This window comes from Macaca nemestrina, chromosome 9 (genome assembly GCF_043159975.1).
Source record: "Macaca nemestrina isolate mMacNem1 chromosome 9, mMacNem.hap1, whole genome shotgun sequence".
Classification (NCBI taxonomy): Eukaryota; Metazoa; Chordata; class Mammalia; order Primates; family Cercopithecidae; genus Macaca; species Macaca nemestrina.
The window spans coordinates 15,658,756-15,730,844 of NC_092133.1; the positions used below are offsets into that span (position 1 = coordinate 15,658,756).

The 72,089-nt window shown below is 37.1% G+C and overlaps 1 protein-coding gene across 5 annotated transcripts; it reads left to right on the top strand.

The window, feature by feature from the left end:
• The first annotated feature begins 6,474 nt into the window (after positions 1–6,474).
• LOC105467530 (RAB11 family interacting protein 2) lies at positions 6,475–48,446 on the top strand. 5 transcript variants are annotated; one of them, XM_011717200.3, is made up of 7 exons: positions 7,127–7,613; positions 12,902–13,344; positions 14,019–14,487; positions 19,684–19,743; positions 25,959–25,998; positions 38,247–38,292; positions 44,133–44,209. In XM_011717200.3, the coding sequence occupies exons 1-5, from the start codon at positions 7,261–7,263 to the stop codon at positions 25,993–25,995; spliced, it is 1,362 nt and encodes a 453-aa protein (XP_011715502.1). In that variant the 5' UTR covers positions 7,127–7,260; the 3' UTR covers positions 25,996–25,998; positions 38,247–38,292; positions 44,133–44,209. The 5 variants fall into 5 exon arrangements, with proteins under 5 accessions (XP_011715487.1, XP_011715496.1, XP_011715502.1 ...); XM_011717185.3 differs by lacking the exon at positions 25,959–25,998 and having other exon boundaries at positions 6,475–7,613; positions 44,133–48,446; XM_011717218.3 differs by lacking the exon at positions 19,684–19,743 and having other exon boundaries at positions 44,133–44,208.
• Positions 48,447–72,089: the final 23,643 nt, after the last annotated feature.

Below are 72,089 nucleotides of genomic sequence, written 5' to 3' on the forward strand. Positions count from 1 at the left end.
TGTTATACTTTTGTTTTTAAATTTATCATAATTCCCTCTGAAGTGAAAATCTAGAATATTAAAATACTACCTGGTATATGATCTACTACATATATTTCTAATTTTGCTACTTATAGGTATATAATGTAAGGAGTTATTTTTCTTCAACTCAAGGATCTGATTCATTTTTATAAAGTTGTTAAAAGGATACCTAGAAAGTCATTATTAAATTTTAAAAGACGGTTTGAAATACTATTAAGGGCTTATTTTATGTTACTTTTGTTTAGAAAGAGTGTCCAATAACATTGAGTTTGACTTGAAACAAAAATAACTCAGGGTCTCCATTTGCTGGTTCTCACTTGCTAGGTTAGAGGGGCACCTGCCACAGCTCAGGATCCTTAATTATTTGGTGAGGAAGAGTCCAGACCAGTTGCTGTGTAGCCTTTGCCTTCAGATAGAGGAAAGTACTTGCAGAAGAAGGGACACATCATCAAGCCAACAGCAACAAGCATCTTCTGAGCACTTCCTATGTGTCAGGCCCTCTCTGCACTCATACCTGATTCCCCTATTTAATCTTCCCAACAACCCACTTTGCAGATGAGGAAACCTAAATTTGGAAGGTTTACATAATTTGCCCAAGGTCACATTGTTATTAGTGCCCAGGGGACAAAATCTATCACAGGGTGAATACTCAATAGTGTTCAGTGTCTCTACCCAAGGAACTTTGCAGCAAATCTTGTTTTAGAAAGCGTTACAAGCCCTTGATTCCTGAGGTGCCTAATTCAGATGACTTCACTTTTACAAAGCTAGCTTGCTCCATTTTTTTCCCCAATGTCCAAGTGTAGACAGAAAGGAAAACAAAGACCATCAAAATTATAAAGGTGATCTGGGCAAAACCTACCTTAGAAATTCATGCCACACACTTCATACTTGGAATAGGGTTCTTTGAAAAACTTCCTTAATTTTCCGGTGTTAAAAGAACACAGTTATAGGCACAAATTGCACAATCCATATACCTTCTCATTTTGCATAAACTTGATTAAAAATAAAACCACAGTAAAATGCAGTTTCTCACTGATTTGAATCTATTGGGAAGCCACTCTGGATAACCCAAGATCCCAGTTTGGAGAGTGAAGAAATGTAAAATTCACTGTTTTCTGAAAGAAGACTTTAAGTTGCTCAAGGTCATATACAACATTAGTTTATTAAGCCAGATGATTTCTGTCCACTATACTACATAATTCCTGAAAGGAAGTATTTCCTTTAGGTATACATTGCTAAGCAACATCTTATGCTCAGTTTTGGCTACGCAGATCATCCATGATCATTCCAATAACCAGAAAATGATTACAATACATACTGGCAACAGTTCTTCCCTATATTACAACCTATAGGTGCTCTGAAGGTGACCTAACCCAGAATGTGTAAAAGATAAGCACACAGTTCTAAGCCCAAAGTGCTTTTATGATCAGATATCCAGATGGACTAAAATATTGTTCAGGTCAGTTGAAAGTTGCTTTAGGAGAAATGTTTGAAATCTGGCCCTGGAACAAGAAGAGTTGGATCTATCCCTCAAAATGTCATTTTTTCCCCCCCAGGCTTTATATCAAACACATAAAATATAACAAATAAAACAAAACACAACAAAAGCCCTTTCCTTTGTTTAACATAGATCAAATAAGTAGAAAGGCAGCGAATGCTAGATCTCACATGGGGGAAAAAAGCACCACCACCACATGTTTTTGTCAGCCACCCACCAGTTTAATGCTCTCTAAATGAACATATTTCCAGAAATATTATCCCAGAAATTTTATGGATTCCAGGCTGTACCAGAAACATTATAATTTGAATCCCCCATTCTTTGTTTAAAAAATAATGCCAGTCTTGGATTTTAAATGAACATAAAAAAATTAGCAGATGTTTACAAAGTACAAAGATGATAAGTTTATGGAACTCTGCTAATCATTGCTTTCAGGAACAATCAAAGTTCTCTAGCCCTTATTAACCTGCACCTAAATCCATAGAAGCAGCAACGTTCTGGAAGATTTCAGAAAGACTCATGATGATGAGACAACTGAAATTTGAAGACAAATACCAAAGTAGTCACAAAATCTTCTTCCAATAGCAATAATCTCTGCTTCTCAGTAAATATAACAAAAGGAATTTGAGAATTCTGGATTTGGAAGGGGTCTCTGAGGCACAGACAGAATATGGCTTGCCAGCTCTATAACTCCTTAGTTTGTAGAACCAGGATTAGAATTCAAGTCTAATACTCAGGCCCACGGGTGTTCCATACTGTCATTCACAAACTCCCAATAATTTCATCGTCAACTGTAAAAAAATAAAATAAAAAAAATCCCTGCATATGTGCATAGGAGACATATATAGATGTTTATGCAGCATTGTTTATGATAATTGAAAAAGTGGAAATAAATGTCCTTTGGAAGGAGAAAAGATGAAATGGGGCTTCTTCATCTCACCCAATACCATACACCAGTTAAAGTAAATCAATTTGTGTTCTATGCATTAATATGCATTTTGTTGCAGAAATAAAAATTATACAACAGAATACTATGATACTATGAAAAGGAAATTGAAAGATGTTCCCCCACGAAACCTTCTTATATGCAAATGTGTATTTTGCTCCATAAATTCTTACCAATCTCAGCATGTTTTCACAGTTCAAAAAAGCTCCAAATAATCAGATGGAAGTTATGTTTATTACTACAATTAAAAAGTTCAAGGCTTCTCAAAACCACTCGCATCTACATGCAATTTCTTCCAAACCTTGAGCTGTTGGTGTCAATTGCCTCATGCAGGACCTATTAATAAAACTTATATTTACTTGCTTTCTGTGATTATCAACTACCTCTACTTGGGAGACAGAGCTCTCAGGACATCTTGAAAAATAATTTTTTTCTCCTGAATTAGATAATTCTTTATTAATATGTTACATAAAAAGGAAATCTGCTTTAGTATATTGACCAAATTCAGTTAGATAATTATAATACAATTTGCTTCTTTGCGTTGTGGCTATGCTATGTAGAATCTTTAAATGTTAGAGGATCCTTTAGTGGCTGCTATAAAAGTCTCATTTTACAAGATGGCCCAAAGAAGAAAAATGACTTCCCTAAAGAAATGTATCTAGTAATAGGCAGACCTGGGATTAAGACCCAGGCTTCAGACTAGAGCTCTTTACAATACATACCACATTACTTCTTGGGCATCACAAACTGCATCTACACACTGCTCAGTCCCAGAAGAGAAACTGATCAGTTCAGCAATGAAAAAAAAAAAAAAATTACCAAAAATCCCCAAATGCTAGTTCATTGCCGTAATAATTTCAAGTCAATTTGCCAAATACTCTTTCATTTTTCAAACGGTTACGCGGAGATTGATCTATCTCTATCTATCTATCTATCTATCTATCTATCTATCTATCTATCTCCCTCCAATATAACTCTGGGGCTTTGTCATATGTACATGCATATGAATTTTATATACATTTCAGTTGTGTATATATTTGAGGGGTGTGCGTGTGTGTGTGTCTGAAGTCTGAGGACTGTAATGATACCTTGGGAAAGTTTCTTGTTGTCCTTATGTTTCTGAATCTCCATCTGGAAAATAATTAATATCCATTACATAATATATATGGGAGCATTAACATGCTTGACCCAGTGGGCTATTTAAACATGAGAGCATTATAATTGTTCTGCAACAGATTTGCAAGACGTGATTTTAGACATGCCTTTGTCCAAAGGGAAAATCTCCCCCAATGTTTAGAATAAGTCTTCTTATGGGACTGAAAGGAGCAACATGTAGTAAATATTTTCATCTCTGAAATCCTCTACTCCTGGGGAATAAATATTGACTATTTTAACTTTCTGGTCAAAGCATTCTTACTCATTGCTGTAGGCACTGTAACAGTTTAAAATTAGAATGTTCAGCATTTTCCTTCTAAAATACATTATTTTCCCAAGACTCTGATTTTGGAACTGTACCAAACATTTCCGGATATATCATTAGTCATAGGACAATTTTTTAAAAAGTGACTGTCTTCAATTCTGGTATGTTGTCCTTACACATGCAATCCTTTCCTTTTTAAATTGTTGTCCATGTATATCTTAGAATTAGTAAAAATTTTTAAAACTGTAAAGCAATAAACATTTTGGGAGAAGCACTTTGATCCTAGATCTTAGGTAATTGCCATTATTTTTCACTATAAGCCAACCATATCTTTGACTCAACTGTCATGTTTTTATTCTCTTAATATAATCAAAAAAGGAAAACATTCTATAGGAAGTCATTTCCTTTTTATAATGCAATCCCAGATTCTATTTAGCTTATTTGGTTTGTTTATTTGCTTTCCCCAGGGGCAAAAATACGTTATTTTATTATTCTGGCTTAAAAAATATTAAGTCATAACTTCTGATTTCACCAGTAAAACTAAACAATTTTGGCTCTAGCCAGGTGTTGGGAAAACTCAAAAGAAATTTAGGTGCTACAGAAAGAGAGGTTAGTAGTTCCAATTGTTCAGCTCTTGCCTTTAGAGTATTCTCTGAATTGTGCTGGAGTATTGTTATTGCGTTGCTGTGAACTACTGCTGCCAACTTCTACCCTAGAGATGGCTATATTTCAGAGATGAGTGAAATGATACTTGTAAACAAGTTTATAATCATTAATAAAGCTTACCAAACAATTTAAGCTCCTCAGAAATACACATCCACTATTATAATTCATTTTCTATTGTTTATTTAATTACAACCTTTAATAGAGACATGAAGACTTTTAAAAATGTATTGTGGCCGGGCGCGGTGGCTCAAGCCTGTAATCCCAGCACTTTGGGAGGCCGAGACGGGCGGATCACGAGGTCAGGAGATCGAGACCATCCTGGCTAACACGGTGAAACCCCGTCTCTACTAAAAAATACAAAAAACTAGCCGGGCGAGGTGGCGGGCGCCTGTAGTCCCAGCTACTCGGGAGGCTGAGGCAGGAGAATGGCGTAAACCCGGGAGGCGGAGCTTGCAGTGAGCTGAGATCCGACCACTGCACTCCAGCCTGGGCGACAGAGCGAGACTCCGTCTCAAAAAAAAAAAAAAAAAAAGTATTGTATAAGAACTCTAAACTTAATTAAATTTGATTTCATGATGCTTATTTGGTTTTTGTAAGTTTCAGGCGTCAAATTATTTCTCCCTAGAGATCCTGGTGAAATTCTACCATTGACTGTTCCAATGTACTGCTTAAAAATCCCTAAGAATATTTTTCTTTAAAGTTGACAACTGTGCACTCTGGGATCCAGATGCTATATTCGCAGTATGATGATTTTGTTCTGTTTTCCACACATGGCCTTTTCATACACTGTCTCCCAGGGATGAAAAATTCTGCCTTGAATGAGAAGTTTTAAACCTTGCTTGAAAATAATAAACACGATACTTTACATGTTTATGGCCATTTAAGTTAAAAAACGTGCATTTACATGTATCATATTTTTTCACTCTCAAAATTAGTCTTGTAAAGGGAAAAAAGGCATTAAGTAATTCAATAAATTGTCTGCTGCATGCTAGCCACTATGAAGGGACTGCATGATAGACAAGGCAGTCCCAAAACTTAGAATTTCCTTGGGAAGGTAAGACACGACAGAATTAAAGGCAATAGGGCTAGTACCTAAGTGTCTCTTCCCATTGAGAAATAGAGGGGCAAAAGGAGATTTATGCGCCGCATTGTGCTAGGAAAGGCACATGTATTATCTCCTAAAACTCGAAACCCATGTTTGGGGCGTGGTCTCCACACGATCTGCACAGTCTACCACAGTGTGAGTCCCCACGGGGGTCCTTTTGACGTCAAGCCCATAGAGTCGTGATGGAGTATTAGACATGATGTAGAACTGGCTTTTTTACTAGTGAAAACACTGAGACTCCGGGAGGTGAAATGACTCGGCCAAGGTCACACACACTGATAGCGGCAGAGGCGCGGCCGGAACCAGGTCTTCTGATGCCAGCCCAGTGCCTCCCTACATCTCTACTCCGTGTTAGTTTTGGAAACTATTTGCTTCCCTATCGCCCTTCGTCTGGGTGGGAGATATCATTTTCAGTCAATTTACGGGCTTTTAGAAAAGAGAAGGGCGGATACGAGGTTGGAGAAAAGTTTGCTTTCGGTCAGTGAAGAGGCCTAATTCGTTCCAACACCATTTATGGACCTGCTCGTGCCAGGCACTGGGAATCCAGGACACAGCGAAAACAGATTCCCTGCCCTCAAAGACGCCCTAGTTAGGGGCGTCTCCGGATCTTTGATGACCTCCTCTCATGAGCGGTCCCCAGCCCTCCCCAGGGCTCACCTGCCGGCCTCTGCCACGTCCCCAGGACCCGCCACTGGGCCAGGCCCAAGCAGCATCAAGTCCCGGGCCTAGAGTCCCCGCCATCGCGCCCGCGTCGCGTGCCTCCAGTCGCCACGGCAACCAGGGAGGCGCTGACCCCTGACCTCGAGGCCCCGCCCCTTCACGTTCCCGAGACCAACATGGAGAAGGCCAACCCGGAAGTGCCGCCGCAGCCGCCCGTCCGGGGTTAGGAGCCGCCGGCCCAGCCAGGCCGAACCCAGCGCCCGCCGCCCTGCAGCCCGCGGCCCGCGGCCCGCCCCGCGTCCCGTCGGCGCCGGGGCGGCCGCGTCCCCCGCCCGCCTCCACTCCACCCCCGGCTACCCGCCCCCGCCCGAGAGGAGGAGCTGAGGCGAGGGGGAGGAGGAGGAGGGAAAGGTTTGCGAGAGGGAGCGAGGCCGCGTTAGCCGCCGGCGGTTCGTACTACCGGGGTCGGGAGGAGGAGCCGGGCCGGGCCCGTGGACGAACGCCGGGCGGGCGGGAGGCGCGGAGGCAGCGGAGGCTGCGCGGCCGCAAGGAGGCAGGCGGGAGGCCAGGGGTGCAGAATTGGGGAGGGGGGCTCCCTCCACCCCCACAGCTCTCCGCCCAGGTCCCGGTGGCCAGGCCTCACGTGCCCGCAGGCCTGGGGAAGGTGGAGACTGGAGCAGGGGTCCGCGCAGAGGCCTGCACGGCGCGGCCAGGTGATGGTGGGCCTGTGTGTTTCTCCAGAAGAAAGGGGACCCCCGGAGCGGCTGTGCCCCTGGGCTGCCCCTGCGAAGCGTTTTGACATCAGCCATAGGGAAGTCGGGGAGCCCTGAGCCTGCCTGTCTCCGTTAAGTGCCCTTAGGATGCAGTGATTAAGGAATTAGGCTCTCCCTCCGGGAGGGGCACTGCCTGTGCTTGTGAACTCGGATGCAGAGAAACAGGACAGGATGATGCTGTCCGAGCAAGCCCAAAAGTGGTTTCCAACCCACGTGCAGGTCACAGTGCTCCAAGCCAAAGATCTGAAACCAAAAGGCAAAAGTGGCACCAATGACACATACACTATAATTCAGCTGGGCAAGGAAAAGTACTCCACCTCTGTAGCTGAGAAAACCCTTGAGCCAGTTTGGAAGGAGGAGGCCTCTTTCGAGCTACCTGGATTGCTAATGCAGGGAAATCCAGAGAAATACATTCTTTTCCTTATAGTTATGCACAGGTCCCTGGTGGGTCTGGATAAATTTTTAGGGCAGGTGGCAATCAATCTCAATGACATCTTTGAGGACAAACAAAGAAGGAAAACAGAGTAAGTTATGTAATTTATTTTGAATTTGGGGGAGTTTATGTCTTATTTATGGTTTTTCTGTTCTTGGAAATTATCCGTATACTTCGGGCGTTGGTTTTTGGATTGAAATATGATCCAGTTTTAAGCACCGTATTTGCATGAATCTGAAGTAGCACTCGTGATGAAATATTTTTTAAATGGAATCATTAATGATCCCTTATTCTTTCTGTTTGAGGTAAACATCTGTCAAATAATTGAATATTTTGCGGTGGATTTTAAGTAAGTTAACATTGTTTCAGTATAAGAGGACTGGATCACAGTGTTGACCAACTAGAACTTCATATAAATTGTTATGGATTTTAAACGTTACAATTATCAATGAAATGGAAGATCAGAAATTAAATCTGGCAATGTAATGTTGATGTGTCACACTTTGTAGCTGTCGAAAGATAAATTACCAGATTTAGAACTCAGTATTTCATTTCAACGTTATAAACACGGCTTTCATTTTAGCTCATTTTTCGAGGTCAGTACGCCTTGATGGGAGTCTATACCTGTTAGGAAAAAAAAAAAAAAAGTTTTAAAAGTGTGTACAAACATCCTCAACTTCGAATGCACTAACATTTTCCTTTGAATTTGCAATTACATCAGAGTTATTGTATTACTTCAGAATTGGTTTTCCAAAGCTATTGTGTTTAGACCATACTAAATGCTGTAGAATTGGAGGGAATGATAAATTTTTGTGATGAAATGATTTGATGGCATCTTCAGTGGCCTTTTCAGTATGACTGTTGAGCTTGAGTTAGATATATTTTAATTTAAAAAATCATAATATAAATTAACACTAGGATATTGTGTCTTAAATTGAAAAAAAAAATGCTTTTAGAGGTGGGTATACTCACCCCTTCCATCAACTTAAAAGGACATTATATTAATGAAATTAGTGGGAGAAAAATACTGGTTGAACTTCTAAGAGTACTTTCCATTTCCAAAATAGTATGGGTGTTTCGTTCAGTTATAACTGAATTTATTTACTGTTTAAAAAACTTTTTTATAATGATATTTTTATTGAAGTTTATGTTAATTCTTTACATTTTAAAACAACTGTCTCTTGTTCTATACATTTCTGCTCTCAGCCTTCTCTTGATTGGAGTTTGTTTCATTTCAAATCAGGTCTTTACCTAATATTTAATATATGTAGAGTAAAAGTGTAGACAGATCAGAAATACTAGGAAGGCAGGAGGAAAAATGGTACTATTTAATTGAGATGAAAATATTTTAGAAGGAGGGAAAAAGTTTTTTTTTTTTAAGTGTAAAGTTTAATATATATCAATGATTTGAATAATAAAATTATTTGATACCTAAAGAGTGGCATTCAGTTTCCTCCGAGGGATTCTTTATCAAATTGAAAGTGAAAAATGGATAATTACCAAATAATCTGTTTCAAATTGCCAATTTTGGGTGACAGTAAATATTTAACATGTTTTGAATGTAAACTATTAAGTATATTGCACCTTCAAATTCCTCGCTTCATTTATGGTACTTTAATATTCATGGATCGTGTATTTCAGGCCTTCTCCGAAACATAAATTTTCCTAGTGAAAGTAGGCCCAAATGTGAACCCAAGGAGTCTGAGGATGAAATAACCTTTTACGGTTTCTTCTTGTTTTACTCCTAGTCCTGGGCAACATCACAGTTACAATACATTTGCTGTGAGCAATAGTCTTATATTGTGGTCTCTCCTTACAGAAATTCTGTACTGGCTATTGTATAAAATTGATTAGAACTTAGGGGAAAAATGCTTTTAAATGTTATCAACAGGGTTTGTGATGTTTTTGCATTCAAAGTGATTTTCATATGTTATTAAACCCCTAACATTTTATTTGTGGATAAATGGGGACCATGTATTTGATGAGGTATCTTTATTGGTAATATTTCTAGTTTTTTAATATATTTAATAACTTCCTTTTCTAGCACAGCTGTACCTGTGGCCCAGTAAGAGACAGACTTGAGCCACTGGTATATTGCAAGAAAGATATTTAATATTCTGCACATTGCTAAACCTTGTCAGCATATTCCCAAGTGCTTTTTAGAAAACTGTTTTCAGTGATGAGGACTACCAACTGACTTAGAAGTCCTATGAAACTACTGGATGTGACACTTTTTACATTTTGATACTGAAGATGTATGTTTACAGTTTGTCTTCCAGTTGTGTCATGATAGGTAAAGAAGTATGACAACTAAAATTATTACTTTACTTATTTTCTTACCTGGAAAATAAATTTTTTTTTCTCTCTTCTCTTAAGGAATGGGGAAAAAGGCCTGAGCCAGAACCCTTTGAGTGGGCCTGGGAAGAGAACTTCTGTATCTCCTCCTTTAGAGGATGTCTGGGTTGGTTCTGGCATGAGATTTAAAGAAATAATACAATGTTTAGTAATAGAATGTTAAAATCATTGATGCTGTTACATAATATCCATTGATTTTTTACAAAAGAAGTAGGTGATGTTGACTTTTTTTTTTTTAATGCTCATGAAGAGTAATAACTAGAGTCTCTAGAGTTAGCTATGACTCAAACATATGCAGATTTTAGGATGTGTGTGTGTCTCAGCGGTGCACCTGTGTCCTGGCCTCTGGCACCTTTACTGCCAATTTTGTCCCATTTCTGACCACACAGCACCAATTGCTTGGGAATAGTTCCCACATGTGTGCTGGTTTTTGAACATGGACCTGTGCCCACTAAAAATTGAACAGAGGCCATGTACAGTTTAAATCCAGTACTCCAGAGGTGAAAAAAAGTCAGCTAGTCCAGTAAGCTCCAAATGCTGTGTCTTCATTTTATCTTTCTGAAGACTGGAAAAACAAGTGCTATCTCCGAAATGATTCGTGAAGATCTCATTAAGACTTCCCTATTACATCATTTTCAAAACAAAGTAACTAAAGTTATTTGTCATTGCTACATTTTCAATGAGTATGTTTGTAAAAGTTCTTTGTAGTTTTTTTCGGGGGGTGGGGAATGGACATTATAGTGTATTTACACTTTGTAATCAAATACTGATTTGCTTTATTCAGGTTTACACAGGTCTTTACAGTTCCCTAGTAAAAAACAAGACAATATAAAACACACACACACACACACACACACACACACACACACACAGTTGTAGCTTACTTGTAAGAGTATAGTTCTAGAAATAAAAATTGAATAAACATTTAATGCAAGGCAGACTGCCTTCCAGGAGCTTGTACTCTAGCAATACAAAATTTGCATTGTCTTTCTCTTCAGCTCTCATGTCTCCTGATTAAATACAGTGTCCTGCAGTATGTGCCAGCCATGTGGTTAACCTTATTAACGTATGCGGTTCATCAAATAAGAAAGAGCTTCTATTTTCCTGCAGATGTTATTCATCAACTTCAGATTTTTTTCCTTACTGACTTTAATCTGACATTGGGAAGTTACATATCATTCCTTGTGCCTCAATTTCCTCATCTATGAAATAAAGATGTTAAAGTAGATGATTTATTGGTCTTATTTCTAAAATTCTATGATTTTCCACTACCTCACCGCCTTCCATTTTGGGGGTAATGATTTTTTTTTAACTCATATTTGCTTTGTTACATACATGCTCGTTTTTGTTTGCATATTTTTGGTACATTTTTTTGCAAAGTATATTCACCTACATTCTATAAAACCTGAGGTACTACAGAGTATTTCTGAGATACTGTTCATCACATGTGTTTCTCTCCCTATTGAAAATGGCTCTGTTTGCCAAAACTTGGAGGTAACTGGGTGTATAATCTACTTCATTTCCAGGCTTTTTGAGTGCTCAATTGTATGTTATTTAAGGTTGCCTATTTCACAGAGTTTATTGCTGTCATTTCTTATTTCTAGCCCCTGTTTCTTCAGATTTTACCATTTGCCTTACATAAGGAATTTTCTCAGTTTAAGGTCTCAAGCTAATGCCATTGAAAAATATTGATATTCTAAGAAATGGCTAGTGTTGATGCAACTATATCTGAATTGATTGAATTGCTCCAATTTAGTTAATCAAGAAAATGTTTTTCTTCGGTGTTACTTGCTAAGATGTAGCTGGTATTTATATCATGTGCCAGTTCTCTGTTCTTCCTGGAAGACCTGTGAACCAGTGTTTCAACTTGATATACAGTAAATGTAATCTTCTCCTGGCATATCCAGTTGGTAACAATGAGAGAAAGAACTAATGTAAAATTAGATCAGAGTTCCTTTGTAGCTAAGAAAATTTGTTACACTTGATTAGAGCTATATTTAAATAATAACCTGTGTACAGGAATGGATATTATGCCTCATTGCTAAGTTATATGAAAACATTGTAGGAACTCTTTCAGGCTTGATTTTGTAGTTTTTTTGGCTGTTTTCCCATAGAATGACCACTTGTGACGTGGACAACTGGAGAATTTCTCATGGATAAAAATACTATAAAACCAAAATATTACTTCTTGTACATCATTTAAATATAGATAGTGCCATACATTGAAGTGACTAAAATATAAGATTTGGCTTCATTTACAAAATAATTTTTATTTGGTATTGTCACAGTAGCAATAGTAAAATGAAGCAAATAGATTCAAAAGAAAGCATTTTAGGTTTCTTTTTCCTTTTGAAAATTTCACAAGATTTATTTTTTGTCACTTCTTGCATTTTACTTGTTTTGCATAGTTTATTCAGGAATAGGCGTTGATCCATTTTATATCAATCTAAGTGACATTATATGCTGTTTTAATGATTAGCAAGCGGTATGTAGTGATCTCCAATGTAAACAAAATTCTTTTGCTACTTTTACATAAGTAATATTTTGGGATAGGGCCAAGTATTTATTATTGTATTAAAATGTCATCAGTATTCATTTTATAATGCTCAAAAATAATTTGTATTGGTGAATTCTTTCAAAGTCTGCCTCAGTATCTTTTAATGTTAAAAAAATGCCCTTAGGCCATGAGCAACACTTAGTCTCATATGGAAAACTTTTAGCATTGGTAAGAATTTTTGATGATGAGTGATTTTCAAATCAGAAAAGAAAAGATTAAAAACATTTTCAAACTTGCTAAAGACCTATTCATTTCTTCAGTATATGTTACATCACAGAGGCAATGATCAGTTTTTTAAACTAAACAATGAGTAAAGCCGGAAATACTGTGGCTGACAGATTCTTGTTCAGGGCTTAGGCTGCCTTGATGTATAGTTACTTTACCTAAAAGGCTATTTGTATGTAACAGAACTCAGTATCCTCTCTTCATTATGTATTACAGCCCATTTTTATTTTCTTCTCTTTAAGGTGGTTTAGATTAGAATCCAAACAAGGAAAACGAATCAAAAACAGGGGTGAGATAAAGGTCAATATTCAGTTTATGAGGAACAATATGACCGCAAGTATGTTTGACTTATCAATGAAGGACAAAACCAGATCTCCTTTTGCAAAGTTAAAAGATAAGATGAAGGGTAGAAAAAATGATGGAACATTTTCTGATACGTCTTCTGCAATCATTCCGAGTACTCACATGCCTGATGCCAATAGTGAATTTTCAAGTGGTGAAATACAGATGAAATCCAAACCAAAAAAGCCTTTTCTTTTGGGTCCTCAGCGACTCTCGTCAGCACATTCAATGTCCGATTTATCTGGGTCCCATATGTCTTCTGAGAAACTGAAGGCTGGCACCATAGGTCAAGCACATCTTCTTGGACACCAGTTAGATTCCTTTGGAACAGTTCCAGAAAGTGGTAAGTGCCACATTCTTGTGTCCTCATTGGTCTGAACTACCCTTTTAGTTTTTAAAGTTTAATTCCTAAATTTAGTAAATAATAACAGTTGCTTTGTAGTATTTTCCAAATTTTGTCATTCATCAAATATTGAGTACCTACTATTCCTCAAATTGGTAAGTTCCTTGAAGGCAGAGCTTGTCTGCATTTATATTTATATTATTAGATAATAAAATGAGTGCCAGTTTCCTATTATGGCCTGGCTGCCTGTTTTACTGCTGTTTCTACCATCTCAAAACCCTGAGCATAAATGAATGTTCATTTCATCATAAAGTCCCTAGAAGAAAACTTTTATGTTCAGAAGTAAGAAAGTAAATTTAATGCTAATGAAAAAGTCTGAGAATTTTTAGCATTATCATGCCAACCAGAACCTCTAGTTTTGACATCATAGTTTATATGATTGTGAGCTGAATACATTACTAATGGTCTAGCAATATGCTAATTGTTATTAGCCTCGATGCTTCAGACTGCTACACCTTAGCATTTTAAGATTGTTTTCCTTGATTTTTTGAAGGTTAATACGTTTAAGTAGCTAATTGCTCTCATTCTAAAAGCAGCAGAATGCACACAGAATGTGTCACATAGTGTGATGTAATGTGTCACTGATTATGTACTAACTACAAAATTGTTTGTAGGAAGTCTCAAATCTCCACACAGAAGAACATTAAGCTTTGATACTTCTAAAATGAACCAACCTGACAGCATTGTGGATGAAGGTGAATTGTGTTTCGGAAGACAAAATGACCCATTTACAAATGTGACTGCTTCATTACCCCAAAAATTTGCAACACTGCCAAGGAAGAAAAATCCATTTGAAGAAAGCAGTGAAACATGGGACAGCAGCATGAATTTATTTTCAAAACCAATTGAAATAAGAAAAGAAAATAAAAGAGAGAAAAGGGAGAAAGTTAGCCTGTTTGAAAGAGTGACTGGAAAAAAAGATAGCAGAAGATCTGATAAACTTAACAATGGGGGATCTGATAGCCCTTGTGACTTGAAATCACCTAATGCATTTAGTGAAAATCGCCACGACTATTTTGATTATGAGTCAACCAATCCATTTACAGCAAAATTCAGGGCTTCAAATATAATGCCATCTTCAAGGTAAGCTTAATATGGGGGAAGTTCTACTATTTGGGAAAATCTTGAAAGTATCAAGTATTTCTTTTAAATACTAGAATATTTTCAAGCCATTTTATTTTATTTGAAAAACATTTTTATTTCTATAATTATAGAGCCAGGCAATGTAGCATATATTTTTGGAACTGAACTTTTTTATCTGAAGAAGATAAAAAGACTCTTATTCTCTATCCTGGTCTGCTTCCACTTATGTGAGCCAGAAACTCACCAAAACTTAGAGAGAAAACAACGTGGCTTGTGATGAGACATGGCAAGAGTGAATTGCCAGTGGGTGTTAGTTCAAGCCAGAAATTTCAGTGATATGTTTCTAGGGATTCGTTCATGGGCTATCTGGAAAGGACCAACAGCAGCCCATGTGCTATTCTTTAAGAAATACCAGCTTCAGTATTAATGGCTTCCCTAATAGATGTTAATTATCTTTATTAAATGGCTATTTAGAAGTGGTTTTTATTTGAGAATGCTTGTTATTGGAATTCAGTGACCCTCATGGGTTTTGTAGGTACACCCAAGGGATCTATATGATGATTTGTAGTCAGAAGTAATCACTCATGAGAAAGATTGGATTTTCCAGTTTTGAGTTTTCAGTTATATATATAATGGTGCTTTTCTTTCCTTAGTATATCTAAATTTATATCTATCTATCTAAATTTAAATCTATATATAAATTTATATCTATATATATAGATATGAATGTAGATATGCTAAGGAATAAATTTAAATATGGTTATGGATTTTACAGAAGTAAATGATGAAATAGCTGATTAAGGAAACCTCAAGCAAAGAAAAGGTAAATTTATTCCCATCTTGAGTGTAGTTGGCCCCGCATATTTGCAGGTTCTGCATTTTTGGATTCTATCAAATGGATTGAAAATACTAAAAAAAAAATAATATAGTAATTAAAAAATAATGCAGATTTAAAAAACAGTACAGTGTAACAACTATTTACATAGATTTACATTGTATTAGGTATTATAAGTAATCTAGAGATAATTTAAAATATATGGGAGTTGGTGTATATGTGCAAATACTGTATGTACCATTTTGTATAGGGGACTTGAATATCCCTGGATTTTGGTATCCTCGGAGTGCTGGAACCAATCTCTCTCAGATACTGAGAGATGACTGTAATTATCTTGGAAGAGCATGCTAGAGTGTTTACCACGTAATAGAAGATTTTCTTCAAGACAATAATAGAGAGTGTACAGACCTGAATGGGAATACTGGCTTAGAAGTGCTATGACCTCCGTAAAACTCAGTGTCTCCATCTTTGAAACAAGGAAAATAATCCCACTTGATAGGATTCAGTGAGGATAAATGATATTGTATGTAAAGTACATAATACAAAGCCAGGCCCCAAATAGGGAATCTATAAATGGTGACTACAATTATGTTTGATATGTTGTCATGTTATATTTTACTAAAAAACAGTGCTTGGTTTTGTCCCACTAGAAACAGCATATAGAGTATTAACAATCAATCACACTTTTAGGCTGTGCCCTCTCACCTCTCTTATGTATCTTCCATGATTTTTTTTTTTTTTTTTTTTTGAGACGGAGTCTCGCTCTGTCGCCCAGGCTGGAGTGCAGTGGCCAGATCTCAGCTCACTGCAAGCTCCGCCTCCCGGGTTCACGCCATTCTCCTGCCTCAGCCTCCAGAGTAGCTGGGACTACAGGCGCCCGCCACCTCACCCGGCTAGTTTTTTGTATTTTTTAGTAGAGACGGGGTTTCACCGGGTTAGCCAGGATGGTCTCGATCTCCTGACCTTGTGATCCGCCCGTCTCGGCCTCCCAAAGTGCTGGGATTACAGGCTTGAGCCACCGCGCCCAACTCTTCCATGATATTTTAACAACTTGCATTTAAAGTTTTCAAAGTGAAGTGTACTTTTTTGTTTTCTTTTACCTATAAATGGATATTTGCTGTGGTTTAAAAGAGTATTCAGTTCTGTTTATAGACCATACTCCAGAAAAATAACATTTTTATTATATGATATCAATATGTTATTGAGTTTATAGTTTTGATATGCCATTCAAAAATATTTTGGTATTTTACGTACTGTACTTCACATATTACATTAAATCTTATATGGGTAAATAGAAATATATTTGCTTCTTTCCCCCTTTACTAAACTTTTTTTACAGAAGGTTGTTGGAAACAACTGTCTGAGATAACTTGGATATTGGATAATTTAGCTAATTTTAGAGTCAAAGAAAAGCAAGAAAATGGGAAATGGTAGGAAAATAATGTTTTTACATTATGGGCGCATATGAAAAAAAAAAGCTTATTGAGTATTCTTAAATCTTTAATTGCCCTATATTTGAGCTGTTTATGTGGGCTCTTACGGGTTTGAAAAATGCGTGTGGCATTTTGACACATCTAGGCTTTATTTTCAGTTACTTTATTATGGCTGTTTCTATCAAAATTAGAGCTGTTTTATGATGTATAAAATGATTGCAAATATGTAAAAAAAATAGTTGTTTTTCACTTTATGACTTTCTCTTCTTCATATTTATGAGATACCAGATATGAGGACAGAACATTTGTAGATTCCTAGGAAGTTATTCTTTTTGCATCACAAACCATCCGTGTGGTAAATGTAAAACATTTGCAGTAAAGGGGTGGTTCTGGTTAATCTTATAAAAAAGAAGAATTGAATATAAATAGACCCAAGAAGAGTGTGCAGTTCACACTTTTGGCAAGCAGCTTTATCTTGAGTGGAATTTGGGAGGATATGGCCCAGGTAGCGTTGTCTTTATGTAACAGTATATTTCTATTTTTCCTCCCAGTATCAACCCTCAGCTATCTGGGACATTTTAAATTTCACACATTAACATCCTAACCAAATGCACTTTTGGAGCTAGGGACTCACATCAGTAAGACACGTGCTGTGAATTTTTTTCAGGAGTGCTCAATAGACTTGTTTACAGTTTCCTGGACTCTTGTGGCCAGTGTTTGTGAGAATGCTGAACAAGGTTAAGGGTAAAATACGTAGCTATGGAACTGCATTTTCTTCTCGGTGAGTGAACTGGCTCACTTGTGATTGCAGGTACCTAGGAACCATATTGTTACCCTCTGGTTGAATAATGTATATGATTAAAACTGGAAAATTTTCTTTATGCCCCAAATTTTAAAATGTACTGAGGCACACTTTTTTTAGAAGTTAGACTTTTTATTCCTTAGTGTTAAGTAAAATCCACCTGAAGAAAGCACTTTGGAAACCACAAAAAATACCACAATTTGAATCTGTCCTTGGAATAGGTCCCATAGTTTTACATAAAACTGATAGAGGAAATTAGGCATTATCTTGGGTTACTTCAGCAAAGAGCAGGGCTCTTTGAAACACTTTTCCCCAAAGTTACTAATTTGCAGTCTCTTACATGGCCCTATTTCTTTGAAGCGTTTCCTGTTCTTGTAGGGAGGAGTAGTTGTTCCCTCTGCTGCAGCATTTTCTTACGTAAGTCTTGTCTTCTGTGGGAATGGCATTGTTCACTAATAGCTTAGTCTCACTTTTCTTACCCACTACCGTGAAGAGGTTGAGAGCAGGGTCTGCATTTCATTCCTCTTTTTGCCCTTAGTCTCCAGTGTGATGCTTGGTAGGTAGTATTAGATATTTTGAATATAATGCACACAGTATAGCATACCAGTTTCCTAATGCACACAGTATAGCAGAACAGTTTCCTGAAATGCCACTCTCATTCCGTTAGCCTCCTACTTTCAGCCCGGCTGGCCTGGGCTGTGAAGATCTTTCTAATAGACTGAAAACAGATGCATAAAGCCAGATGTATGCGTTTTTATGTACAACTAAACATTGTTAAAAATCTGAAGTTTTAAAGGATTACTGAAATTTAATATTCAATCTAAATAGCACATGTCCGGAGTCTATTAAGAACTGTGTATTAGGGTAGGTTGTCAGCTGTAATAACCACAGGTATCAGTGGCTTATCACAGCAGAAGTTTATTGCTCACTCTTGTCACAAAGCAGTTCACTGGGATGGTGATAGGAAAAGTGAGTGCTTTGCTCTGTGCGTTCATCTGGCTCTGCACAATCTCTCAGGAAGCAGGCTTCTTTCTTCTTGTGATGCCACCATTTAACACATGGCCTCCAAGATCCTTGCAGCAGGGGAGGAGAGAGAGGATCAAAGGAGGGTCATTTCTGTGTGCTAGGCCTAGTGCAGTATGCGTTACTTCCACATACGTCCCATTGGCCAGAGCTCACCCATGCCCCAACCTCACTGCGACCTGTGATGAACTGTGACTTAGCTGTATACCTAGAAGGAAGCTGAATTGGGTTTAGTGAGCTTACAATATTGTGTGTACCATTGATGCCAAATCAGCTTGCTACTAAGAAGTCGGGATGCCGTCCAACACTGGCATGCTGCAAAACTCCTACGACACATATACAGTAAGTAGAGTTGGAATTCTTGTAATCTTCAGGAGAATGTTTTCTCAGTTTATTATTGGTACTAAGTTGTTTGTATGTTAAAATTGCTACTAGTCTTGCTTTTTAATTGTAAGTCACAGGTTGTTTAGCATCATCAGTAACAACTAATTCTTTTCATGATTTATCAAATAAATTGTCAACTAATTTATCATGTGGTTTATCCCACAATTTGCGAAGTAATCCTTTTTTTATCAGCAGTATATCATTTGCCAAAAATAAATATGCCTGAATGTTTGCTATACTATTTTAAATTTGTTCACAACAAATTATATTCTAATATATTATAAATAATATAACAAATAATAAATGATAAATAATGTTATCACCAGGCTATTTTTTCACTTAAAAGTAGAAATGATGGGTGTGTGTCTTCACCAACCAAATTTGTTCATTTCTTTTCTTTTTTTTTTTTTTTAGCCAAGAGATAGCAAATTCTGGCTTATTTAAGAGTTCATGGAAGAGATGTATACCACTTTCAGGTCTGGCCCATGGAATGTCCTCTTAACACTATCCTCCATTTTGCCTCTTCCTCCAATATCCTGGACCAGGGATTGGCAAACTAAGCTTGGAGGCCAAATCTGGCTTGCTACCAGTTTTTGTAAAGTTTTGTTCGAGCACAGCCACTTTATGGTCATTGTTGTGTATAGCGGTAGTATTGAATAGTTATGACAGAGACCATATGGCCCACAAAGCTAAAAATATTTATTGTTTGGGCTTTGCAGAAATACTTTGCTGACCCCTGCAGTAGCTGAATGGAGAGGATCTTTGAGATGGGGAGAGCTGTAAGTCGGAGCAACCTGGGTCTCTGCATGCAAGTAGAAGGCCCACCTGACCAGGAATAGCCAAGTGGCCCTTGTCCAAATGATAAATTCACAGGATATAAGTTACTGAGATTTATATATGTATTTATTACAGCACTTAGCATTATTTATCCTACTGAGGAGGGCACATGAGCTCTGGTACCTTTTGTTGTGTTTAAGAAAACCCTAGTCAAAAAAGTTTAAGAACCACTGGTTTGCAACACCAAATCCAAACTCCTCTTTCTAACTTTCTAAGGCTTACTGTATTTTAGGCTTTTCTTAACCTTTCAAGTTTTCTTTTAGTATTCCTTACCAACCTGTTCTAGGTAAGTTAATTTCCTTACTGCATGTCTCTACACTGAGGTCCTTGTAAGCCACGCTGTCTTCATTCCCGGGCTCAATTGTGGGGTGCACTCTCAGCTTATCTCTGAGTGTTCTTTTTTGAGTAACAACTTTGTTACTGTTTGTTACTGAACGTGTTTCCCTTTGGATTTCTGCTGATATAGAAAAAGTAATTACTATACAATGTTTATTGTGCCTAGGTCTTATATTAAGCTGTGTAAGCGTCTTAACAGTTGTGCAGAATCTTCTTTCTTGGGTGAACCACAGCACCTAGATTTGTGCATGACCTCAGTGCTGATCATCAAGGGCTCCTGGAGATTTTTTTTTTAAGCTACCATTTGTTGGGCCTCCCCCCTGACTGAATTAGAATCTTGAGTGAGTAGGCCCTGAAATGGAAATCAGCATTTTAATAACTGCCCATTGACTATCAGGTTTAAAAATTGCTGATCTATATTATATCACCTACAGTGGTGCCCCTAATCTATGGGGATACATTCCAAGACCTCCAGTGGATTCCTGCAACCAGGCACAGTTCCGAACCCTGTATATCCTATGTTTCCTTTTCTATACATGTATACCTGTGATAAAGTTTAATTCATAAATTAGGCACAGTAAGAGAGTAACAATAGTAATGAAATAGAACAATTACAACAATATGCCAGCATCACTCCTCTTGCACATTGGGGCCATTATTAAGTAAAACAAGGGCTACTCAAACACAAGCACTGTAATACTGCAATAGTCGACCTGATAGACGAGATGGCTACTAAGTAACTAATGGGCAGGCAGTGTAGACAGTGTGGATACACTAAACAAAGGGACTGAACAAAGGGATGATTCACATCCCAGGCAGGACAGAATCGGATGGCCTACCACTTCATTAGGCTATTCAGAAGGACATGCAATTTAAAATTAGGAATTATTTCTGGAATTTTCCATTTAATATTTTTGGACCATGGTGGGTAACTGAAACCATGGAAAGCAAAACCACGGATAAGGGGGTGGGACTACTTTATTTCCTAAGCTTTCAGTAAGTATTCTTTGTGAATGGAGATCAGGAATTGTGCTGGCAAATGCATACTTATAAATTAGACAACTTAGTCACATTAGCTTTGCTTGCAGGTCCCTAAGGTAGAGGGTACAGTAAGGAAGTTAGCTTGGCTAAAACAGAGATGTGGTGGAAAGGAGTAAAAGATATGGCTGAATAGGTTAAACACACACACCCTAAATTATAGTGAACATTGAAGACCAGGCAGAAAAGTCTATTAAATATTTATGGCATCTATGGATGAATTGTTTCTCAGGATTGAGGTAAAACCTGAGAGTCAATAGTGATGAATGACACTTAAAAATATGCTTCTATTTGTATGCTACCCATGGTAAATTGAGGAGAAATTTCACGATCTGTATTCTTTGAAGAAGGTGTAAGTTCCTTGAAAAAGTTCAGGATCACAGAAGTCCATCTACTGAGGGGAATTCTGCTTGAGAGAATAAGATTTTCTCTCTGTTTGAGAGAAAATTGCTTATGTATGTCTTATTCTGAAATTTTTTTAAAAAACAATGTAAGCCTACTACTCTGTGTGATGAGTTTCTGTTTGATGTTAGAGGGGCAGCTGTTCTGAGAGTAATAATTTAATGGGAGATATTTTTACCAGAGAATTTTGTTTGGGGACTGTCCTTCTATTTGTGACTCATACAAATGCTTTCACTCCATTATTTTCTGCTCTACTATAATAGTTGTGAATGCCATGTAGCAAATTCTTAGCTACTCTGGGATAACTAAATGGTATGTTCTATAATATTATTTCTAGTATTAATTGATTTTACAAAAGCATGTATTTCCATTTTTAATGTTTGGTGGAAGAGCCTGCCTACTTTTTAGCAGATGATCTCATGCCAAATAGTTATTTTTTAGGATGGTACAGAAATAGTATCTAAGATCCAGACTTGTAATGTTTTAGTGATTTTTCATGGCAGTGTGCCTTTCACTTTTGAGGTCAGGTCTACCTGATTCTCCCCCCTCTTCCTTCTTTCCTTCCTTAATGAGTCAATTCCTGTCTGTGCTTGTGTCATACCTTCCTTAGGAGGTACAAAAAATTGGTTACCTAGAATGTGTATTTAAATGTGTTTCTAATTTTCACAAATCACCGTAAGCTTGTAAGCATGTGGCCATTTATATGAAATTGTATAACATGTTCATTAAAAGTCAAAGACTGTTTACTGTAGAATTTACATTTTGATTTTTTAAAAGTATAGTAAATAAATGATCCTAAAGAAAGAGCCTTTTTTTTCCTGAATGAGTTTAAAGTTCAGTCGTTGGCATCATAAACCTTAATATGCAAAGGATTTGTTTTAATAGCAGTATTTGCTTTTTGCTCATATTTGTCTAATATTAAAGATAATTTGCTTATTATTCATGGCAGGCTATAAATCTTTTACACACCTGAAAATTTGTGCCTTCATTTGTGAGACAGAAGACAAAAACTTTTGAGATGATTTTTAGACCCATTAATCCATTAGTGCCCAGAGATTTACAGAATGTGTCCAATGAAACAATGACTATGAACACGAAATATGCAATGTGATTAGTTCCCTTAACACTAACTAGAACTTTTATGTTTAACTCCCCAGATACTACTTGAAACTTTTTTACCCTTTGTCATCCTAATACTCATTATAATAGCTCTCATTAATTGGTGCATCTCCCAGTGGGTTAATTTGCAGATACCAGCCATGCCATCCTTGTGCTAACTCACTAATGCAAATTGATATTTATAGTCTTCAAAATTGAAAACAAAAAAAGCTCTGTAACAAAAAAGACAAACTTTGCTGGGTTTTTTTTGTTTTTTTGTTTTTCCCTTAAGAGAGAGATTGAGATATAGCAAGATTCTGAGAGAAAAGAAAACAGGCCAAAAAAATTCACAAAAACTACTGTAGGCTAATAAACTGATGTGAAAATTTCTCAATTTACAGCACTTGACAGGTGCTAAAAGAAAAGCATCTTTAATTTTAATGTGTTGTTAGGACCTCTTTAGAGAGACTGTACGAGTTATTAACAAGGTCCTCTGAGACAGGAGACGGGTAATTAACAAGACCTATGGAGATATAGTTTAGGTAATTAACGAGCTCTTAGGCACTGGACACAGGATAACACATAGCGAGTCCAATAGTTAAAGAGAACACGTTGTTATGATATGATCAGATATAAGATACAGCATGTAAGCCCTCTTGAGGTTTCTGATAGGAAAGTATTCAGACTGTATTCCAGTGACCCCAGTGCACTGATTTGTGTAAATCAGTATGTAAGGTTTTTGGTTTAACTTTTAAGGTAGCATTTGAGAGAATTATTTTTAATTGTTGTTACATGTAGATTAATACTCTTTGCTAATTGCCATTAATGAACGTGTGTATTTTGAGAAAAATGCATTGGAAACACATCAGTTGTATGATTCTAAATTGTCTTAAACATTTATTTACAGTTTATTTTTTACCTGTGGCCTGCTGGTTAAAATTGCCTATTGCAAATTAACCTTGCTTTCCTTGTCTCCTTTAAAACAGCCAGGATCTAGGCCAGCGAGGAGATGTGGCCCTGGCACCAGTTTGGTTTTTACAGGTTATGTCCAGGTTCCTCCAGTCATGCCCCTATGCTACCTTCAAGTCTGAGATTTTATATTCCCAGCTTCAAATATTTGGTCCAGTTATTTCCTGTGTAAATTTGAAATTGCTGAAGTACGAATCTTGAGTTTTGGCTCAGAAAATTCCCACATTCAGCAAACATTTATTAAGAACATGTTATACTCTAAAGGTTAAGAATATAAAGAAGGCCCTTGCGAGGCCCCTGATTCGTTCAGTTACCTGCTGTCTCAGTGGTGCTACTGTAGCCCATCAGGATGATTTTTTTCTGAATTTCAGCTCTGCAAATCCAATGATATTTTCATTATTATTTTTGGCATATTTGCTATATATAAGGAAATCATATTGTTGAGATATAAATCCTGCTCTGTGTGCTTGTAGAAAAAAGTGTGTAAATATTAGGGCTGAATTTCATATTAAGGGTTGGACATTGTATAGACACTGGGGAACCATGAAAATGTTGATTTGTAATATGATTGAATTACTGTCTTTTATCATGAAGTAGCTGTTGAGGACAGAGGATGGGAAAGGGAAGAAGGACTTGAGACAGGGAAACTAGTTAGGAAGTTACTATAATTGTTTTAGTGAGAGTTGACGGAGGAAGTTTGACAGTGAGGAGGGAAAAGAAGGGAACATCTTTGAGAAATATTTACCCATTATGGGACTTACCCATTCTGCTTTTGGGTAGGGGACAATATGTGAACTGGTAAGGGAGAAGAGACAATAAAAACTATTCCAATGATATGCCTTCAGCTGGTGTCTTAAGTTTAATAAAATGCAGCATTTAAAAATCCATTTAATTTAGTACAACAATGTCAGGTCTATAGTCTTTGAATCAAACTTGGGATTGTAGTCTTGATAGAAAGGTTTGAATTTTTTCTTTTGTTTTTTTAATGAGGTGCTATATTGTTTATTTTGGATTTTTTTTTTTTTTTTTTTTTTTTTAGAGACTAGGAATTAGGTGTTTGAATTGTTTGAGACTAGCAAGTTAGCATGAAAACAGTAGCAGCTTTTGGAAGTTTGTTTTTCAACACTGAAACACTTTGGCTTCTTTGAACACAAGAGTGGAAATTTCAGTAACTGTTTGTGAATGTATGCATTTAAAGTGTTTCTTTCACCTTAGCACTGAAATTACTAAATATATTTCTCTCCAGTGGTTTTGGCTTGACCAAAGGGTTGTCTCCATTGGACACTTTTTGTTAGTTTCTCGCTAAGAGGATAACTCCCATTTCTTACATAATTAGCCCTCACTTCTGTGGACACTACTTTTCCAGGCTTCTATGCTTAGAACATTTCCAGTTGGGCCACTATGATGATGTCATCTGTGATTACTTTTTTCCCGTGACAATAATGCTTTAACTTTTGAAATACAGGTAGCGTTCCTGTATATTTAATTTATGGTGGTACTGTTATCTTGTAGCGGAGGTGTTTTAAATAGCTGCTGGTGATACAAATTAATTATGAAGTGATTTTTCTTACATGCATGTAACTGGTTTCTAAGACTATTAGGGTCCAGACATTTGACATTTGTCTCTTTGAACTTATATTTTAAGGATTAATTCTTGCTCTTTGATATGATGTATTAAATATATTGCTATGTAATAAATACTTATAATATTAAAATGTTATATATTTAATATATTATACACCAAATAAAATGTCTTTATGTATTTTATATATTTAAGCTTAGAAATCTTGTATAAAAGTACTGATACCACTTTAAAAGCAATTAGGTGAATCAGCTTGGCCTTCTTAGAGTATACCTTAATTCAAATTGCTATTAAGGAAAAAAATGTTTAACAAATGTTGTGTGTAAAGCTCTGCTAGGGTTGGGGAGGTATGGGGGATGACAGTCCTAGCCACACCAGTTATGGAGAGGGATGTGTAAGAAATAACCTATAATCAAAGCCGAATAAACTGTGTTAAACAGAAGTACATGGAGTTTACTGTGGAAAGGTGGACGAAAGAGCAGTTCAGTCTACTGGAAATTGGGAAGTGCTTCTTCAAAGGGGAGAACTTTGGGCTTGATCTTGACCATGGAACATCATTTTGTAAGTTGGGGCATGAGTAGATAGACAACTCTGTTTTAGTAAATGGCAGTAAAGCTCTTTTTGAAAATTATTAGATAAGTTTTGAAGGGATAATTTATAAAAAGTGACTAAATACTATTATATCGTTAGCTGTTTATTAACAGCTTAGTAATTTTACCATTTCTTTTCTAGTTGGAGTCATGGAGCTATATTCTATGTCATTCCCTGACTGGTAGGTTCCTGAGGAAGTATGTTTGCTACTTTAGGCTACCAAGGAGCCAATTAGTGAGTGTGCTGCAGCAGCTCTGCATTAAGGATAATGAACTCTTTGTTACGGAGCCTGGTATGGGAATGGGGGTGTTCCAGTTAATCACATATTTTATTTACTAGAGGTTTACAATGCATTTGTTTTGTAGAGACTTTTTATCTTCAAAGAAATTAAATGCTCCAAATAATTAAAAATGAAAATCATACTGAACATAATTTAATCTTTGACTCAGAAAGTACATTTGATTCACTTCTTTCAGTGAAAGGCTTTACAGTACAACATGAAAACACTGAAATACTAATAATAGGATATTCTGAAGGCAGTATAGGATAAGTATTAAGAGTTCAGATTTAGGTGTCAGGTCTGCGTTTGAGTCTCTCTTAGCCGTGTGGCCTTACTTAACCTTTCTACACCCTCATTTTTCCAGCTGTAAAATGGAGATAATAACCTTGGTGTAGGACAGATTAAATAATGTCTTGTACAAAAAGTACTGTGGGTAGTGTTTGACACACGGTGCATCCAGAAGCGATGGCCCTTGCTATGATCTTAATATACACAGCATCTACAGAATACTTAACAATCGCTTTAAATAAATTAGGTGGAATTTTTTTCCAAGTAATAATATCTTCTCATTTAAAAAAAAAAAACTTAAATAAAAGTAGAATTTAGAAGCCTCTGGTTTTCACCAACTGATAAAGGACATACATTTGGCAGGAAGCAATAAACTTGATAGTTTTTCAAGTATCTTTTAAGACATATGTTCAGCAGTAATCTTTGATGAGATAAAACTAAAACCACATTGAAATTAAGTAAAAGTTTTCTCTGTATTAAGTAGAAAATTTATAAGGCAAAGCTATTATAGTAAATATTGATATAAATAAAGTCTTATGTTCAGAAATTCTTTCATAGCACTAATAAGGATATCGCAGGGTAGATACCTAAGCTGTGGCTTTCCATTAAGGCATGGTGACAATTTCCTAAACTCAGATGGCTGAGCTCAAATTAGATTGTTAAAGAAGGCAGTTCAGACTGTGATAGTAGGAAAGATAAAGGCTGCTTATTGAAAACTCCTCAGAAATTTCAGTGCACTTTGGGAAAAGGGCAGTTGCCTTAGGAAATTCACATAGGCAGTAGTGTCGCTCTTCCAACAAAGATTTGGAGGTTGGCTCTTTTATTTCTATGTCAGTGCAGGTGCCCTCTTTTCTGTTTTTCATCAGGAGTATAAGATTCTACTCTAGTAGCCTCTGAATTCAAGGTTCTTTAATATGTCAGAAATAATATTTGTTGTATTTTTAATGTTTTGTCATCCTGGTTTTAAAAAATACATCTTCTTCACTTAACAGAAAAAAAAAATACATAACCAAAATTTGACTGTTAAATATTGTTAGACTGTCATCACATCATTTTATGGAATAATATCTCTTGTACTTACAGAGATGGGTAAGATCTATAATGTCAACTCTTTGTGCCTCCCATCTTTACACTACCAGACAGTATATATTAGGGTGACATTCTAAGATTCAGATGTTTATTTTTGAATTTGATATAAGGGATGGAAATTTTTTCTCTTTCTTGATTATATGTATTATTGCTGTTCTTTCTCTGTGAGGATTATGTTGATACTCTGATACAAAGGATGCACAAAGCAAAGTCTCTGTCTTTAGAAGTATAAGCAGGTAGATATAGAATGTGTAATTAATTGTCCTAGTTGTAAATAACTGTCCTGGGTGGTACAGTTGGTAAGTGCTGATAGAGATAAAAATTATAGATTAGGTGGGTAAGGTTAGGTAGTCTAGGCATTACAGAAAAGGTAGAACTAAGAGTCTCGAAGGATGGATCTGTGAAGATAGAGGGGAAAAGATAAATGAGAAAAGGTAGAGAGGTAAAAATGAATGTGTGAAGTGGTTCTCAGGGACCCAGCCTGCCTAAAACAATTAAAGGTTGGAAGTGGTAGTGGAGATGTGACCTTATTCGTATGAATTTAGCATACCAGAATGAAGAATTTGCATCTGATGCTATAGAATGTATGAAGAGTTTTCCATATATGACTGATGTGATGAAAATACTATTTTAGGAAAACTCAGAGAACAGTGCCATTGCTGTTACATACGTAATAATGCCAGAATCGAAAGAGGTGCACATGAACTCAGAAAAACTGCATTTCCAAGTGTGATTTTAGATTCCAAACAAAAAGTTTTTGTAGTGAAACATTTTTATGATATAACTTACAGAAATGGGATAATAGTGAAATTATTGTGGCATAAGAAATTTGCAGATATTAATGTGTATTAGAGGTACACTCTTTAAATCAGTGGGTACCTGTTTTAATTGTTCTTTGAATAGTTTCTTTTTTTCTTCATGCAGAAACATTTTAAAAAGCTGACTGAAAGTTGTATAGTATAATGTACAATTTATAATAAGATCATTGTATTCAGCTGTTGGGGGATGGCCCGGAAATTGTGTTTTACACAAAACAATATATTCTTTTCTGGCAAAAATTTTATAATTTAATAGCCCCACTGAAACAAACTCTTGACTGCCAAGAATGTTTTACGGCTTCTCAACTTGGGTTGCAGAGTGGTGGAAATCCCCCAGTCACACCAGCAGTTGCTTCTAAGAAGCAAGTGTAGGAGCCTGTGGCTTGCGTCACCCACCTGGGGGGCCCCTGGAAGTCTGGCTGCCTTGATGTCCCTCCTTGAAGGCTCTGCAGAGATGGCTGGGGCTAGGAACGTGGGTGCTTGCTGGCCAGGGGCTTCGTTGCAGGCTGTTCTTAAACACCTGAGGCCTTCATGGTAACCAGAGGATACCATGACTTCTCCAGAACATAGCTTTGTCATAGGCCCACACAGAGCCAGCTTGGGGTGCTTTTGGCCAGGGTGTTGTGGGCCTTCTGGCTTTTTTCACCTGGTTCACAGGGACCCAGGGATGCCTTGCTTGCACCCTCATGGAAGAGTCACATCTCTCCAGATTATCCTTATACTGTCTCCTTGCAGGAAAAGCTTGATCAAGGCTACCGGGTCTGTCTTGATAACGTAGACTGGCAGAGTCTGTTCTGGGTTTAGCTTGCGGGTGCCTTGCTCTCATCACTCCTGCCCCCTGTTTGGCTGCTAAAATGAACAGGACTTGATTACACACGTGCACACACACACACACGATGATAACTAATGGATACGTAGCAGGTGGCGGGCAAGGGTCTACTCGGGGTAACAGGCCAAACACAACACAGTTTCTGAAAGTGATACATTTCCTAAAGATCTAGGGAGAAAATATTCATTTTATATCAAGAGACACATGATTGTGGTAGTAAAATGCAAAACTTCATCTGAGTTTTTAACTTGAGATGTCAAATTTTATGCTTATTGTTGGATTTATTATGTATTAGGGATACTAAAAAAAAAAAAAAAAAAAAAAGGTGAGAAGCTTAGTTTTAAAGGAATGGAGAACTTTTGGAATCCATAGGCCTTATGTTGAAATTTGTGGGTTGTTTGACTGTCTTTGAAATAATTAGTTCTATTCTTTTTTTTTTTTTTTTTTTTTTTTTTTTTTTTTTTTTTTTTTTTTGAGGCAGAGTCTCACTCTGTTGCCTAGGCTGGAGTGCAGTGGCGTGATCTCAGCTCACTGCAGCCTCTGTCTCCCAGGTTCAGGCAGTCCTCCTGCCTAAACTTCCCGAGTAGCTGGGATTATAGGCACATGCCACCACATCCAGCTAAGTTTTGTATTTTTTAGTAGAGACGGGGTTTCACCATGTTGGCCAGGCTGGTCTCGAACTCTTGACCTCAAGTGATCCGCCTGCCTCCTCCCAGAGTGCTGAAATTGCAGGCGTAAACCACTATTTCTGTTCTTTACCAGGAGAAATGTGTAAGTTAGACTTGATTGACTATTATATCCTTGACAAACCAAGCCTTAATTTCATAGACGTCTTTAAATCCTCAAGTTCTAGGACTTTCACCAACAACATATTCATCATTATTCATTATGGAAAAGCAGCTAGGTCTGAATTTGCTGTCCATGATCTTTGGTGTCACTGACCACAATTTTTAACTGTCTTGCCTCTGAGAGCTCATAAAAGATACCCCATGAGAATATTAATAAGTAAATTACTGTTAATCCCCATAGACATTTATGTATTAGGTTCTGTTTTGTCATCCAGGTTTTAGTGTACATGCCCAGTCCCAGGAGACAGGATGTAGGCCTTTCATCTATAATATCATTAATTTGATTTGGTACTGAGTTTTTTGCTTTTTTCTAAAAAGAAAGAAAAAAATATTTAGTTTTGTCTTGCCTCTTAAGCCTTATTTGCATGTATAATAAACATAATTGGAATGTGCTAAAGATTCCAGTGAAATCTCTCTAGTGGAATCTCTGTGGGCACTTCATTTTTTTAGAGCTTTGGAAAGAGGATTATTAAAGAACATTTAAAAAAAAAAAAAAAAACCCTTCAACATGTAACCTCTGTGGAATAAATGTTTTCAGGATTTACCAGAAAAATCTCTAATTAATCTGTATTGTGTCAGATACCTATCCTGGTAGACCTAGTTGGCATACTGGATAAATTGGCTGATTGAATTGATTCTATTGGTAGTCCACCAATTTGAAAATGTGCTTTAATTCCTATTGACTTAAATATGAGAATAATTTTTTCTATCTTAAAAAGAACTGAAAAACACTCCACTAATGTATCATCAGGTATAGATACAAATAATCTTTCTTATTCAGGAACATTATTTCTTCCACTCTTTGGGGACTTGGGATCTTGTTGGTGGAACTTATATTGCCCTACCATTGATTTACTCAGTCAACTCACCCCAGTTTTTACACATTTTTGTTAAGTACTGGTTATTAATGTATTCAGCATACTTTTGTTAGGAATCTTTCATGCTGGCGCTGTGTCAGATGCTAGGAATGAAAAGAGGAATGAGATACGGTTCCTTCCTTTAAGTGGCTTGCAGTAGAAAGGGAGGGGATCCAGGGGTAAGATAGATGCACAGAAGCAAACTTTTATACCATGTATTTGAAAAGCACTTTGTCAGACAAAACATTTTCATACTCATTTCTTTTAACCCTCTTTTAATTCTGTGAAATAGATGGTAGCATTTCTGTTTCACAGTGAAGTAGATTGTTCCTCAGCATTAGGGTGTGGGCAATAAGTCTGGAAAGGTAAATTGGATAAAATCCAATGGGCTTTGAAAGCCAGACTGAGAAATTTTGTCATTATTCAGGAAGAGGTTGGAGGTCAAAAGTTTTGTGACAGATGAATAATGACGCTAGACTTGAGCTTGAGAACGCCATGGTCAGTATGAATAGGCTGGATTGGACAAGGAGGGATGGGCAGAGACTGAAGAGGCTGTTGCAGTAGTCTCAACAGGAGGGAATTTGGTCTTATGGTCAGAAAGGTAGCAGTAAAAATGAGCAGGGAGTAAACGATGAGAGTTCTGTGGCAGAGGCTGAATGGTGAGAACATGGCAGTTTATTTGTGAGGCATGTAAGCCGAAGACTGGAGTGAAGGGTGTCTCTGAGGCTTCACCTTGGGTGCCCAGGAGATTGGTGGTATGAGAAGGAAGAGAACCAGACAGAACTGTTCTAAAAGACATTGTGATTGGCCTTTCAGGGACAGGTAGGATATTCAATCCAAGATTTTGATCAGACATTTGTAAACATGATATTATAAAGGGTAAAGAGATTGGTGGGTAAAAAGATTTACTAGTCCTCTATCCATATAGGGATGGTAGTTAGTGGTGAGAGAATATGAAATCACCAAGGTGGAGTAGAAAAGGCCTGAAAACAACCTTAGGAAATATCCAGTTTTCCCCACCTAAAGGTGAAGAGGAAGATAACAAAGAAAAGGAGTGATTGGAAATATAGAAGAAAAGTTAGGCTACCAGATAGCAAGAAGAGTGAGTCTCAAAAAGAAGGAGCAGCCATTTGGTATCACATGGAGTTGAGAGGTTAAAGAGTGAGGTGATTTTAGTGAAAATGGTTTGTTGGTGGCCTTCGTCAAAGAAGCAGTGAGTATTGGTGGTGTGAGTTGTTTCAGATTAAAGAATATGAATGAGTCAAGGTAACAAAGTCAGCAAGGGCTACTTGGTAGGGTTTAGAGATTGGCAAAATAAAAATGGTAGAATGTCCAAGAGATAATGGACTGTCAGCGAGTCCTGGTGAGAGAGGTGAGTAAATACAGGTGGATTAGGAGACAACTGGGATGATAGTGGGAGTACACCAGCAGGTCTCTAGGAGAGAGGGGGTGTCAGAGGTGAGATTGATCAGATGGGATTCTGATTGTATGAGATTTTATGGTATAAGATTTTATTGATTACTGTTCCTTTGGAAATGTTTGGAGAAATTCAGTTTGTGAAAATGTGTTATAAATTGTAAGACAATATGTAAATATGAGGTGGTATTATTCAAATCCAAGTCACTTGAAGTAATTATACCATTTTACATACTGCAGGAGCAATGAATCTTTAAAAATGCAATCCTAAATGGAAAATAATTTTGAACACAAGTACTCTAGCTCTGTGAATATGAAAAGCATATTGTCAAATGAAGGCTAGGAGTTTGTGTGTGTTGGAGAGGGCAGGGAGGGAAGGGTAGCAGTGAATTATTTACAAAGTAAGAAGAGGCTATGCATATTTTGAAAAGAAAAAAATGTTAAAATAAGTAGTTGTGGAGCATAAGTCAGAAATTGAAGGGAACAGGGAAGTATAGGTAATTCATGTGAGTAATTATTTTTCTTTGGTTCTTTCTTTTCTAAGAGCGAAGTAGAACAAACCTTTGTCCTTAATTATTTTAAATTATTAAGTGAATGGTTTATGGCATTTATTTTATATTCATGTATCAGTTAAGAATCCTAATAGGAAACAAATGACACATTCAAAACAAATATCTGAGGAAAGTTTAGTGGAGAAGGTGTCGGCAGGGTTAAGGACATCAGGAAGGAGTGGTACAGCACCAGGGACCAGCACTGCATGCTTAGCTGCAGCTGTGGCTGTAGGTAGAGATGCTATTGCAGCCCAGCAGGGAGGGAGGGGGGCAGTGGGGGAAGGGGAGTAAATACCCTGCCTCGTATGCTTTCAGTGCTCCAGCCTCTTGGAGGTGCCTCCCAGTGGCAGAACCTAATAAGCCAGTGGGCAAGCCCAGGTGATACACTCTCCAGAGGTCAGTGTCCTGGCGTGCAGGGAGGGGCAGAGTGGAGCAGGAGGGGCAAACAAAAAATCAGGAGCACAGTTATTTCCAAACCTGTTGCATTTCAGCCATTATTCTGTCTCTTTTAGACTAAATCTAAGACTTTTCTGAATCATTATTTCTGATTGGAAGAAGCCTCATGAAATTGTACTGGGCTCCTCGAAACCAGCCAGCAGTGAGCTCACAGTAGAACTGACAGTTTAGAGCAGCTCTGTGGAAGAAGTAGAGCTTATGCCTAGAGAGCTTGGACTGTGGGGTGGGGCTGCCTTTCTTGTGTCCTAACTCGGCCACTTACTAACTATGTTACCTTGGATAAGCGCCTTACCATCTCTGTGCCCATTTCCTCATCGGTAAATGAAGATAAATAGAGCACTCGCATCATAGGATTGTTACAAGGATTAAGTGAGTTAACATGCAAATCTCCCAGAAAGGTACTATAGTTAAAGTCTAATAAATACAGTTGCTTTTAGGATGTTATTCTATGCTTTGTTATTGATGAAATACACGGGGTGTTTCTCTTTTCCTCCTTTTAGACTCACTGAAGATTTTTGTTACATTATGTCACAGTTCTCAGGATATACCTTTGTCATGAAAGTGAAGCCCCAAGTCTCTAGAGCCCACTCAGTTAAACAAGATAGTAGGACACACTCCTTTAAAAATAATTAATGTCACTTCTTCTGTGATAGTTTGAAGTTATACTTATTTCCCATACACAGTAAGGAGTTGACTGGCGTTTGAGAAAGTTACTTCTGTCCTGCCCCTTCCCTATTCCTCCTCTTCCCTCCTCCCAGCCAGGTGGCACACCTCCTGGATTTCACATTTAATTTGAATTCACTTCTTAAATACAAAATGAGTCAATGTGTAGACCAAAATGGACTTTGCTTTATAATTCCAGCAGTAATGGGGTTTGGAAAGAGCTATTGTGGAAGGTGTAATAGTACTCTAAAATACTCTAAAAATACTTACTTTTAAATGCCCATCAAAGGCTTGTTTTTATGTGACTTCTCATTGAAAGATTTAAAAATCCTAGAACGAGGAATTTACAGTTTGCATTGTCTTGTAAAAGCACTGTTAACCAGTTTTAATAGATCTTTGTTCTTATGTAGGTTTTTTTTTTTAAATCTTTGCAAGCACTGTACACTTTTTACTCTGAATAGTTTCTCCTCCTTAGGTATTCTTCAAAAGAAGATATATGTTTAAGAAAGAGAAACAAACCAACCAAAAAAACCCACTTTGATCACTGCCAAATACCATAGTGATTACTGCGGTGATCAGGTTTTTTGCTGTAATGATTGGGTTATTTTCTGGCTGATATATAGAAGATTAGTCCATAGCACAAATTAAAGGACAGTTTCAAGTCCTCACTGATTTACTTCTTATCTCTTTACTTAATTATTTTAACTTTGACGTAAATTAACAAGTGATATTGTAGAAGAGATACTAGTGATTCCTAGAAATATTTGAAAATATTTCAAATTTTAGAATTAGAGTTTACTAGGGAAAATTATTTAATATTTGGAAATATCACAAAGTAAAACTATTGATGCTTTTGCGTAAAAACTTCAGAATGTTAAGGTAAATCATTTTATTTAAAATAACTTTTAAAATACTAATTTAAAATGTTTAAATTCTGTAGTTTCATTTTACAAAGACTCCTTTTTAAATGTGAATGTGTCTAGGTTTATTTTGCACCTGATTAAAAACACCATTTTCCTTAACCTGTCAGCAGCTCGGCTGAGCAGTCAGACTGAATTATTCGATATCTTGTCTGACATGAGGACGGCAGTCCAAAGAGAAAGATATCACAAATTGGTGCCACACTTCGATAAATAGAGACATTTTATTTTTCACCAAGCTAATTCAATCCAGTTCAGTTAACTCTTTCTTCCCCCTTAAGGACAGATCAAAAAAGGCAGCCATGAATGACTGTGTTCGTCAAGTGTTTGACATGTCAGTGTGTGATATAAAGCAGACCACAAGGGAGGGGTTCTGCCTTTAGACTTCAGACAATACCCGGTACAAGAGCCTCTCACTCAGATCTGCACTGTAGGGAGCTGGAGAGAGTGGCTCAGATCACTCAGGTAGAATGAGAAGTAGGCGGGCTTGCCACACTGCAAACCCTTCCCCTTACAGTTGTGACTTTTTCAGCATTCTTAGGAATTCTCAGGCATTTTTGAGCGGCCATTGAGTTACATTTTAGTTTTATAAACTCTGGTTGGCTACTACATATCATTAGTTTTGTGGTTTTCATAAAATCTTTGTCCTAAATGTTGTTCCTTGAAAACCCTTATTGCAATAAATATAATACCGATATTTCTGTTTCTTGGTTCACTGATTTCTTCCTGAGACATATAGTGAAATTTATATAGTCATAATACTGGTCAATCTCAAGGATGCAATGGGATGGATTATGCCACCAAATATAAAATGTTAAAATATTTACAAGAAAAGATTAACATTGTCCAAAGATTACCTCCTGCTCTACAGATTGGGCCTGAGGAACACGTCATCAGAACCTTTATGGGCTCCTGCTGACCCTGCTGCCTCGCTGCCAGTCTACTCCGTGTCCTGCAGCGACGCTACTGTCTGGCAGCCCCAGGCCACACCATATGTTTGCAGAGCCCTCCTTGTCTAGCCTGCCAAACATATCCTTCATGTCATTTTAAATCCTGCTTTTTCCATGAATTAGGCATTCCTTGACTAATTGCTGTGATAGAACATTTCATTTCTCTATGAGGTCTAAAAATTTAATTATCCAGAGTGCTCTCCCCCACCTCCCACAAGTACATCTCTACCATGTGCCTTCTCAAAATGCAACATTGTTGTTCTCTGATTCATCTATGTGGCCTATATGTTCAGGGCTTCTGCAGTGCAGCCAGTGCTCACTAAGTAAATCTATATACAGGGAATGGGGCTAGGGCTGTGTGTCATGGGAGGACGGAGTCTAGAGCCCAGACAGCTCCACCAGCTGCTGATAGAATGACCACACGCAAGTTACCTAACCTCTCTGTGACTTGTTTCCTTACCTTTAAAATGAAGATGTGGTAGATACTGGACCATAAGACTACCGTAAGGATCATAAAGATTAAATGAGTTAATTTTGGTAAAGTGCTTAGAACAGTGTCTGGCACACATTAAGTGCTGTGTAAATGTTTATGAAATAATTATTTTATTTCATTATTTTATTTATGAAATAAAATAATGTTCTATCTGGTAGTCACAGTGCTAAGTGTTTTCCAATGAAGATTAACTCATTGAATCTTCACAGAAGTCTTATGTGGTAGATACTGTTGCCATCTCCATTTTACAGATGAGGGAACCAAGACACAATCAAAGTTAACTAACTTGCTCAAGGTCACAGGGCAGAAACAGGATTTGAATTCCCACCACCTGGCTCCAGCCACTTCTCTGCTTGCAAGCACCTTTTGTGCTGTCGGGCCTGAGTGTAAATCATTTTGTTTTTTAGAATATCCCAGTCAGATGGGAGATGTAGCAGAATGTGTTTCTTGACATATTAGAAAACATGCTGTGAGATAATGGGGTAGGAGAGATTAATCCCACTGGACCCCCTGTTGGCTACCTTGGATTGAAAATCAGAGAAGATGGAAACCACATGTGTTAGCAGCTGCTACCATGGCACTCTAGGCTAAGGTGGACTACATGAGAATGCTTTTTTGGATTTGGTTTTTGTCTTTTAAGCCACTTCTTTGTGGGCTCTTGATGCTTTGCTGGTATAGTGACTTGAGTCCAGGACCATGCAGAACACCATAAAGATGTTGAGAAAATGTGCCAGCCACACAGGCCTTTAACTGGTGCATTGTAGGTTTTTGAAACATGTTTCACTCTCTCTACATGCAACCCAGCTCTGCTGAAATACTAAATTTATCCACAGGAGTTCTAGTTAGAAAAGGCGAGCAATCGCTTCTGGAAGCTAGTACTTCAAATCTTAGTCATAGCCAATGAAATCTTGGTTACATGGGAAACTCTCTGGAGGTGGTTGTACATGCATGTGTGCCCTGTGCATCTTAGAGCATAGGATTTGTACACATAATTACAGATACTTTACCAACATTATATCCAGTGTCCAGACTTTTTGTCACACAATCAAAAGTTTTAAAAGTAAATTTCTTAAATCTTCAAAGGATCCCAGTTATTTTACTGTCAAGGGACAGATAATGAAAACATACATATTTTACAGTTGTTGTTTTGTGTGTGGAATAAAAAGGTTCCTAGGACACTAATGCTTTGTGAAGGTTTTAAAGGCTAATACCTTTAAGTGCTGGGTAAAAATTAAACTTGAATAGCACCGATGAAATATTTACTCATCAGATGGCTTTGAAGTTTAGCGTCTTTTTGGTTGCAGTCCCATCTAATGGACATGTTTCAAAGAAGAAAATAGTTATAGCATTCAGCTGTGATGTTTTCTTCTTTGTGTGGAAGAAATCTGTGTTGTTTTGATTCATTTCAGTATTTAAATTTTCAAGACTAGCTACTTAGAAATTGCATTAACGAGATAAATGTTTCCCACAATTCTGAATTTTTTCTTATTGATAGGGTTATGTTTGAAAGCTGAGTTTTCTAACACTTTTGGCATTTTTAAACAGATTGCTTTCACTCTTTTATTCTATAATCTTTCCAACCTACATTTACTTAATTCTCCGTAGTTTTATATCAGAGGGCCTAAGGTGAGTGACTGTGTGTAAATATAATGGAAATCTGTTACACAAATTAGTTTTACAAAATATCTTGCTGGATAAAAGTGCTGTGTTTAAAGATGTTTAAAAACTTCATATTTCGTTCTTCAGTTCTGATAACTAAAAAGTTTTCCTTCAAAGTTTAAAATTGTAATGATGCTTTAAGAATGTTGGGGAAATACTGGATTTTTTTCTACTTCTTGGATTAAATTTAACTCATCTGAATAATGTAGGGCTTTAGAAATTTGTATTACAGTCTAGGTTAAAATTTTTCTATTTTTGTGTTTCCTCTCACGTGAGTTATGACACTTTTAACGTTTGTTTGTGTTTTATTAGTTTTCATATGAGTCCAACAAGCAATGAAGACCTCAGGAAAATCCCGGTAAGTTGCTGAAGGGGTGAGAAGGTTGTCAAAGAACAAGCCGGTCTTTTTATCTGGCACACATTTCTAAAAATGCCTTTGTCTTCTTGCCTTCTGCCTCACTTACCTTAAGAATTGTAGCTTAGCATAGTAATTTTAGGAGAAAGAAAGTAAAATATAATCTTTGCCTTTAATATACAATAGGGTGTGACTCGTATGATCTATGAAAGTTCAAGCAAAATTGGTTATAATTGAAGCCAATTTAGAATATACATATTTTGTGTACAGACTGTTTTGAAATTAGTATGCAAGCTGTATGTCAGGGTCAGATTTGCGGTTATGAAATAAGAGCGTGTAGAAAGACTGTTTTTTGTTGTTGTTGGGACAAGGATTGAAGAAAGAATAAAGCTGCTTGTTAACATTCAACAATAGAAAAGCATCCTGGCAGGATAGCCAGATAACCAGGAAAGTATTTGAAAGAACAAATACTTTAGGACACTTATCTTTCTCATCAGAACAAAACCAAATATGTTAACAGGATTGGTAGCGACCACCTAAATCAACTCACGTATTTTGCGAGGATTATTCAGATAATCTGAACTTTATTGTAGTATTTGAAGTCCAGTATTTAATCTCTGTTCAGAGTTCCATTGCATCTGCAATCAATTCTAACTATATTAAATGTAGAGAATAAATTACTTTACCAAAATATGGTCAAATGTTCTTGGTAGAAAACTAAATTCTCACTGAGTAACAGAAATAGAGCCTTTATTCCAAGAGACTGGTGGTTGCTGTTTCAACCATCTGTCCTTGATATGTGTGATCCAGATGTATAGTAAGAATTTTTTTAGGCAATCCCATATCACCTATTACTATTTTTTAGGATGTGACATGGCTAGAAGAAGCTAAGGTGGGTTTAGGGTTTATTTTCTACACCATTCTAAATGCAGGTGTTTATCTTTAAAATTGTGGAAACTGTTATAGAAGCACAGGACTTTGTACTGTATTTTTGCTGTTTTATTTAAGTGATTCATAAGTTTTGATGTTTTATAAATTCTCAAGTCTTTATAATATGGCAGTCTGGCGAGAAATGTGAGAAAATATGAAGTCAGCCTTTGATCAGATAGTAAAATGAATTCTATCAGGCGGTTACTTAATCTCAAACAAAATGCAACATCAAAAAAATCGATTTAATGTGTAGCTATTGTTTATTAAGTAACCTTAATTACAATTTCGATTGCTTGTAAATGTACTTTTCCAAATCTTGTAATTTATTGCTGTAAAAGCATCCTTAGAATTCTTTAAAGAAATAAAATGTGAAAATTGTTTTAGTTAAAGGATTTAAAGGTGATAAAAGAATCCTTGATGTGTGATTATTTTTCTCTGGAATACTAACTATTCTAAATGACAGTTAAAGGATTACTAGCTGTTGTTAATTTACTGCAAGATACAATTAAGAGGAGGAAGCGCATCTTCATACTGATCATGGTTGAAGAAAAGCATTCGAACAATTTTTATGTTGAAGATTATAAGATGTTTGAAGTAATTTACATTAAGTTCTCCAATAATAGCCGTCCACCAAGTTATTTTTTCTCCCTCTGGACGTAGTATTTTGTAATTAAGTTTGTATGTCTTATATGCTAGTGCCAACACCTGTCTGTGAAAGCACAGTGTTTAAACAGGAGCAGTAGCCAGTTGAAAGGGCAGTGTGAGCTCTTTAAGGCCTAATTAAGAACTGAAAGGGAGATGAAGGGAGTAGGACAAAAGATGTGAAAGTAGCTGAGATGATATTCCCAGAGCAAAGTTCCTCATTAGAACAATAATGAGATGATCAGAGAATGCCAAGCCTTCACTTTTTTCTCTCCCTCTCCTCTAGTTGCCTTGGATGTCAGTTAGTACCCCACCAATATTTGGTTACCAGGACAACCTTTCTTTAAATCTTCACTTATTTTGAGTCCTGATAATTTGCTTTTGTTTAAATTTAAATATTGTAAAAAATGTACATTTCCTAGTTTAAAAGGCTAGACTGTGTAAAGCAAAAAATAGATCACTAGCAGTTCTCAAAATCTTATGCACAACTGTATTATTTAAAATTCTGGGTTAGAAAACTTCATGTAGTAATTCTAATATTCTCTTACCAGTCCACATCTTCTTATGTCTGCATGTAGACATTTTTAATAGAGGTAGGGTGGAAATGAGAAAGGGTTGGTTGTAAAAGGGGAAGAGAGAAGAAAAATTTACATTAAATTTCAGAATAAGAAAACATCTTAAAAACATAAGTGCTGTCTGTATAGAGTGTGCTGTGAGAAAAAATATTGAGCACTTTGGAGTAACCATTTTAAGTTGCGTTTGGTCTTTGCCAGCTTAGAGAGTTTTGAATTTTGTAAGTTTTTGCAAGAATAATAAAACATATATTTTGAAAAAATAATTTTTATATTTACCTGAGAGTTTTCCTCTTTAAAAAAATAATTTTTTATAGAGCATATATTTTAATTTTCTATTGTTTATATTAATCATTTTATTTGGAGTTATATCGACAAACACATATACATATATGTGTGTGTGTGTGTGTGTGGAGTATATCAGTCAGTTTAAGAATCTTACGCCTAAAATTAGAAGGTTTCCATTCAGATATAGGATAAAATATGGAACTCAGCATGAAACTGTTTTTAATTATTTTATATTCTTTTCCAGAATATAGTTCATAGTACATGTGTTTCTAAGATGTTTTCCTGCCTAGAAACTTGATGCTAAAATTTGGGGTAAAGTTTTCACATAAAAGGACAAACGGAAAATTTATTGAAAAGGCCAGAAGTGTATTTCCAGGAAATCTGTCTACACATTAATGTTAGATTGTTGTAAGGAAAAAAAAAATAATCCAAATAAGATATCTATATATTCTAGAGTATGGCTATAAAGTATGACCAGTAGTCTGAAATAATAATTGATTATTTTGAAAGATTTAACTATTAATTTATATCATGGCATTAATTTATGTCAAAACAAATTTTTGACACATCTTTCATCTTCAGTGTCTTTAGAGAAATGTTACAAAAAATTTTTAACTACATTAACTGGTAATAGTGTTAAATATTACAGTGCACATTATTTTTTTTAACTATTTCATTGCTTAATTAGTTTGGAGAAATCAGTTTATATATGTATAATTTTATGAAGATTAGAGAGACTTGAATAGATGCTTTCATTATGTTAAATAAAGAAAAAGCATAAATCAGTCAACTAATCAGTAATGAATCCCATTTAGCTTCCTTTCATTAATCCCTGCAATTCTCACAAAAACATGAATTTCTCAGTAAATGTTTTATTAGAAATGTGAAATCACATTAGACTTTATTAGTTTTTAAAGTGTGATTTAGAAAAATTACTTGGTATACCAGACAATTTTAGATTTGAAAGGGACCGTGGAGAACATGTCATCTATCAGATAAGGCAAATGAGACCCAGGTTGCTCTCTCAAATTTATGCAAAATTACTTGGGTTGAAGTAAGAAACTTTAACTTATTTTTAAGAAATTTCGAAAGTATACTGAACTCTATACTATGTCTTGTCTTTACTGTAGAAAACTGCTTAACATAATCTTTTATAAGAATGTAATTACTATTTATGTATCTCTAAACTATATCTCATGACCAATTAAACTAGTAACTATATGCGTGAGAGAGAGAGAGTGTGTGTGTGTGTGAGTGTGTGTAGACTTATAAAAGATTAATTGATCTGAGAGAGGAGAGAGAAGTAAAACACTTGTCTCTAGAATTGTCCTTTAATGGTTTTAGAACAATATTTGAAATGTTTTTAGGGATGAAGGAAATATAACTGAAACTTACATCTGTTTCCAGTTTCTAATGCTAAAATAAACTAAGTTGTTTTAGACATATTTTATAGAATTTAAGCTCACTTCCCTTTAATATCCTCTCTTTTCATTGTTACTAACTCTGGTCTTTCATATTTCAGTAGCCCTATAACTAATCTTAGCCCCTCCAAATGATTCCACTGTTGCCATTTTACTTTTCCTGGAACATAGCTTTAATCATATCCTTTCTCTGTTTAGAAACCTTCAGTGGCTTCCTATATTCCATAGCAAAAGTCTAAAAATTCTTTATACTACCGTTCAGCATCCTTGGTGGTCTGTTTCAAACCTACCATTTCAGCCCTTCTCTGCTCCCTGTCCTGTACAGTATTTTCCAGCCATGCTCTACAGAGTACCTGTTATTGGATTACCTGTTACTGGCCACTATGCCTTGAGCCTTGTTTCCTTCTTTGAACAAGCAGAGCTCACTGCTTTAAATGTTCCATTAGGCATTTCTGCCTGCAAAATCTTGAAGGCCTAGTGCAAGCTGTATCTTCTCCACAAAGCCTGAGAGATTCTGTGAAATTGGAAAAGTTTTTCAGTCCTGAATGTATTCACTTATCCTGGAGAAGGGGGTGTACTTCAGTGACCCAAGCATCAAATTGGTATCTGTACTCTAGCTTCTCTTTCTCTGGTCTGGTAAAGTCCTAGTTCCTTGGGCTGAGAGGCTGGGGAAGTAGGGAGGGCCAGTGAAAAGTTAAACTTTGGCTTTACTGGTGAACACCCCCAAACATATAGCACTATTAAAGTAGATCCTGAAAACAGGGAAAGACAAGTTTAATTCTTATGGCGGGCGAGGTCATTCTGCATTCACCAGTCCCCATTCCCCATCCTCCACTGAATAGATAGTATTCCTTAAGAGCAAGAAAACCAATTTCCTCAATATTTTAGTTAAGTTTCCTTAAAGTCAAATGGAAATGTTTTAAAAGATAGTGATGAAAATCATTTTAAATTGTTGGGCTTAGTGAGAGAACTATGATTTAAAAAGAATAAAAAATTGCTTAGTTGTAATTGGGCATTATGTTTTACAGAATGAAAACTCTTAATGCTATACACTGTTAATAAAAGGTGATGTTACAGGGCCTTGATTAAATTCTGAGAAATATTTTTCTTTCACTTTTGATATAACATTAATATTAGAATGCTTTGTAATAGCAGTGAATTAGTAAGTATCTTTAAAAAAATTTTTTGGTTATATTTATGCCTTTGCCTAAAAGGAATTTTTGTCAATAGAATAAAGTTAAATAAATAGGTGAAATGGGAGAGAATGCAAATATACTAACCATAGTATTAATATGGTTGAACTCTTGAGTTTCCTGATAACCAGGGTCAAAAAGGGAAAGAAGATAAACTAGATATTATTACTAGGAGAAAGAAATAGACCAGTTACTCAGGGGAGGAAAAGTTCTGCCTGTTTCTAAATTAAAACAGAAGTTACTCCCATGGGGCTTCCTATAAGGATAATCTTTGATTTAATTCCGAGTGCTTCCATTTTCATAGCAAATTGGAAAAGATTTTTGCTGTAACCATCTTCACTAAGAAGCCAAACATGTAACATTAAATCACAGTTCAGTGGAAGCAGTTTCATAAGGACGCATGTCCAAGTGTATAGTTTTCAGTTGCATCTTATAGTTCCTCTGAGTTGACTTTCAGAAATCTTTAGTTTTCATCTATTTTAGTTGTATTTATTATAAAACATTTCATCTCTTAACTTAATCGTACATGATATAACCAGTCTCAGATATTAGGAAATTGCCCACAATGTTAGAAAGGGTTTTAGAATTTAGAGTTGTAGTCAAAACTTTGGTGCATCTGCCTTAGTTCTTGCCTCAGGACTGGCTAGCCAATTTGTGGACTGTCACATTCACTCTAAGCAAGGCTAGCGAAAATCTTCATCAGGGTTTGAAAAACAAAAAGTCGAAGTTCTGGATAATTCTTAATGTTTGTCCCAGATGTTATATCTACGAAAGTAACGGTCTTTATCTTGTTCTAGGACAGCAACCCCTTTGATGCCACTGCAGGGTATCGTAGTCTGACCTATGAAGAGGTTCTACAAGAGCTGGTGAAACACAAAGAACTCCTTAGGAGGAAGGACACCCACATCCGGGAACTCGAGGACTACATCGACAACCTCCTTGTAAGGGTAATGGAAGAAACGCCCAGTATTCTCAGAGTGCCATATGAACCATCCAGGAAAGCTGGCAAATTCTCTAACAGTTAATGAAGCCAATTGTATTGTGTTGATAATTGGACAAAGAGAGAGAAAGAAAGAAGGAAGGAAGGAAAAACTTGTTACTGAAAGAGACTACACTATCAGGTTTCATGACATATTCTCCTTTATTGTGAAGAATAGTTTTACCTGTAAATATTAGCAGGGACTATCAAGAGTGACCTTTGAAGCAAGCTAAATAATTTAAACGTTTAAATTGAAAATGGGCCAGATTCTCAATGAATAAGTGGTTCCTTAGGATTCACTCAGGTGCTGGTACTGACCCACTGATCTGCCATAGGCCCAGAAATATCTTAAGAAGTACGTGAGTTATTCCTCAGGAATAGATTTTTCATAAAGCAGAATTGATACTGTGGCTGGTTTCTCAGAAATCAGTTTGTAGAAATATTTAGCTTCAGGAATACTGCTCATTATAAACACTACTGAAAAACACAGTTTATATTTTATGTACACGTATGTACATGAATATATATTCATGTATCTTGTATATAAAATATAGGCACATACCTCATATATACATGTGTTTTTAGAACATTTAGAAACAACTGATTGCCTCTAAGTTAGGCTACCAATTTCTTGATTTGAAAATGTGCGTGCTCTATTGATGCAAGACAAGTCATCGTTCCTACTGTCATGGTTTGTTATAGAGAAGCTGCTTCAAATCACTCTTGACTACATGGACCTTGGTTTCAAAGTGAGCTGCTATGTATTATTCTAGCATCAAAGTTTTTCTCTTTTCCCAAAAGTAATGATTTCAAGTCCTTTTTTTTAAAGAATGACAAATTTCAGGAGACTTCATTAACTTCACAACAGCATGAATTTCTTTGAATTAATTATCTTTAACATTTGAGTTTAAGGTATAAGCAGAAGATAAGCTAATATAGCTTGTTTTGTTGAAATTCTGCATGCCTTTAAATCACTAGCAAAGCAAATATTATAAAGTTATATCTGAAAATAATTGTGGGAAGTATGTGATTGCCTCGTGTGTCTGATAACCCAAAGAAGCGGGCAGATTCCAGGAATGAAGAATTAGGCTTGGTTTCAGGTTACATAAATAATAGAATAGATGGTTGCCTTTGGGTCTTGAACCAAAATAAGACTTACTAAAGGAAGTGAGTTTTTAGAATAGACCTTTACTAGCGTGGCATTATGCATTACTCCACATCCACCCTTTAAGAATTGATTTATTATAAAATTGTGTTCTGTTTTAAGGTCCAGTCCCCCCAAATGTTGATTTCTTCCATGGATTATTTTTATATGATTTGTACAATTTTTTTCTGAAATTTAAATTGAAAAGCAATGTTATAAAAATATTGCTAATCTTCTGCTTATTTTTCAGCCTTAAAAGTCTGAAATACTATAAAACACTGAGAGTATCTGTGTCTTTCTGAATTTAAAATGAAAAATTCATCTCCATTTGAAGACTGACATATTCCCCAATCTTTCCATGAATTGCATTTTTTTCTAATACTCATCTCTGTTAAGACTCCATTGAAAGTTAAATAAAAAGCTGATATAATAGTTTGGGGTTTGGGTTTTTTTTGGCTTATTTTAGTGTTTTGAATCAGAGAATACTTGGCCAAGCTCGTATTTGTAAACTAGACTTATTATTTGTATCTTCTGCATTTCAGTTTTAATGTAAGAACATGCATTTTGAAATTATGAATATTTTTTTCATAAAAATTCAATGCTTTAAGAAATGGAGAAGGAAAAATAGCTTTTATCAGTTTTTTTCTTCACTTAGAATTCTGTAATAAACCTCAAAATCTGGTATAGAATGGTATTTTCCCATTTGAGGTCTTGGTAGTTTTTTGTTTTTGTTTTTAACATGGTGCCACTTTTAATTAACTAAATGTTACAAAATTCTCAGCATTTGTTTTTTTCTGGTAGCATTATTGAGTCTTTTCATACACTTCTTAAAATGCCAAAATTTATGTTTTCAGTATTACGACAGTATCTGCAGATACTATAATAATATGCTTTGGCCAAATTTGGTGTTTATAGAGTGAACCAAGATGTCAGTTTCATATTGGGGATATGTTTTACATAAATAGAGCTCATTTAAAAGTATGGTTCAAGTACTGCTCTTCTTTTTATGGGGAAATAGATTTTTAAGGAGCGATTCTTTTCCTGTATAAAAGCTATTGAGGCTTAGCTTTGTTCATACATGAGTGATTTGGTTATAACTCAATCAAAATTTTTATCTTTAAATCTGAGACAAGTATTATATTTAAAACTGGATCTGTTAAAACATTCATCACTGCCTGAAACTTTGCTGTTCTAATGTTTATGAATTTTCACTCATTATCTAGAGTAAACTCACTACATATTTTCATAATCAGTCAAAATAATAAACTAAAAACAAAAAGTAAAAATGAGTTCCCAAGTAAATATATCAATATTTCCCATGTTTGGGCAGAAGTGCAAAGTAGTTTCAATTTGTCGCATTGTAGAAAAAGAGGCCAAAAAGGTCACCTTAGTCTATTTTTCCAAAACGTAACTTTAGGTATTCTAATGATGTATTTTGTTAGTTGCTTAGAAATGGAAATAAAATATATGTGCTTATTAAATAATGCACAGTACACTACATTATAGAGTTTATTTTTGCTTTTATGCTTAAAAGAGTGCATGCCCAAAATACTTCTACCACCAAGAGGATTTTTTAAAATCACAGAATTGATATTTATCTCAAGCCTATCTTAAGCTAACGTACTTCTGTTACATAATTAAACTATTTCTGCTATTATTTTTAAAGCAGTATTATTTTATAACCAGTTCTAAAATTCAGCTTTAAAAATATTGAACATACCTTCCTACCACTTATGCTTCAAGTTTCATTTATTGAATACCAGGGTCATATCTTAGAATTGTATATAAAACAACATGTAACCCATTCATGAAAAACTTCTAAGTATTGCTTTTTGCTGCTATGTTCTGCATTGAGCCTAGTTTTGCCATTGTCCCTTGAATGTAGTATTATCCATAGATTATACATAACTACATCTATTGCTTTTGGCGGTAAATCAAGATTTAGTTGTAATTTTCCAGCTGTGAAAATGTTGCCTTGTATTTAAAAGGGTTTCATGAATGGAAACCTAAGTAAAACTAAGCTCATTAGTGACAGACTTGCTTTCTTCATGTTACTCCTCCAGCAACTCCCTCACCACCATGCCTCCCTGCCTACCATCCCCGGAAGGGTGCTTATTCTTTAACAAAGAGAATCTAAAAATAAATAAAAATAAAAACTGTTGTCTAATATATCTACAGTAAATGTTACACTAGATCTTTTATTTTCCTCTGTAGCTTTTCAGAAGAAGCAATCTACCTTGGATTTGTAAATCAAGCTGAAACTTTTTTGATGTTCATATACTCACATGTCTTATAGGTGGTAGGTGTCACTTGTGTGTATGTGTAAGTGAAGTATGATGCATGCTCATTCACTTGGTCTCTTTGAAGTAAGGGAAAGGATCACAGTGCTGCTGGGCCATGATGGTATGTAGAAGGGTCTGTCAGCACACATGGAAAGCCCCCATTTGCACAGATGTAGAACTTTAATAATCCAGATGCAATCATTGGAAGTCTTTAATATGCAATTGGTAGCACCTTAGCTAATTAATCTGCATATGAAGCATTTTCTCATATATTTAATAAAAGGTGTAGAAGCTCTTCAAGCATTAACTAGAGTTGATGTTTTATTCCATTTATTTTATCCATCAAAAAATGCACTCTCACAGTGGAGTTGAAGTCTGGTAAATGATACATGTGGGCCTGTTAATCTTCGAAGCTTCCAGATGGTTTGTGTTTTGAGGTACAAAAAAATGCTGCAGATCTAGAAATGCATATATTTAGCAGGTATTTGAAAGATAGAAGCATTATTTATAACTGAAGAGTATGACACTTATCTTCTTAAGTAAATGCTCTCATAACTTGTATACATTTTTGCAGGTACAAATTCAAAAGTATGTAAGCATTGTATAATGTGACAATTGTATAATTTATGTAATCTGATGCATGAATCAGAATTTTTATATAATATATGATTATTGACTAATAGTTGATTAAAGTGTTTAAACTTAATTCAGTTGTCAACATTTATTGCAGATACAATGGTGTTACCATAATGGATTTATATATAAGTCCTCCTTGTCTTTTAATAAATACCTAGGATGCCTCTTATTTGGTGTATTGTAGCACATCTTCTGTAAGACCTACAAACTTACTTTACTATGAAAATAGTTCTGAAAAGTCATTCAAAAGATAGTTGTTAAGTTCAAGTGAACATTCTTCAACAAGTGTGTGGATGCCCACTACATATAAGACATCCCTCATAGGGGTGGAGCTTACGATTTAGTAGAAATGATATTTGAGTATTGTTATACAGGCTAAGGTCTATGCCAAGTACTTCCTATTTATGCTTTTATTTGTTACTCACAACAACCCTGTAAGGTAGGGAATACACAAGCTTTCAGAGGAAATGTAAGAAAACCCTTGGTGGTACTGAAGAAAGTAGAATAGGGTTGGTAAACCCGGTAGCGTTTCTCACCACTTCTTATCCTCCAGCTCCTACCAGAAGTCATTAATCAGTTACCACTTCCAGTCCCCTCAGCACAACAGTCTCTAAGTGCATGCCTCTCCATCCGATGTATGGGTACATTTTTATGGCAGTGTATTAGGCAATTGTATTCTAGATTACGGGATGTGAACCATATGTAGTCTTAGACATAAGTCATACATATTTGGCACAAGGGATTTCTCAGCAGGCCAGAACACCTTTCTGTTCTGGAGTTGTAGTCCCTTCTGGAGGCCCATTGAACCTGCCCCTCTACTTCTCCCAGCACATCTCCTTTAGATTCTTCTTTCCACCTGCCCACAGCATACACGTTTCTTTTTCCTTACTCTGCTGAGACAAAAATATTTGGAGTAATTTGGAATTAGAGGGCTATTATGAGTCTGTTAAGTTGACCATTTTTCATGTAGGGCTTGTGACCTAAATGCCCAACATTTGACACTTTTCCTCAAATAATTTTACATACCACAACTTCATACTTTTATATTTTTATGATTATACAGTTAATATAAGAATTATTTAATTTTGTATTTATGTACCTATAATTACACGAACTAAAAGTGCTTAATTTTGATCTTAAACAGTCCTCGCACCCTAAAATTTGATTCTTAAATGGTCAGTGGTTTCATCATTTGTGAGGCATACTAAAAAGCCAAATTTATGTTAGGAAGCACAAAATCAAATTTCTCTGTGAGAGGATTTCAATTGTGGTGTGTTGTGGTCAGACGTATGGTATGGTATGGTTGGTCATTAACGTTAGTACCAAAGTTTGCGTGTGGTTTTTTAAAATAAATTAGAACAGTGTAAAGATTATTGCTATGATAGTGTTACATTCTCTTATGCTCTGGCAAATGATGGAAAAGTGTGTTGAGAGTGAGACTGGGGGTTATGTGCAGTTCCCAGCAAACTTTCTCATTTGTGCTGCAACCCTTAGTGCAGGAATTGCAAAAACTCAGACATTTCCAGAGCCAGGTAGGTACAGTGGGTAGGTACAGTGGGTGATAGGGCAGGTGGAGTGTAAAAGAATAGGGATTACCAAGGACAGTGGCAATCTGGAGAGCTCATTTTTTTCCACTAAAAAGGAGCAACAGCCGTTCAGCTCCAGCTCATTGTGGCCATTCGGAAATGAATTTAAGTCCGAGATTGCTAAACCTGATCTTTCTAGAGAAACTGAAAATAATACAGATTATGTGAAATATGATTTCCAAATGTTGGCAGTTAACTCGTTTTCTTTTTAACCAAAAAAATTTAAAGGCCACCAGTTTACAATCTCTTCTTTTTTTTTTTGAGACGGAGTTTTGCTCTTGTCGCCCAGGCTGGAGTGCAGTGGCTATCTCGGCTCCCTGCAACTTCCACTTTCCAGGTTCAAGCGATTCTTCTGCCTCAGCCTCCTGAGTAGCTGGGATTACAGGTGCTCACCACCACACCTGGCTAATTTTTGTATGTTTAATAGAGACAGGAGTTCACCATGTTGGCCAGGCTGGTCTCAAACTCCTTACTCAAGTGATCCATCCGCCTCAGCCTCCCAAAGTGCTGGGATTATGTGAGCCACCACACCCAGCCTGCAGTCTCTTCTTAGTGAGTCAATATTTCTGATGTAACATCAGTTACCATCATCGTCATCATGGTAAGAAAAGTTTGGAGGAGGGTTGTTGTTTACTTCCTCCCCAAGTGATTTTGTGTTTAATCAAAAACTGGGTTGGCTGAGGAGCATGTGGGGTGTGTGTGATATGTAAAACTGAGAACAACCCGCCCAGGACTTTCTCAGGGGTGAAGGGGGGTTGGTGTTGAGGGAGGAAATAGAGAGTAACTATTCAATGGTTATAAAATTTCACTTAGCACCATGAGTAAATTCTAGAGATCTGCGGAACAGCATTATGCCTGTAGTTAACAATACTGTATTAGACACTTAAAAATTTGTCAAGAGTGTAGATCTCATGCTAAATGTTATTACCACAATTTTTAAAAATGTAATTTAAAAAAGACTTTCTCCAGTATACCTGTCTCTGAGCCTGACTACAGTTACTTTTCAGAGAACAGTGCAGGTAACCTGAGATCCAGTCTGAGGGCCACTGCCTCTAATGTTTAAAGCGTTTTCCTGTGTTATCCTGGGATCTGTCATATACTGTTTAGTGGTAGTTGGGACTTTTCCATATCTTATGATCTTGCCTTTTTGGTAAAAACTGTATAAAAATTACTGGTGTCCCAAAGATCACAGCACGTGTATTGTGCTATGTTAAGGTCAAATCACATATATTGTATGACAATTTTCAGTAATAGAAAGTGAATAAATTTCCATGTGACTTTTTGGGCATAAAACACATATTTGAATTAAAATATAATGGCCATTGATTTCATAGTTCAATCTTTACATCGGCTATTTAAAATTCACTCATGCTTTTTGATCCCAGCCCTGACACTGGTGCTCACAGTGTCATCCCCAGGGCAGCAATGTTGACATCACCTGGAAACTTGTTAGAATACAAATTCTCAGGCCCTACCCAGACCTACTGAATCAGAAACGCTGAGGGTAGGACCCAAAAAGTCATTTTCACAAGCCCTCTCCAGGTGGATCAAATGCATATTCAGATTTGGGAACCATTGAGATAGGGACCCTGTCCACTCTTTTCCCCCTTAGTTTAATGTAGTTTGGAGCATACTGTTTAGGTTTTTTTGTTTTTTGATTTTTGTTTTTTGGCTTAATGTAACTTTCCTTGCCAATTTGTTTATAAACTGATTTTTTTTAAGTTTTTCGATGAATATATTTTAAAGAAAACCTCTTGTATGATGAAACTTCATATAGGTAGAATGTTCATAAGATAAGTACAATGCACTATGCAGAGTAGATACATGATAATTATTGTTGATTATTGATACATGTTTTGTTTGTGCAATAAGATTTGGTACTGTGATTGAGAAGAAATAAATACACAATGGGCCTTAATGTAAAAGTGCCAGAATAGTCGTCCAATTGGTCTGACTTGACTGTGCAAAGTTTGGTTAAGGAGGGCATCTTTCTCAACCTCACAGAGGCCAAAACTGAGGTAAAAGATACTAGTGTAGAAAAGGAAATCCAGAATGCAGCCACATAGGGAGTGTGAGAGAATAAAGTTTTCAATATATGCCTGAAATATATGCCTTAAGATAACAAATGAAACCCACTTGTGACTTTAGGTGCGAGGTTTTATTTAATGCATACTTTTTTTTTTTTTTTTTTTGAGATGGAGTTTCACTCTGTCACCCAGGCTGGAGTGCGATGGCACGATCTCAGCTTACTGCAACCTCTACCTCCCGGGTTCAAACGATTCTCTTGCCTCAGCCTCCCAAATAGGTGGGATTACAGGCCTGTGCCACCAAAAATTGTGCCTGGCTAATTTTTGTATTTTTTGTAGAGGCAGGGTTTAACCATGTTGGCCAGGCTGGTCTTGAACTCAAGTGATCCACCTGCCTCAGCCTCCCATCAAATAACTTGTTTACTAAAAAGCTTATGTTCTTTTCACAGTCAAAACTGGGTTGAGATTTTGTTTCTAGGGAGATCTAGAATGAAATTGGAAAGTCTTGTTAGGTCTTGCATCAAATGTTAGAAACCCTAAATGATTAGAAAAAGATCATTATGCATTCAATTAAATAACGTAATTTAAAATAAGAGTGGGGTGAAAGAGAACATCCAATAGGGAGAGTATTTTACTGGTTTTTATTCCTTGGTGTACTAATGTCTGGAACATTGACACTGAATGAGTTCAAAGGTATCTAAACAAGGCAAAAGTTGTTGGGTTTGATTTGCTTTTGTGTTTGTTGCTTGTTTTAATCATGCAAAGCCTCAATGAAAACTTCAATGCCAAACATTAGATTAGCCTATGGTACAAACCTAGTATTAAGAAACTAGAGAGCACAGATAATTAAAACCACAGCTAATTTGGAATCCTCAATTTGAACCCATAGTTTCAACCTCTTTCAGCAAAATTTTGCTACTGATAATCTAAACAGTAACAAATTGATTAATGAGTTTCATCTCCTTTCCTAGATTTGCAGGCATTAATAAGGGGGAAAATGGCAGAGAAAACTGGGAGTTGGATGGAGAAGGGAAACAGTAGGCCTGGTTCACTGTGAAACTAGTTGTCGACCTCAGATTAATGCAGGTTATAAGAGACCATACAGGACAAATACCTCTTTTAAAGAAATAGTTCGTTTGTCATGAGCAGTTGACTGATCCAGTAGTTGCATTTAATGTTTTTGTGTTTACATTGAAGAATTTTTTTCATTAATGTACTGTTGTCGAACATCTTTCATGAATTATAAGCTGTAAAATATTTTAATCCTTGACTCATTTGTTTACCAAGCTATTCATTTAATGCTATATAATATGTAGCACTTGAGACCATCTGTTAGGAATATTTGAATAATACGCACACTGTGAAGATATGCGCAGCAAATAAAGCACAAAACACATGAAATATTCAGGAAGAGTTTGCGATGAAGACAATCCATGTATTTTAATTTTTAAAAATGTAGTCTGAAATCTAGCAGTAAGTCATTCCAAAAATGAAGCTCTCTTATTCTGGGCAAGTTGCTGTATTGAGATGGCATTAAGGTGTCATCCTAACTTTAAGTGAGCAGATTTTACATTAAAATATTGGAATTAATGCCAATTAGAATTGTGCTTCTAAGAACTCTTCATTAAATGGGACAAGGTATTGCAGAGTAACTGCAGCAGTCACATAGGAATCATAACAAGCATTCTGTTTTGTGAAGCAAACCAAAGAGGAAGGCTGTGATTAGGGGATGACTTGGGTGTCCTGGGGTCATCCTTGGAGGCAAGTATTTGAGGGGAGCACCAGGTTTCATTTGTAGTGTTGGAAATACTAAGTTCGGTGCAGTGATTGGGCTACAGAATTCAAGGTCTTAAAAGGTCCTTTAATCCCATTGGAGGCTGAGGCTACGTATTTCTTTCCTCTGACTTGGTGGAGGGTCAAGAGGAGGTTAACATGTGCAGGTCCCCCAAAGCAAGGGACCTTCTGGAAGATCGAAAATTGAGGTTTCCTTAGTCAGCTGCATATAGACACCTGGATTCTTAAACCCATCCACCTCTCAGCCCTGACTGATTCTAAGGAGCCTCACTCACCCCTGGCAGGCTTGTTGTCCAGTGTTACACCACTTGATAAGCTGTAGCCTGTCACGATGCCTCCTGTGAGAATGGACCAGGATGGTGTATACATGGGACAAAATGTGTTTCCTGCTAGACCAAAGGGGGATGTCTGGCCAATTAGAGTTCCCAATCCTAGTATTCACTCTTTAGCAGTGGCTTCCCTAAGTGCTTTCAACTCTGCTGTTTTGATGCCCAAACCAGACCCCCTTGGAATTAAAAGCAGTCTACTTTTTTAGTTTTTGTTACAGTCTCACAATAGCAGAGCGATGCCACTCGTGGGTGTCCCTCAAGCTCCCAGAGCACATCCCCTTGTTAAAAGCCATAAAAAGACCACAGCAGTGAACCATGCCTTAATTTCTGATGAGCTGTTCCATATATATCACTGTATTAGGATACTAGCATATTATTTCAACCTTTCATCTTGTCTTTACTCTTTCAACTATGTTACGGATTCCATAATATTTGTTATTCCTCGCTCTTGATGCCCACGGACTGGCCAATCATGTTATAAATGCCTTTCAGTTGTCTTTACACTTAGTTCTTATTTGTTGAGCAAATTGATGCATTAAATGGGCCTCACCTAAGTTACTCCTCAGTTTCGTGTTTGGCATTCCCTAGTAACTAAATGGATTGCAGTGTGCATCTCTAAATGGTGAATATACTCCTACCTTTATTATCTTCACACTCATATTTCCCTTTGTCCTGACTCATTTATTTCATCATTTTAAGTTGTATATATTTTTGTAAATCCCTCAAATCTCTTGTGGGATGGGGCATCTTATGGATAAATGTTTTAAATCTGGCATTGCATCCAATCCTGCTTATTCCGTTCCGTCAAACTCGCATCTGATCTTTGTTGAACTCCAACAAACTCCCTTGTGCATCGTTTGTCCTTGTTTCTGGGTCTAATAGTTATTCTTTAAAAATATGCTAAGAATTCCTTGAGCCTGTAGTCATTGTGGCCCCAGGATGGACACTTAGCATGGTGCCTGTAATATTGTTGGTACTCAATGAGTATTTGTTGTATAAGTGATCAAATTATTTTTATCAAGATCTATACGAAAATGTATTGTAAACAATGATGTTATCCTATAAACGAACCCCCTTTGAAGTGATTAAAAATAGGGGTTTTTAACAGGCAGTGGGAGTTGGCACTAGAGGACAAATGATTGCTGCAAAAAACATTGCAGAGTGAACTGGGAAAAAGCAAAAATAAATGTTCATCTCAAATCATAGGCAGTCTACCAAAATTTGATGAGTGCTTCATACTTCTTCATTCATTCCTTCATTTTAGTGAGGACTTGTCATATCCTCCTGCAGATATTTGTTTACTTGTTCATCTCTACGCATTCTAAGCAGAATATCTTTTTACTTTTGCTTCCCTACTGCTTATAGGTCACATGTCACATTCTAGGTCCTCAGTAATGCATGTTAGAGAAAGGAGTGGAGGCATGAGTTTAGAGGCTGATTCTTTGAAACACAGTGTAAGAAGAAAGTTTTATTTTTTTGTTGTATGTGATTTGGATGGAGCATGCTGAGATTTTAATTATCTGTACTTTAAAATATTGCGACCATGGTTATTATAAAACACTCCATTGTCCTTGATAAAGGGAGGAGTTCCCATTCTAATTTGATTTATATTTGTAATTAATGAGAAAGAAAGAAACCTTGAGTGGTCCCTAATTGAAACAGGGTGTACATTGATCCACTTTTGTTTAGGAGTCTTGTAGAAACTCTAGACATAAAAAAGTTTTCTTAATTATATCATGATCCAAAAATAAATATATTATTTTGATGGGAACACTAAACAAGATAGGCTTTTCCACCCGAAGTCCTTTATTTAATATACATGTCTTTCATTAAACAGTCTAGAAGAATGAGTCCAGAATAAAACCTCAGTGCAGCATGCAGAGTGAGTTTCATCTTGAGTGTTAATGGATTGATCAACAGTTGCTGCTGTATTCTGGAAACTGATGAGACTTCATTTGGGCTCTCTCATTCATCCATGAATCCAGTCCACCAACCATCCATCCGTCCTTCCTTCCTTCTACTCAACAAATACATATTGAAAATCTGCTATGTGCAAAACACTATTTTAAAACACTGCTGGTACAGAGTTGAACAGGATGTGCAAAAAGAAATCGTGCCGTGATTAATGATGTCTAGCAAGTGCTCATGAAGTTGATGCTTCCTCCCAGCCCATTTCTTTGAGGAGCAATTTTGAATCTTTCAAGGCCTGCTTAAGTTAAAATGACCAATTAAGTACTCGAGTTAATCATAGCAGCAGCAACTCACAGAACTTGAGTGTTATGTTCTGTGACGATGAAACTTCATATCATCTCACCAATGCTGATCTTAGATGATGAGGTAATCTAGATGCACCCTGTAGCATGAAGAACTAATGATGAGCTCACATGAATTTTTTTCATAACTCTCTTAAGTTAACCCATGGGATTAATTTTGAAAAAAAAATGTAGGTGAAATATGGGAGATGTTTCTAAGCAAGATTGAAAGAATGCTGAATTGTCTTCACTACAGGGACAATTCTTTAATAATTTAAGTAATAATGTAAATGGACTGTTGTGATCCTTTTCTGTATTGCAGAAAACTCACTTCCATTCTTCACTTGGAATTGTAGTCATATAATTTAGAAATGAAACATAAAGTACATTGTATTTAAGAAAGCTGCATCAATGTTTATGACACATGAATTCTTTGGAGAAAAATAAGTACCAAATTGCTAAATGGCTGGAGAATTTTATGTAAGAGGACGTTTTCAGTAGCTTCTAAATTGAATAATACTAGCCGAAAATTTTTCATACCCAAAACCTAATGATGCCTAATTTAGCCTTTTTTAAATTGAGAACAATTACCTTCATAAGATGAAATACACTTCCCATCAAAAACAAACATTGAATCATGGGGAAAGATGTACTAATCAATAAAAAATCTTGAGGCAACTAAATGCTCTCTGGAAAAAATATAAATTCATATCCATACCTCAGTCATTCCACCAAAAGAGATTCAATATGGATTAAAAATGTAAACATAAAAATGACAAGTACCAAATAAAATGTTGGATTTTTTGTTTTGTTTCTTAATAATCTCAGAAGAGAAGACCTGTCCATTCACATCATAAAACCTAAATTCTGTAGAGAAAAATATTGATATAGTTGACAATATGAAGTTTTTTAAATGTTTTATCAAAAAACTATAAACAAAGTCAAAGGCAAATGACAAAATGGGGAAGAGATTACAACACATATGACAAACAAGGTCTTATTTTTCCATTATATCAAAAGCCTTCATGTACTAATAAAGAGACAAACCCTTAGGAAAATATTCAGAAGACAAAAAGGCAGAAAAAGAAAGCCAAATAACCTTACAAACATTTGCAGATTAGAAAAAACAAAGAAGATGCCACATTTCACTCATCAATCATGTTAATACACAGCTTTGCCTGGAGATAGGGATGTGGACATTCTTAATACATCATTTAGAATGTAAATTGAGACAAGCTCTTGGGAGGGCAATTTTACAAGTTTAAGTGCATACTTTTGACCCAGCAATTTTATTCTAGGAATTTGACTTACAAGTATTTGGGACATGTATACAAACATATACTTGCAGCATTGTTGATAATAAAAAATTGGAAATAATCAACTAGTCCAACGGTTTTTGGTATCCAATTGAATACTATGCAGCAAGTAAAAAGCCTGAGGTCTGTATTGCTGATGTGCCAAAATACCCAAGATACATTGTTAAGGGGGAAAGAAAAGTCAAAGAAAACTATGCGGAGAGCACTTCAGCAATTTACATATTAAAATATGTGGATGTATGGATGTGTTTGCTGGAACATTCCTGGAAGAATATGTAAGACCGATAGTGATTATTTCTGAAGAATAGGACTAGGTTTTTGCATAGGAGACAGATTAACTTTTCATAAACCTCTATGGTCTGTTCCAGTTTTTCATCATATGCATGTGCACTTTTTAGAATTAAAGATACATCTTTTGATCAATTTCAGGACTGTCTAGTTATTATCTGGTTTTAGGCTTTAGCCATTCTTCTGTATATAATTTGGTTCTGTATTTGGAAAATAATATGTATAGAGCCTCAAGTAAACCACTGCCCTGCAAAGGTGAGTGGTTCACCATCTGGTCAAGAACAGGAGTCAGGTTCCTCCATTTTCAGAACTGTCAACTTTCTCACTGGAACATCTGGCATCCAGAACCCCAGGGGGCACCCATCCAGCCCAGCACAGAATCCCTGCAAGCCAGGCTTTCCATGAAGACTGATGCTGCCTCTGCTGGGGAACCACAGTGCAAGGTGCTGCCCATCATTTTTTTTTTTAAAGTGATAAATTCCCTATGGGATTTAGTCCAGGAATTTCTTTTTAGATTTTTTTTTTTTTTTTTTTTTTTTTTTTTTTTTTTTTTTTTTTTTTTGAGACGGAGTCTGGCTCTGTCTCCCGGGCTGGAGTGCAGTGGCTGGATCTCAGCTCACTGCAAGCTCCGCCCCCCGGGTTTATGCCATTCTCCTGCCTCAGCCTCCCAAGTAGCTGGGACTACAGGCGCCCGCCGCCTCGCCCGGCTAGTTTTTTGTATTTTTTAGTAGAGACGGGGTTTCACCGTGTTCGCCAGGATGGTCTCGATCTCCTGACCTCGTGATCCGCCCGTCTCGGCCTTTTTAGATTTTTCTGTATGAGTTGAACAGTTCTAGAATTTGTGTTTTTTTACCAGATTTTTTTCTTTGCCTGGAATCTTAGCATCAAATTCAGTGGTCAGTATATAACTGGGTGTTTAATAATTATTTTAATGATCTGGTTGTGATTAAAATATATTGTAAATCTTTTTGGGGAAGAAACGACAACATCAACATAAATTGTAAAGAAATGAACAAGCTTAATACTACTCTAATGAGGACCTTTTGTTATATAGATAAGACATATCCCTTTGAGGTATGACTTCCTTCTAGGAAAGGCAGTATCTCCTATGTTGTAATCTTGACCAAGATATTTAATTTTAATCTAATCACAAGAAAACAATCAGACAAATCCAGAATGTGCCACATTCTAGCCGATTGGGTTCAAAAACTTCAGTGTCATGAAAAACAAACAATGAACAAGGGATTGTTCCAAATTAAAATAGGCTAAAGAGACACACTGAATGCATTGCACAAATATTATTGGATTCTGCATTAAAAAAAAAAAAAGGCCAGAAATATTTGGGGACAACTGAGAAAATGGAATATGAATTATAAAATAAAATTAATGTTAATTTTCCTAGGTGTGTTGATGGTTATATAGTAGGATGGCCTTATTAGGACTTGTATGTGAAAGTATTGAAGATTGGCTGGGCATGGTGGCTCACGCCTGTAATCCCAACACTTTGGGAGGCCAAGGTGGGTGGATCGCTTGAGCCCAGGAGTTCAAGACCAGCCTGGGCAACATGGAGAAACCCTATGTCTAAATAAATAAATAAATAAATAACAGGAAAAAAAGTGTCGAGGAGTGAAGTGCTTTGATGTTTGCAACCTGCATTCAAATGGTTCAGGGGAAAAAGGCTATAGCTAGATAGTGAAAGTAAGTAGCAATAGCAAAATGTTAACAATGGGTGAATCTAACTGAAGGGTAGATGGGTAGAGAGTATTTTTCTTTCAATTCTGTAAGTTTGAAAATTTCAAAATGAAGAAATGGGAAGACAAGAAAAATCCCATTTGGCTTTCAAAAATATCGTTAGTAAATGATAGCAAAAAATTTTTTTGTTTTAAAAGACCTTTTAGGTTAGGCTCCTCTCCTTTCTGTTTCCCTTCCTAATTTGACTTTATCACTTGTTATACCCTGGTGAGGACATGCTCTTGGTTAACTGTCAGTATCGTGGGTTTTTCTTAGTTGATGTGACATCTCTGGACTACAGCAGGCTGCCCCCTCTGGCACCACCATCTCTGTGCTCTGGTTTCTGGAAGCCTCCTTGACCCGTCCCTTTACCCCATATCCTGGGGGGAGTATTCCATCAGGGGTCCCAGGTGGCTTGTTGACGCCACCTTTGCCCCTGACCCTCCCTTCGCTTTCACTCCCCAGGTGTCTCTGCTTTCAGGCTGCACCCCACCCCCAAGCCTTTGTCTACTTAAACTGAAGTGATGCCACCTGGCAAAGTCTTCCTTCCTGGGCGGTTTTTTTTTTTTTTTTTTTTTTTCCTTTTTCCCCTCTGGGGTTGTCAGGAGTTTCTTGTCAGCATCTTTGGCCTTTCCTGCCCTCTTTTTCCGTGAACTGGGTCTGTGATTTCCCCAGGTGTCCAGTTCTTAGATGTCATGTGAATTGCTGATGGCTTTTTCAGAAACAAGGAAGGCCCCATTGAGACTGCCCCATGCCTTTCTAGACAAAAATTCCAAACATAGGTGCCCTGGGAGGTGTTTTTCAGTCCTCTGCCCCTGCGCTCTCTAGCTGGAGCACGATCTGGGTTTGCATTCCCCAATTCCCTGCAGCCTATGTGCCCGGAAGGGGTGCTGTGGTCCTGTCCTCAGCAGGGGCTGTCCCCGCTCCTTCCCATCACCCTTGCCTTTGACTCTTTCACTTTCACACTTTGAAAGTTGATGCCAAAATCTTTCCTGTCTTTCCACCAGAATCCCCAGAACCCTCCAAACAACTGCCAAATCAAATCCTAAAGTATTGAGGCCAATTTAGTGATTTATGCTCCTGGTCTGTTCAAGGAAGGAAGCAAAAACTCAGGGATCAGTTTTTACCTGGATTTCCCAGATTTGAGCTGTGATCTGTCCAATAGAGTTGGACTGTTAATACCGTGACCATAGTATAAAATAGAAATGAAAGCTGTCAAGCACTGGCAAATAGTGTGAACCAAGGAACAGTCTTGCTTCGGGCTAGAACATGGCATCGACAACAGATTGCAGACATTCGTTAATACTCCAACAAATTAGCATGATACACAGAATACAGGCAACTAGATAGAATCGCACTACCTTCTTTGAAGTCTTGGGTATTCATCCCTAAAGTTTCCAAAATTTGAGAAGCAGAGATGAAGAAAGATAGATGGAGAACCAGTTGTCCCACTGACCTACTTACTGATGAGTTTTGTAATTTTGTTCAAGTTACTAAATTTGCTTCTATTTTCTCTGTTCGTAAAATGAGGAAGTAGGTTGAGTGGAGGTGTCGGATTTGATCTCTACAGTCTCCCTCGGCCCTAAAACTTTATGATGATAAAATACAGTGGTCTGGGGTTTTACATTCTTCAATGTTTTTTAGAAAACGCCCTTTTAAACACTGAGAAGAGGTCTCTGTATTTTTTGCAGTTCTAGTAGTTTGGTTTTGAGCACAGTCAAACCTGATCTGAACCCAAAGCCAGGATAATATGAAAAGAACTGTGTGGAAATCAAAGACTGGCACATGGAAGACACCTGCAGAGTATCAACACTGAGGGTCTTCCTCATTGATCTCAATCTCGGAGGAGCCACTCCACAAACACCCTGGACGCCTTTCCTGCGTCTACACTACAGAGCCATGTCTGGTGTCATCACCTATCACTAAGTGTTTGATGCTGATACCTTTGATCTGAGCCCGAATCCCCAAATCAAAGTGATCGTTTGTTTAATATTTGTCACACATCCGGAAATTCTAAAACCCCAAACAGAATAGAAGGCACACTATAACAAGGATTTTTCTTTCCAGCCAATTAAGGTCATTAAAGAACAGTTTCCCAATTTAAATACTTGCCTAAGCTTAGAATTACCGAGTTGCCCCAGCAACAGGTTACAAAAGGGCATACAAAATCATGGTGGAGAACAGAAAGAGAATGCAAGCGTGTAAGTAAAAGTATTCAAGTAATTCCTTTGACAACAACATAGTTTAATCTAAACAGAAGGCAGATTTAAAACATTGATCTAAGCAATGGGATGAATATTAAAGTTAGCTGGAGGGATATTTGTCAAGTTTTACTCTGGTTACTACAAGAATAGAGTTGAGAATTCTAGCCCTAGTGGACCCCTTTATAGAATAATACAACATATAATTTTGAAACAACATTCCCCACATTTTACTCCATGGTTTTATGTTCTCGGAGAGGGGCAACAATTTCCATTCTGCTCTCAGAAGTAAAAGCGTTGGGAACACTTCCACCTTCCCTCTGCCCCTCTGCCCCTTCCTCATCAGGAGGGGCGTGGCTTACCTGACTGGTGGGTTTGGGAAGGGAGGCAGCTTGTGCACAGGATGCTTGCATTTTGAGATGTCTGGGTCAGGGTCATTTAGTGAGCTTGGACAGGTGCAGGGGGACTGCTGGTGGTCAGAGCTGCCCATGACTGAGGGGTCAATCCCATCTAATTCAGGATGAAGGATCAAGAGGCATGCTGCAGCCATGTCTTCTAATTTAGTTTTATCTTCAATAAAGCTGACCGTTTGTGTCTCCAGTTGTCTGACTCCTGTGTGTCTCAGGTTGGGAAGAAACAGGTGTTACTTATTGTGGCCACTGTGATTCCGTAATAATAAGTCAATCAACGTTTACCTACAGGGAGCCAGACTCATCCCCAGGAACCAAGTCTATAGCTCCCCGTCTGGAGGAACTTGCAGTCTAGGATTATGAAATTCAATTTTATTCGTTTTAATTGTGAACAGTGTTCTGCCTCACTCTTCTTTTGATCTCTTTAGGTGTTATCATTCAGTCTTATAAATAACTAGCATTGCATTTCTAATATGAGTTATGGAAGAGCTATTTTGGTCACTTTGTATTACTGTAGGGCTTTAATAGCTCACATAAAACAAATTTGATTGTGTTTATATTTAAACTTTCTTAACAAGGGAAACAGAAGGATTAGATTCAGTAAAAACAGGAGCAACATTCTGAATGTGTTTAAACAAGTTTTCCCCACTGATAAATAGAATAAATAGTACCATTTTCAACTAGAAAAATAACTGACTGCCAAAAAAAACCACACACACACACACAGACGCATGCACGCACAACAATGAAAAAGTCACCAGTTCCCTTAAATAATTTGTGCAATCCTCAAGGCAAGTTACAACTGGGTCCTCTTAAAGAAATCAATCTTTTCTAGTAAATGACTCGTAAGACCATTTAAATCTATGAAGCTTTTCAGTAAATTTATTCAATTAAAAGGATTTTCAATATTTTGTGATGAAATGTATTCTGGGCACAGAGTGCATTTCATCTCAAAATAATATTTTAGCACATATTAAATTACATGTAATGTTCTTGCCATGTCAGAAGAGAAAACAAAGCACACCACACCCCCGACAGCCACTCTGCAGAGGCTGCAGCCAATTCCTCAGCAATGGCCTTCCAGCCTTCAGGCAAGTCTCCCTGCAGAGGGATGGAAGTTCCTCGGGTACACTAATGCTGATAAGTTTACTTATCATTCATGATCATCACTTCTGCTGCTTTAGGGGAAAATGTTTTGAGTACCTAAATGTTGGAGGATTACATTATGCCATACTCAAAAGGAAGAAAATAACTGCCTCTAAGGACAAGACAATGTCAATCAAGACTCCGGACTAATCCTATTATTCTCTTAGGAAAAGAGAGTCACTTCTCTTTGCCCAGAATGTATTTCAGCTCACATTGGGACTGTGACTTTTTCTTTCTTTAAAAAAGTCATTTGAGAGGATTCACTCTACAGACTATGCTTTGGATTTCTGTTTATGTGACTTTCATTTTGGGACTTGACAAAACACCGTACTACCAAGCATGTCTTTTATTTCCACTCAAGAAATATAGTCTAGTGATTAGAAAACCGAAGGGGCCGGGCGCGGTGGCTCACGCCTGTAATCCCAGCACTTTGGGAGGCCGAGGTGAGCGGATCACAAGGTCAGGAGATCGAGATCATCCTGGCTAACACGGTGAAACCCTGACTCTACTAAAAATAGAAAAATTAGCCGGGCGTGATGGCGGGCGCCTGTAGTCCCAGCTGCTCGGGAGGCTGAGTCAGGAGAATGGCGTGAACCCGGGAGGTGGAGCTTGCAGTCAGCTCACTCCACTGCACTCCAGCCTGGGCCACAGAACCAGACTCCGTCTCAAAAAAAAAAAAAAGAAAGAAAGAAAACTGAAGGAATACGACAAGAAGGAAGACGGTCCTCAACCCTTCCTCCTCGCCAGGAGTTGGAAGTCACAGAATTTTACAGGTAAGGTCTCAAAGCACCCACCGGGAGGAAAGATTTGGGCCTTGCCTTTTGATGTGTGAGTCACCTATAAAATGGAGACAATCACCTACCTTTCAGGTCTGAGGATGAACACAAATTGTTTTTGAAGTCTTCTGAGGTTTCAAGAAAAAGTATCGTGTTAATTCTGGAAGTACATCTTGGATTCTTAGAAAAATGAAATATCACTTTTCATTAGGCAGGAAAGAAGAAGAAAGCTGGACGATGCCAAGTATTGGTGGGGATATAGGAATGTAGGCGCCTTCCTACACTGCCGGTGAGATGGGAAAGCAGCGCTGTGTACAGTACGCATGTGCACCTTGTGGTCCAGCCATCCTGTATTTTGAGGTGTAGCCCAGATGGATGCTTAGACAGGTTCCTAAAGGACTGGTGCAAGTTTTTCATAGTAAGACCTAGAAGCAACTGGGGAGAGTGGGCAGGTAAAACACAGTCCAGGCATAGCCTGTAAACACACACACAGGCACATACACACACACACCCCTCCAGATAAAATGACTTGAAAAAAGTCCTGGCAAAAAAAAAAAGGCAAAAAGTTGAATGAGATTTCTAGAATAGCACAGTTTATGTAAATTAACAATATTTGCATACAGAATGACAGTATGCATTTTACAAGGACATACAAACAAAAGATCCCATTCAACTGGAATGGTTGCATATGGCAGGGCAGGCAGGTGATGGGAGTAGAAATGATGATAGAAGGAAATAAATAAAATGTAATTAGAAAGTACAAAAAAGGGAGCCATGCCGAGAACGATGCTAATAGTGTACTATGAATGTGGTAGGATGGATTCAAATCTCTACATTTCAAGTGCTGTCCCTTCCCCAAATGTATAATACACACACGCACACACACACACACACACACACACACACACACACACACAGAAGGTGTTGCAAGGTAGTGACACATGGGCCAAATCAGGCCCTCAGATATGTTTTGTTTGGTCTATGCAGTATGTAAAAGTAGTTTGAATTAGTTGCCAAAACTTAAAACGCAGGTCTTCAGCTACTCTAAGAAGATCCAACAAGCTTGGGCTGAAGACAGCAATCCCCAGTTGTGCTTGGCGGTTTGCCCCATCCCTAAAGAGCCTGCAGTCTGCTGGTCACCATAGTCCTTATCCTTTCTGCCCTGATAAAGGAGGAGGGTAGGCGCACACTTTCCTTTGCACTGTGAGCTGAACCGGATTCTCCTCTTCCATTTCCCACCTGGCCCCTGATGGAATACTGCTTGATACAGAGGTCACCTGCCCTCCCTTATCTCTCATCCTCTCAGAAATTTGGTTCTACCAGATCAAGTGGTTAAGGAAAGTGGGTGGATTTGGCCTTTTGCTGAAATGGGAGAGGCAAGACAGAAGTGGGCTTGGGGCAAATTCAGAGCCCCCTTTCCACCATGACATGTTTCAGATGCCCATTACCTATCCAGGTGGTGAAATTAAACAGACAGCACTTATGTGAATGTGGAGTTCTAGGGAGAGGTCAGGGTTAGAGGATAAACAGTTGGGCAACATTGACATGAATGGTAAAGGTGTGGGACCAGATGAGCTCACTCAAAGTATGGAAATAGAGAAAAGAAGGAGGATTAATGAAAACAGGAGGGATTGAGAGGAGGAATGAGAACAAGATATGAAAATTTGGGAGAATTCCCAGACAGCATGCTTTTTTCTCGAGAGCAATAATCAATCGGAGAGATCTCAAAAATGTGTCACTGATTGCAAAAGCATGCTGCAGAATGATGTGTAATATGGTAGTATTTCTGAGTATTGAAAATAATATACAAAACAATACAAGGTATCTTTTCATGAATGTATTAAGTCTGGATGGATGCATAGCCTCTTGAGAAAGACAAGAGAGCAGGGCTGGGGAGGGTAGCAACAGGGCTATAACCATCTATAGTGTTATCTTTCATTTATATTGTTTTATTTTATTTTATTATTTAATTTAAAAATAATTTTAAAGTAAGTTTTAATTTTAAAATAATTTTATTTATATTATTTTAAAACATTTCAAAAAATGGCAATGAGCAATTTTAGTGAAAATGATGAAATTAGGAATATTGGAAATCTGTACAGTGCTTTGAATAGGGGAATTTGCACATAAAATATATGTAAACTCTTAATAGTATGTGTCATGGTTAATTTTATGTGTCAGCTTGGTTGGGTCACTGGGTGTCCGTGTATTTGGTCAAACATTATTCTGGCTGTGTCTGTGAGGGTGTTTCTGGGGCTGAGATAACATTCGAATCAGTACCCTGTGGAAAGCAGGTTGTCCTTCCTAATGTGAGTGGGCCTTAGCCAATTGATTAAAGACCTGAACAGAACAAAAAGTTGAGTAAGAGAAACTTTGCCTGCCTGGTCCTTGAGCTGGATCATTGATCATCTCCTGCCTTCAGACTGAAACTTACACTCTCTGCTCTCCTGGTTCTCGAGCCTTCAAACTCAGTCTGGAACTACACTGATAGGTCTCCTGAGATCCAGCTTGCCAACCTCAGATCTTGAGACTTCTTAGCCTCTGTAATCATGTGAGTCAATTCCTTATGATAAATCTCTTTTTCTCTATATGTGTATCTGATTAGTTCTGTTTCTCTGTAGAACCCTGCCTAAGACAGCACTTAATAGCAAAATTACCACTTTTGTTTTATTCTCAGCAAACTGAGCTGGGCTATTCAACATACCTTTGATTGCTGATGCAAGTCTTTTTTTTTTTTTTTCCTTTTTCTCAAAAGCATTTTTATCAAAGGAATACATGCATATAATTTTAAATGTTTCAAATCACTGCAAGGCAAAAAATTAAAAATAATAGTCCCGTGCCCTCCTTGCCCACTGCCCCACCCTGTTTTAGCTCTCCAGAAGCTTCATTCATTTCTTCTGATATTTATCTCCATTTTTCACATTTAAACTTACAGTGCACACTGTTGGATCATCACTTTTAGACATTTGCCATTAACTTCCTATTGTGCAGGATGAGGTCAATTTTATCTTATACTTCCATTCTCCTCCCTCTCTGCCATTCTGAAAATACAGGGATACCACAATCGTAGATTAAATTCACTGTTAATGTTTTAATTAGTATTATTCTACAAATGTAGCTCATCATCTACTGAGCCAAGTAGAATACTAGGATTACAATGCCTTTTTTGTACTAACGTTTTGTTTTTCCCAGACTTAACCTTTCCTTCCTTCTTTCTTTTTATTTTCCTTTCTCTCTTTTTTTCTGGATTTACTTGCTTTTCTTTCTTAATTTTCTTGTGAGGCAGACTATTAGTTTCTGGAGCCCCATTTCTTGGGTTCAAAACCATCTCTGCCCCTTGCTAGCTGGGTCAGCTTGGGCAAGTTACTTCATGTTTCAGAGCCCCCATTTTTTCATCTATACAATGAGGTTGATGATGGCATGGCCTTACAGGATTGTGATGAGAATTAAATGAATTAACATAAGTGAAGCACATAGAAGAGTTGGGTCTTCTCTTTTTTAATCTGCTTTGATAATACTTGCCTTTAAGTGGAAGTTTAATGCATTAAAGGTTAATGTAATTATCGGTATGGTTAGAATTAGGCTTACCATTTTATTTGTTTTCTAATTGTCACCTCTCTTTTTCACTTCTGTTTCCCTGCTTCTGCCTTCTTTGGAATTATTGTAATAATTTGTCTTTTGAATTTTTAGATATCACTCTACATGGTTTATTTACTTTTATTTTTTATTTTTAGTGATTGCTCTAGGGATTACAAAATCAATTTTTTACTTTCCACAGTCTACTTACAGTTAATATTGTACAATTTCATAAAAATTATGGAAATCTTGCAACTGTTTTGATTCATTTACTACCTTACTGCCATCCTTTTTGCTATGATTGTCATGTTTTTCATTTACATACATTATAAACCTCTCAATATTATAATTTGCATTTTAAATAGTCATATGTGTTTTAAGAAAATTAAGAGAAGAAATAATCGTAAAGACAGCCATTCAGAGAAGCAGAGATCACAACCCCAAGTTTCTGTTTCACAGATAAAGTAGTTGCTCACACATATGCCTGCAAAATAAGTGAGAAAGGACCCCTCCTCCCATTCCACACCACTACCTCTTTCCCCTAGGTTGCCCATGGTGACTGCATTTGTTATTCAAAGTCATTCTCAAACTTCATTGTAGCTGGATCTCACCTGGGTAGTCCTAGTAGGGAGAGAGGAAAAGTGTAGTCTGAGCTGACTTTGCCCCACACCTTCCTAGACAATACCCTACTTTGCAAATTCATTCCTTAAATGACAGTCTCTTTCTGGATGACACCATAATGTAATTAGTTGTATTTCAATGAAGCAAAGTGTATTAGTTTGTTTTCATGCTGCTGATAAAGACATATCCACGACTGGGAAGAGAAAGAAGTTTAATTGGACTTACAGTTCCACATGGCTGGGGAGGCCTCAGAATCATGGTGTGAGGTGAAAGGCATTTCTTACATGGTGGCAGCAACAGAAAATGAGGAAGATGCAAAAGCAGAAATCCCTGATAAAACCGTCAGATCTCGTAAGACTTATTCACTATTACAAGAACAGTAGTGTGGGGTATGAAACCACCCCCATTATTCAAATTATCTCCCACTGAGTCTCTCCCACAACATGTGGGAATTATGGGAGTACAATTCAAGATGAGATTTGGATGGGGACACATAGTCAAACCATATCACAAAGTAACCCAAAGTCTTATCAAAGGCAATGAAGATGTGAGTTTTGACTATATCAAGCTGTGGGGTGGGGTCGGGGGAAGATTGCACTACATTTTTCAGTGAACTTTTCCTTCCAGGTGACTTCCAGTGGATTCCTTCCTGGAGATCAATGATTGTAAACACACCTTAGCTAGACCTGTGTGAGTTTCAACAAATCCATCTCTAGGCCCCAGAAGCAACCCCACATCCATGAGAGAACAATAAAATTAATGTTTCAAAAACGTATCTCAAAGTATTCAATACATATATCCTATGCCATCACTACCTGAAGGAGAGATATCTTTTGCACTGTCTTTAAAAATTTCTTTTTTTAATTTGTGGGTACACAAACGGACCCCAGCCATTCTTAGGAAATTGATGCCATTGAACCTGTGAGCTCACCTTCGTTTCCTAAACAAGTAAGCAAATCATATTCTGAAAACAAAGCTCTTCACCTGAGTTATCTTTTTGTCTCTCTTAGCTTTCTCCTTTGCTGACCTCCCCTTTATATGTGACAATTAATTTATATTTATGAGGACTATAGCACAGGTTTTATTCATGCTTGGGCTTCAGCTTTTCTTATTAATCTTTGCTTTTCCAAAGTTTCCAGGTAATCTTTACTTTGGCCCCAGGGTTTTAAGCTTTTCTCCTGATAGCCCCTTGCCCTGGATTACTCTGTTTTCTATTTTATGGCATCAGTGTTTACTTTCCTTTCCTCCCTAACTATGAATCTGAACTTTCTGCTCTTGTGACTTCACCTTTATGCATCTCCCTATCTTTACTTTCCTCCTATGTTATTTTTCTCCGGTGGTTTTATCATCTGGAAAGGTGTCAAAATAGTGTTAACATTACTCAACACCTAGTCTCTTCCATGCACCATCAGCTGAATTTAGTCACATTAAAGTCTAATTATGGAGCTAAATGGATTATGATTACATACTCTACTGCTTTGGTCTGTGAAGTGTATTTTCAGTAAGGTGAAAACTTGCCACATTACCTGGGAAGAAGTTAAAAAAAAATAAGATGCTAACTCTTCAGCTAACATAGTACTCATTTTTTTTTCATTTGTTGAATATTTATAGAGCTCCTATTATGTGCTAGACATTTGTTGAACTTTTATTATGTGCAAATTATTGAGAATATACTGAGGAATAAAATAAACATAGGCTCTGCCGTTAAGGAGCTTAAAGTCTAGGTGGCGATAGGACAATAAACAAGGAAATGCATCCATATATGCTTTAAAATCACAGTGAGTGAATGAAGGACAAAAATAGAGTAACATGGTTGAGAATAACACCAGAACACATTGGGTGGTCAGTAGAGCTGCCAGATCTGTCAAATAAAAATACAGGATGCCCAGCTAAGTTTGAATTTCAGATAAACTGTGAACACATTTTTGGATGGGCATGCCCCATGAAATTGTTGGGACTTAGGCAGAATAAAAATGTATTTGTTTCTCATCTGAAATTTAGATTTAACTGGGTATCCTGTATTTTATCTGGTAACCTGGCTGGTCAGGAAAGGCATCTCTGGAGAGGTGACATTTGAACTGGGAACTGAAGGATGAGTAGTGGGCTGAGAAAAGAGCTTTGAAGACCCCAAGAGTGAGAACTGGACACATTAAGGGTGTGGGCTGGGGCAAGGGTCGCTGATTGGCGTGGAGGCATGGGCAGAGGCCAGATCATGCAGGGCTCTTTAGGCTATGGTAAAGAGGGTGAATTTTATTTGAAATATACTGCAAAGCTTTTGAAGTATCTTAAGCATGGAAATGGGGTGGTAGATCAAATTTTGATATTAAAATAATTATTCTAGCTGCAGCATGGAGAAAAGATTGGTGGGTGTGAGGGGAAGTGAGGAGAAAAGTGAGATGGGTATTGCTATTGTCCAGGGAGGGATAACAGTTGTTGGGGTGAGGGTGGAGATGACATGGGTAGATTGGAGGTAATTTTGTAGGCAGAACGGACTGTAGTTGCTCAGGTACTAGATATGGAAAGCAGTGAGGAAGAAGGGAGAAATATCCAGAATGACTCTTGTTTAAAATGGAGCACGTACATGCGCTGAGGAGCCAGGCCTGAGATAAGTGAGACAGGAGGAACTAGGAGGGGGGTGGGCTGTGGTGAGGTGATCAGGAAGCTCAGAATCACAAGGATTAAGATTCTGCCGACCATGAGACATCCAGTGGCCACCAATGCTGAAACATGCACAGAGCTGTGTGGTTCATTCATGACTCACACTTGTGTTGTCTCATTTGACATGGCACTTCCTTAATTTGGGTGTTATTTAATTCCTGAAGCCCTAAGCTGGTATTATTATACCTGAACCCCAAACGATCCTTGCTTGGCATCTCACTTGGGGCCCCAGTGATTTGGGCCCTGAGTGCTGTATGATGTCTGTGGCTTCATAACTGGTGGAAGTTTCCTTTCTTCTGTAAAGCCAGTTTATCATGGTCTTCTAATACGTAGATCGGAATTGAGTCAGTGCTCTGTCTGATAATGCTGTGTGCACACTGGACTTCAATGGAACCAGCTATTTGTTGTGTCAGTTTTGAGAAATGTTAAGTACCCAGCGACTACCCACCCTCTGACCTCCCACCATGTCATGAACTCCTGGCATTATTTATGGGTAACAAAAGGCTTCATGATAGAGGAACTCTGATTTTCCATGTATGTATATGTGTGTATATATATATGGAGATATATATATATATATATATATATATAGAGAGAGAGAGAGAGAGAGAGAGAGATTATATGGAGTTTTATATATGTATATATATGGAGTTTATTAAGGTGTATTAGCTCACACGATCACAAGGTCCCACAATAGACTGTCTGCAAGTTGAAGCTGAGGAGCAAGGAAGCCAGTCCTAGTCCCAAAGCTGAAGAACTTAGAGTCTGATGTTCGAGGGCAGAAAGCATCCAGCACAGGAGAAAGAGGTAGGCTAGGAGTCTAAGGCAGTCTAACCTTTTCACGTTTTTCTGCCTGCTTTAAATTCTAGCTGCACTGGCTGCTGATTAGATGGTTCCCACCCAAATTAAGGGTGGGTCTGCCTTTCCCAGTCCACTGACTCAAATGTTCATCTCCTTTGGCAATACCCTCACAGACACACCCAGGATCAATACTTTGCATCC

Coding starts and splice junctions, on each gene's coding strand:
- LOC105467530 (XM_011717185.3), top strand. CDS start 7,261: ATGATGCTGTCCGAGCAAGCCCAAAAGTGGTTTCCAACCCACGTGCAG. Junction 14,488..19,683: donor AATATAATGCCATCTTCAAG/GTAAGCTTAATA, acceptor TGGGCTTTGCAG/AAATACTTTGCTGACCCCTG. Junction 19,744..38,246: donor TCTTTGAGATGGGGAGAGCT/GTAAGTCGGAGC, acceptor GTGTTTTATTAG/TTTTCATATGAGTCCAACAA.